Source organism: Cydia pomonella, chromosome 5 (genome assembly GCF_033807575.1).
Source record: "Cydia pomonella isolate Wapato2018A chromosome 5, ilCydPomo1, whole genome shotgun sequence".
NCBI classification, from domain to species: Eukaryota; Metazoa; Arthropoda; class Insecta; order Lepidoptera; family Tortricidae; genus Cydia; species Cydia pomonella.
In genome coordinates, this window is record NC_084707.1 from 11,764,331 (window position 1) to 11,835,818 (window position 71,488).

At 36.2% G+C, this 71,488-nt stretch overlaps 6 protein-coding genes and 1 long non-coding RNA gene across 12 annotated transcripts in view; 4 read left to right on the plus strand and 3 right to left on the minus strand.

Moving 5' to 3' along the window:
- Positions 1-495: 495 nt before the first annotated feature.
- On the plus strand, positions 496-9,522 carry LOC133517711 (suppressor APC domain-containing protein 2-like). Its single transcript, XM_061851087.1, has 3 exons — positions 496-3,930; positions 4,798-4,995; positions 9,319-9,522. Exons 1-3 carry the CDS (start codon positions 2,962-2,964, stop codon positions 9,430-9,432), a joined length of 1,281 nt encoding a protein of 426 aa, XP_061707071.1. The 5' UTR covers positions 496-2,961; the 3' UTR covers positions 9,433-9,522.
- A 1,631-nt stretch (positions 9,523-11,153) lies between these two features.
- LOC133517712 (small ribosomal subunit protein mS40-like) lies at positions 11,154-13,178 on the minus strand. Its single transcript, XM_061851088.1, has 2 exons — positions 12,625-13,178; positions 11,154-11,352 (listed from the first exon to the last, which is right to left on the minus strand). The coding sequence occupies exons 1-2, from the start codon at positions 13,027-13,029 to the stop codon at positions 11,197-11,199; spliced, it is 561 nt and encodes a 186-aa protein (XP_061707072.1). The 5' UTR covers positions 13,030-13,178; the 3' UTR covers positions 11,154-11,196.
- An 849-nt stretch (positions 13,179-14,027) lies between these two features.
- On the plus strand, positions 14,028-36,589 carry LOC133517710 (centrosomin-like). Of its 5 annotated transcripts, none has more exons than XM_061851085.1 (12): positions 14,042-14,058; positions 14,138-14,237; positions 29,975-30,027; positions 30,566-30,705; positions 31,000-31,119; positions 31,305-31,379; positions 31,742-31,794; positions 31,913-32,057; positions 32,145-32,302; positions 33,357-33,428; positions 33,534-34,612; positions 36,193-36,589. In XM_061851085.1, the coding sequence occupies exons 2-12, from the start codon at positions 14,206-14,208 to the stop codon at positions 36,384-36,386; spliced, it is 2,121 nt and encodes a 706-aa protein (XP_061707069.1). In that variant the 5' UTR covers positions 14,042-14,058; positions 14,138-14,205; the 3' UTR covers positions 36,387-36,589. The 5 variants fall into 5 exon arrangements, with proteins under 5 accessions (XP_061707068.1, XP_061707069.1, XP_061707066.1 ...); XM_061851082.1 differs by lacking the exons at positions 14,042-14,058; positions 14,138-14,237 and adding exons at positions 22,810-23,338; positions 23,601-23,689; XM_061851084.1 differs by having other exon boundaries at positions 14,028-14,237.
- On the minus strand, positions 28,198-29,745 carry LOC133518322 (uncharacterized). The gene is made up of 2 exons (XR_009799462.1): positions 29,190-29,745; positions 28,198-28,594 (listed from the first exon to the last, which is right to left on the minus strand). It is a non-coding gene; the product is annotated as an uncharacterized LOC133518322 (long non-coding RNA).
- Positions 36,590-46,823: 10,234 nt separating the features above from the next.
- Positions 46,824-63,154, plus strand: LOC133518294 (uncharacterized protein C18orf63-like). Of its 2 annotated transcripts, XM_061851964.1 has the most exons (5): positions 46,824-47,892; positions 48,391-48,568; positions 52,410-52,506; positions 53,497-53,593; positions 55,846-56,094. In XM_061851964.1, the coding sequence occupies exons 1-5, from the start codon at positions 47,746-47,748 to the stop codon at positions 55,993-55,995; spliced, it is 669 nt and encodes a 222-aa protein (XP_061707948.1). In that variant the 5' UTR covers positions 46,824-47,745; the 3' UTR covers positions 55,996-56,094. The 2 variants fall into 2 exon arrangements, 1 of the variants encoding a protein (XP_061707948.1); XR_009799457.1 differs by lacking the exons at positions 46,824-47,892; positions 48,391-48,568; positions 52,410-52,506; positions 55,846-56,094 and adding exons at positions 61,142-61,246; positions 62,918-63,154 and having other exon boundaries at positions 53,258-53,593.
- LOC133518296 (uncharacterized) lies at positions 63,109-64,853 on the minus strand. Its single transcript, XM_061851967.1, has 4 exons — positions 64,583-64,853; positions 64,307-64,504; positions 63,989-64,095; positions 63,109-63,602 (listed from the first exon to the last, which is right to left on the minus strand). The coding sequence occupies exons 1-4, from the start codon at positions 64,779-64,781 to the stop codon at positions 63,459-63,461; spliced, it is 648 nt and encodes a 215-aa protein (XP_061707951.1). The 5' UTR covers positions 64,782-64,853; the 3' UTR covers positions 63,109-63,458.
- A 1,234-nt stretch (positions 64,854-66,087) lies between these two features.
- LOC133518305 (U2 small nuclear ribonucleoprotein auxiliary factor 35 kDa subunit-related protein 2-like) overlaps positions 66,088-71,488 on the plus strand; it is a 7,873-nt gene continuing 2,472 nt past the window's right edge. The window contains exons 1-4 of the mRNA XM_061851979.1: positions 66,088-66,307; positions 66,404-66,477; positions 66,697-66,917; positions 71,249-71,488. The exon at positions 71,249-71,488 is cut by the window's right edge and continues 24 nt beyond it. Of these exons, the coding sequence (XP_061707963.1) occupies positions 66,279-66,307; positions 66,404-66,477; positions 66,697-66,917; positions 71,249-71,488 (564 nt within the window). The 5' untranslated portion in view covers positions 66,088-66,278. The remainder of the gene's footprint in view (positions 66,308-66,403; positions 66,478-66,696; positions 66,918-71,248) is intronic.

The window sequence follows — 71,488 nt, forward strand, 5'->3', positions numbered from 1 at the left end:
TTTTGGCTTCGCTTGGCCTTTCACCTGATCGTCCCTATCCGTTGTATAAGTAAAAGGGACCTTGCTCCATCTATTAGCAGAGATTCATTGATTTTATAAGATGTGTGAAGTCTGACAAATAATTAGAGCTTCGAAGACGCAAAGGCTCCGTCACACCGACGCGCAAGCATTCCGAAGCGGTCGCGGAGCGGGGCGGTGATGTCACGTTGAGCGCGGTCGGCGGATTGAAGGCGTTTTGATCGCGGACCCGCGTTGTAAGTTACCTACGGCTACTAAAATCAATTTGTAATTCTGTATAATAATAATATACCAACACCTTGAGACTCTCGCTAGATGGTTGGATCAAGGGTCAGATGCAGAAGGCGGTGATCTTGGACACGGCGCGGATAGTCCGGCGGTTCTTCTCTGCAGCTCTGACCATCGGCAGCTTGGGCCCTGCCCCGCTGCTGGCAGCACCCTAGGTTTAGGTTTTTTATAATGTGTTTAAGTATATATTTTTGTATTGTTTTTATTATATTATACTTTCATATTCATATTGTAAAAAACCTAAACTAAGACCCAATAAAGGAATAATATTATATGAATGAAATAGCTTTTTACTTCCACATTAAGCTTACATAAAACAGATACATTACCTACATTATAAAACAGTATAAAATAACAATAATCTAATGTGGATCCCTTTTGGGTAAAAGCTTCCTCACACTTTCTCCATTTGTCTCTATTTTGAGCTGTCGTTAGCCAATCTATGCCTGCTACTGAGATGATGTATTCTGTCCATCTCTTTTTTGGTTTTCCCCTGCTGGCCCTGTCCATTTAATAATACTGTATAGTTGTGACTTGAATTTTCTAACGCACTTAATCAGTTTGTCCGTAACTTCTGCCATTGCAAACAATATTGTTATTTACTTCGTTCCGCGCAACCGCTCCGCCTCCGATCCGCGCTCAGTGTGACGGGCGAGTGGCCGCGCCCGTGCAGCTTCCGCCCCATGTGAATTCAGTCAGCGGATTGAGGGCGGATTGAACGCGGCGTCGCGCTTCGGCAGTGTAGCATAGCTCATAATCATAACATAACGTTCTGCATTCCAAGTTGCGCTGCGGCACCGCGCGCATTCCGCGTCGGTTCCTCTACCGCGTCGATATGACGGAGCCTTAAGGTATTTTTTCATTGCGTATTATCCTTGGGTACACCTTAACTCACGCATGACCAGGATTTAAACCCGGTACCATCGGCTTCATAGGCAGGATCTCTACCCACTAGGCCAGATAGGTCGTTATTACGCCTTTCATTGTCTCACTACAGTCGCTACGCTCAAAACTCATTAGTCTCCTAGGACACTACAAGGGCTGAATTTGAATCCTGATTAAAGATAGCCCTTGTAGTAAAAATAACTTTATATTTATCTGCTCAGAAAGATAATTTGTTGACGGTTAATGTAAAATAGAAACACAATACGTAGATGACATATATACGCGATTAATAATCGACTGAACTAAGTATTAAACAATTTTTTTAACCTTAATCACCAGTAAAGTAGTAAATGCACTATTTCTTAAAAAAATATTAATTTCATTGCCATATGTGTTCCGCTACCAACGCTACATATGTAGGAGGCTAATTAAGGCATTCATAACAACGACGTTTACAGAGATAGCGAGCATAACACCACAGGCTAACCAGTATGTCCACGAAAGCGCTTCGAGTGCTTCAACATTACGAAAATAATAGATCAGATCAAGTTAATTGTTGTACACACTCACACTCAACACTCGAGCAAGCGAAATATCCCAAAACTGACTCACCAGCGTAGCGAGTGGTCTGAAAAGTAGAATTTCGAGGGTTTCAAGGCACGAAAGTTAAACAAATTTTGTCACCAAGTGGAACACAAAAAATTTCACCACACTAACGCGAGGAAAATACTAACTGTAAGGGGTAGTCCTAATACAACGCGACTACGCGATTATCGCAAGTTCGCGAGTTTCGAATAGGTGTCCTATTTGGTCGCTTGTTTGATCGCGCGTTCGCGCAAGTAAAATTCGCGCGAATTTGCGATAATCGCGTAATCGCGTTGTATTAGGACGATGCCTTTAACATCAAACAAAATCAAATCCAAATGAACATTGAATATTTATAATTCAAAATACAGCCTCAGCCTAACCACTGAAACCCGTGGTGCGAAAAAGGTTTCAATGCACGAGGGTTAAACAAACTTTTGCTACCGAGTGAAAATCATCACTTTAAAAATCAATTATACCAGCCAACATAAGGAAACAACTAAAAATTTGCATCAAGTTACTTTGCCACCCCTGTGGATAAAATGCAACTTTCTCATCAGTTTTTGAACAAGCAAGTCTTTACGAGCTAATGTGGTAAAAAATATATTATGAACATGCTTATTGAAATCGAGGTCTACTTGTGAATGGCACGGCACCGTGCCCGTTCTAAGCCGCGCGGTCGGCAGTCGGCACTTGCTGACCGACTAGTGCCTCTCTACCTGCCCCAAACTATTGGCCTTCGCCGCGATGCCGTTTGACCGGTTCTCTCACTCACACTTATGGGACAAAATCTCTCGCAAATTTACTCCCACTCAACAGCCGGTTTGGCCGTCTAGAGTCTACCACACATTCGTTGACCCAACGGTCGTTTTGCTTCGTATGGCTAAACATGTTGATACGAACGCGGCCTCATTCCAGTCTGCATAAATAAATCTAAATACTTTGTTCTAGAACGTAGGTATATTATTCGGGAGCAAAGTTATCGAGTATAATAAGAATGAAGGTATAATCATTTAACTAACTGATGAAAGTTATCAAACTTTAAGCGGTGCAAAAGTTGTAAAAGTGCACATTTGTTGTTTAATGGAAGTGTTTTGTTATTTACATAAAATAAGTGTGAAGTGTTGTTAATAAAGGTGCTATGCGTTACATAATTAATTTTGATTAAGGTTTAAATTCCACAATATGAGCATGACCCAAGCTCCATCTAGAAATATGGAATCATTACCAAAGCAGTTTGTATCCGCGATGCGGACGTTATTCGATATTATGGATGATAAACACACTGGGTACGTAAAGCTCACGGATATAGAAAATCGTTGGAGAGATGACCGCACAAAGGGTTTGCCAAGAGGTGTTATAGAGAGCCTTCAAAAGGTCGCTTCCCATGACGGTTTACTAACATTTGAACGCTTTTGTACCGGCCTTAAAATCTGTCTCTTGTGCAATCAAGTTGAAAAAAGTTCTGATACAGTTAACAGACTTAACGACGAAGAATTAGGAGGCGGTAATGTTCAAATGAGCACCAATAATCAAAGCCCCCATCGGCCGCCTTCAGCGCCCCTACTCGATGTCGACGTGCAGCAGGACAAGAATTGGAACGCGATTAAAAATACGGAGAAAACATCACAACAAAGAACTATAAGCATGCCCCAGTTGTTAGGCCGCAAAGATGGCCCTTTCCAAGATATGCGAAACCACGGAGCAGCAATAAATAAACACGACAGGGTTTTCGCTCCTCCAAAACCGCCAAGATTAGAGAAAAATTCAGCAGAAAGGAAGGAACCATTTAGAAACTTCAAAACAGATGACGCACCACGCTTTGAGCCTGAAGACATTGGGGACTTAAAAATAGACTTTGAGGAAGTAGCTCGGTCGGGAGAGGAGCCCAGTAGAGGCCTGGGAGATGGAAGACCATCAAACGACACACAAGCGCAAGGTATGCGTCGCACGCGCCGTCGCGAGCCTCGGCGACACACCCTACATAACGGTGTAGACTATAATCTCCTTAAACGAATGAAACAGATTGAACAAGAAAAGGATGTGTTGCTACAGGGGTTGAATGCAGTCGAGGAAGCAAGAGAGTGGTATTTAAAGCAGTTGGGCGAGGTTCAGGAAAAGATGCGACATGCTGGGCGGATGGGAGCTTATGTTGTAAGTTTAAGAATGACCTTCTTTATAACTTACCTACTCATAAGGTGTATTTTGGTTGCTTAATTACTAGAAAACAATTCGTCATTCTTTTTACCCGACTGCCAAAGGGAGGAGGGTCATGTTTTGCGAGTGTATGTATGTATGTATGTTTGTTTCTTTGTGGCCTCCTGTAGCCTTAACGGCTTGATGGATTTTAATGTATGAGGTATCGTTAGATTCGTCTTGATCACGGGAGTGTCATAGGTTTTTTTGGTGGTAACTAAAAAGTTATAAATAAAAAAAAAAATCTTCTAAAAAAACAAAAAAACCCGACTGCACACTAAAAAAGAGGAAAACAAGCCCCACAAGTATATTGTTGTTGATGGTAAGTATCGCAGGCAGGGACCAACAACCAAAATGACTATAAGTAACCCTCTGTTGGTCCTTTCCTACTCCTCTTTTTTAGTGTGCAGTCGTGTTTTTTTGGTTTTTTTTTTATAATAATTTTCATGACGAATCTAGTCATTTCATATAAGTTCTTATACCAACATATTGTCGGCACGGCACTGCCTACTGGGCAGCAGTGTTCACAGTCCTGCCCTTTGAGCTTGAAGTAGGTACTTAATGCCATACAATATATTTCCACCGCAAAACTGAAAATTAGCGCTTTCGTTTCGAGTAGATATACCTACCTAAGTACATAACGTCGTAATTTCGTCGTAATCATTCTAATTACACTAGGATTAACCCTACGGGTACATTAAGCCAGAACCCGAAGCCTTCCTTTTTTGACGCCAAGATTCGCAATATACTATCACTTAAGTAGGTAACTAGGTGCAGCGACATTCGGTTAGTGTTGTCTAACAGTTATGGTATGGTTCTTCCCAGGAGCCATGGAGTGAAGCGCATCAGGAACGCCTGGAGCTGCTGCGGGCGCGAGTGCTGGAGTTGAACCGGCAGCTGGGCGCGCTGGCGGCGGGCTGGCGGCACGGCCAGCTGTCGCTGCACATGAACCTGGCACTGCCGGCCGCGCCCAACGCGGGCGTGTTCACGTCCGCCACCAAGCAGAATCGCATGTTAGCAGAGGTTCGTATTAATTACTAAAAAACTGCGTCTGTTACGTTTTAATATACACCTCTCGTCTCCGGTGGATTCGTTATTTTCTCTACACACATTGTAATTGTCATCTTTGATTTCTCTATTCTAAAAACTTTCAGTTTGCCCCAACCCATGTATACTGCTATGCTACGACTATTTTAGGTAGCACCTTCTTGGAAATCTAACATTCAATTTTACTGGAAGAAATTATTTGCACCGATGAATGTTACCTTTCCGCTAATGGCCCTTTTAGCATACAGTTTTGCTTAAAGTATACTTAAGCTAAACAATCTTGATCCTCGTTATTTTCTACATTTTAATTGTTTAGTTTTCCGAGTATTCTATCTTTGAAATTTGTAGTCTATCATTAAAAAAGACTTATGAAAAAACATTTATTTCAAAGTAAATACGAGTTTTGTCGAAAAAAAATTCATTTACCTAATAACGTGTCGATATTATCCCACAAACACAAAGTATCATAACTAGTTATAGGGGAGAAAAAAAGATGGTCTAATAAATTTAGTATATCGTCTTTTTAAATACCTAGTTGGTTACTGAATTCTGTTACTGCAATAATCTTTATCTACATAAAATATACGAACGAAAGTTGAATACAATATATATTAAAATGAAGTACACAAAATCAGAAATTACATATGACAATATCATTCAAAATGGCCTCCTCTGGCCTTGACACAGGCCCTCAAACGTCGAGGCCAGTCATCAATAGTGGCACGCACGATTGTCTTGTCTAATTCCGTCACTGTCTTGGCCCACTTGAGGGAGTCAAGATTTGTGTGGGGTTTAGCACAGGCTTTCTCCTCAATAACCTGCCATATGGCATAATCCAGGGGGTTAAGGTCCGGGCTGGAGGACGGCCAGTCTTCGTGGGCAATAAAGTCAATTTTGTTCCTTCGAAATCAGTTCGACTTGAGTTGTTTTTGCCTTATGTGCAGGAGCTGAGTCCTGTTGAAAGACCCATGGCTGGTTTTGAAATAGGGTGTGGCTTAATGGCTTCACTATTGGTTCGAGAACGGTTTCCTGGTAAACTTTGGTCCCAGTTTTCACACCTTTTTCACAGAAATGAACCTGTGTTAGCCCTGAGTATGATACACCCAGCAAAATCATCACATAAGAGGGATGATGGCCTCGTTGCACTCTCGGAACAGCCGCAATTGCCTCTTGACTGTTTTTTGCATACATTCTGTCATTCTGGCGGTTACAACGTTCTTCAATGGTAAAAATATTTTTCATCTGTAAATAGTATTTTTCGGTGGCCATTTTGTGTTTCCCGCTTCAATAGCACGCGACTTCTCTCTAGCCTCATAGTCTTTAATCGTCCATTAAGCAAATGACCTTTTTGTCTGCGGTAAGCGTGTAGTCCAAGGTCTTCATTGATAACTTTTTTTAGGGAGCTTCTCTTCACAGACATCTGTGTTGCCAACAACTTTTGCTTCTGGGCGGGGTTTCTTGCAATCCTCGCCTTGACTGCCTTTATTAGAGCTGGGCTCTGAACGGTGCGTGGTCTTCCAGACCTCTTGCGGTCATCGAAGCTCTGAGTACTATTGTATCTATTAATTGTGCGATAAACAAATTGTTTGTTGATTTTTAGGGTTTCAAGCAACTTCAAAATCATGTTTGGCGGGTGCCCACATTTGTGCAATGCAATTACTGCGATACGATTCTCTTTTAGGACCCAATTCATTATAGATACGACGAGATAAGCGTTATGTGTGGTATATAATTATATCTCACAAATCCACCACATTATGTAATTTTTTATTTTTTCGGTAGCATTTGTTTTAACGGAAATATAGAGGTTGCAAATCGAGTAACAGAACTTAGTAACCAACTAGGTATTATCAAAGGTGTTACAGCGTTTTTACTTATCCAAAATAGAAGGTAAAAAGGCTTTTCTCAGTAAAAAATTAATGGTATCGCTAGCCTACATAGTAAGTGAAATAATGGCAAACAAAAGGGCCAATATTGTTTTGGCTCTCCTGAGAACTCGAGGCGAGAATTATTATTGTTTACAGTGATTATTACCGGGGTTTCGCTCAGTCGTTTTTGGGTGTTGTTATCACTGATTTTGTTTGCGTATTATCGTGTCGGTTCCCCTTCTTCTGTTAAAAGAAAAATAACATGCGCTACTGACTAACTAAGTAAGTAATATTGATATGATTTCGCTCAACTTTGGTCATTATTTGCAGTAACTAACAGGATTTCTATTATCTTTTTACTACTCGTATATAATGGAATATCACTGTAATGCATACTGAAAGAATTTACCTCTATTTAAATACTATTTTTCAAAGATACAGAAAGTAAGCTTTTCTCATGTAATTTTATCAAACCGGCGGTGTATAAAAGATATTAATACATGTTCGACAAATTTGTCGTTTAGTACCATTTACGTATTATTATGTGAGTATAACTTAATTTTTGACTAAAAATAGTCCGTTTTTGGCCGAATCCTTCTAGAACATAACCTTTTTTTATACGGATCCGTATTAACTATTATCCTAATTCCGAATCCGGATATCCAGATCCGAAAAATTTACGGATATTGCAAACCCTAGGTAAGCAGGGGGTCCCAATGTCACGCAAAATATTTATATATGTACTCTAAAATATTATGAAGAATTTAAATTGGAACAGGAAAGGAATACAGATTGGCACGAAGTTTCTGAGCAACCTGCGCCTCGCAGATGATATCGTACTCTTCGCAAATTCACAAAAACAACTAGAAACGATGCTAGTAGCACTTTGAAAACAAAAGTCGCTACAAATGGCTACCTACGCCCCACACCCAATAAACTTAAACGAGACGCCCATAGAGTACGTTGATAACTAGATTTAGATAGATAGATAGAATACTCTTTATTGGCACACCTCAGTAAAAAGATGCAAGAAAAAATAACAATTGATTAAATGTAGAGGCAGACAACAGGCGGTCTTATCGCTAAAAAGCGATCTCTTCCAGACAACCTTTGGGTAGCGGAAATAGAGAAGTTAATCGAAAAAGTACTTAGGTGTTGCTAAACCGTTAAATAGGAAGCCTACATTCACACACACAATTACAGTGAATAAACATACACATATAAGGAATACAAATAGACATACATAAACATATACATATATATATATATATATATATATAATTAACCGAAACATAGCTAAATATGACAGCAGCATGTCAGCCACAGAGTAAAAATAACTATGTACTATATAAACACTAAGGGAGAGATCGCGTCTAACGCCAACGGGTAAGGAGTTCCAGAGTCGGACAGCTTGAAAAGTAAATGAAGTGTAGTAAAATTTTGTAGAAAAGATGGGACGGAGAGAAGCAGGCTGCGCGACAGCCTCACAGAATTTAGATAGTTAAAACGCTCCTTGATATAGCGGGGAGTTGCTGGAAGGAAAAGAATAGCATATAGGAGAGACAGAATATGAAAGTTACGACGAAAACGAATAGGCAACCACTTGAGCTGTGAGCGGAAAAGAGAAACATGGTACCTTGGCAGGCAAATATATTTCAGCAAAACAAGACACGAAGGCGAAATAGGTCGCAGAATCAACATTACCTGGAAGAAATATTGGAGTTTCAAAGTAAATAAAAAAAAATAAAGCCTGCTAGCGTGCTAGGAGTAAAATTTAGAGACAAACAAAAAAGTGAAAATATACGTATGAAAACTAAAAGAATAAACGCAGTACAAGACACGCAAACGCTAAAATGGAAATGGGCAGGATCTCTTGCCAGGTCTACAGATAACAGATGGACAAAACGCGTCAATAAATGGTTGGTTCCGAGTGGCAAAAGGAAATCAGGAAAATCAAAATACCGTTGGGCCAACGACATCAAATACATAGCGGAGACAGATTGGATGGAGAAGGCAAAATAGCGGAATGAATGGAGACAGTGGAGGAGGCCTATTCCCAAAAAGGGGCCATGTCTTAATATATAAAAATGTTTTATAATGTTTTTAACTTTTTGTATGTAAAACTATGTAGTCATGGAAATAAAGGCTATATTATTATTTATTAATGCTTCTCCTGTCACTGACAGTTTATACCTATCAAAGGAAAAGACAAATCTATATATATCTATAAATATATAATTCCTCATTAACAAGTCGCTTCCTACCAACGCAACATTGGGTCAGTAATGAGAATCTAAATTTCAAAATTAAAAGTCTTTTTCGCTGACAACTTTAGATCCCTGAAAGTTGTGGGTTTAATGAGTGCCTGGGAAATATTGAGTACGTATTTATTTTATATTTTGTTTCATTAAAGTTATATTCTTTGTTTCAGGAAGTAAATCGGAAAAATGAGAGAATAGCTGTTTTGGAGAGGGAAAAGTCAGCACTGATCAGAGAGGTGTTAGGACAAAGAACTCGAACAAAGATAATGGATAACTTTGCTTGACACACAAATTATAATTTTTTTTTAATAAGATCATACAGATATTTAGGTGCTTTTAGTAATAGTAAAAAACATAGAAATATATGTATAAGACCCAGAACCATGTGTTCATAAGCCAAATAGTGCTATCTCAATAACATAAAAAAATCAGTGAGGACAGCTGCCCAATTCCATGCTGTGTAAATGGTTAAGCTAACTTTTTCATTCATAACTTTGGCAAAACAATTAGATTCAGCAACAAAATGGCCAGTTTTTTTATTAAAAAAGAATTCAAGGCAAATTACCATTTGAATCTAGCATAAAAGATTATCACAAAGCAACCCAGGTTGGGGCCCTAGAAAAGCCACACACCAAAGAAAACTTATTTTATACATTTAGTGTGGATTTTTTTTATCAATTCTCATGCGATTTTTCTCATTTTCTTGGTTAGTTTTGAAAATAGTAATCAAAATTAGGATAAGTAATTATTTTGTTGTTGACTTAATAGTTTTGACGCCTGTGGCATCACCGTGAAAAGTAAGTTTTTCGATATTTTTGCCGTAAGAAATGTTCATTATTTTTAATCAAAGTGTTCAATATACATTTACACAATAAAAAAAATATGCTGAAATTTAATGTTTTAAAACTCGAATATCTTTACAAAAATGTTACCAATTTTTTTTGCATTAATTTGATGTTGAAAATGTGTTTAATGAAACATTCAATCGTCATGAATAGGCATCGGAGTTTTTATCGCACGCCAAGACTAATAGCGAGCTATGGAGTCGACATCAGCAATAAAATTCAACTCATATTCATACTCATACTCATCCATTTTTCCAACAATCCTTTAATTTTTTCTTTCAGGACATAAATATTACAAATAAGAATAATGACCATTTTTTTTGTACTGATTAATCTATATTCATATTATTTTTACCTCTTTTAATATACTTATTGTTTATTTATGAAATATCGTAATATAATCTGTACAAAAAAGTGGTCATTATTGTTATTTAAATATTCAAAAACAAAATTAAAGGGTCATTGTAAACTCGTCAAGTTCTTGTCCTTGATTATAAAATTAAAATCACGAATTAAATAGGTGAATGAGTATGAATATGCTAATGTCAACTCCATATAGTCAGACCAAGATAAGTCGGCAGCTATTTTGATAGCCCAGCCTGTGCAAGTGTTGAGTAAACAACATAATTTCACAGAAGTTAGCAGTTTAAAATAACTAAATCTCTGCCAACTTATCTTGGTCTGACTTTAGCTCACTATCAGTCTTACCGTGCGATAAAAACTCCGATGCCTATTCTCGAATTAAAATGTTAAGGAAGGTTTCCTTTTATTACTTGTTTTGCAAAGCAATATGGGATGACACACTTCATTGACATATTTTAAAAACCTTTGTTAAAAATCTTGTCTGTCATATGATTCAAATAATTTTCGAGATAGTGTCATTGCTGCTTATTATATGAGAGCAGAATGGCATACGTAATTTACTATAAAAATAAAATTGTCATTAAAAATAAGAAAAACTCAAGATACACTATATGGATTAATGAGGGACTCTATTGGTTAAGTAATATAAATTGGTAAGTTAAAAATCAATTTACACAACTGTGTACATTTTATTTTCTTGTGATACTAATACTATGTCTTTCAATTAACAGTAGTGCCATACTTACAATAAAAAATCTATTTATACTAAAACAAAACTGCAATGAAAGGTTGCTTGCTTACATTAAGATAATATAATCAATAAAATATGAAATACAACCTTTACTGTGTTAATTCTTTCTTGTAATATAAGGAATAATCATATTCCCTGAATGGCACATCATATGTGAGGTTGCCCTGGTCCCATGCTCGCTCGATGGCCACAAGGAGCTCCTTTTGCTTCTTTCGACACAGTCCTGTCTTGAATGCATCCAGTATCTGTAATGAGAAATGTACATATTTCTTTTATTTGTATTAAGCACTCATGTAGTTAGTAGATCATGGATATACAAATCAAATTGCCATAAATATGAAAGTACTTAATCCAAGTTTGTAAATTCACAAGTTGCTGCCTCAATATTACAAGTTTATGAGTTATGATTAGCATGTGATTCTATGTGTCTTGGGCTATATTTTGCTGAAACCAGGCTCTTAATATTGTCAACTAATAGTCAAAAATTCTCGATATAACATGGTTCTATGTTGTGGTTATAAAACTAACAAGGGCAACAAGGTCCTATAAATAATAAAAAATAAAAATTGTTTATTTCGGACCATTAAAAATCCATAGTGCTTTTAGTAAAAAATCTTAATAGCTATCTTATTATCTATGTTAATCAATTACAAACTAATCCATGCCTAACCACCTCACCAAAAGGCTTTGCCATACTTATCCCTCCCAATCACCACACCGACCCAGTATTTAGAGAGCAGGCAGTTGAATCTCTCGGCCTATGTTTGTTTGATTTTATTATTGTATAAGTGGCTATATATAATATATTGGATTTGATATGATAACCTTTCATCATAAAAGTGAATTGCATTGCATGTGTAAAATGATATAGACAGTCACATACAGAGTAAACTTTTAAGAAAATTCATTTAAAATCCCAAAAAACCCAAAGACAGAATAATGGCAATATTAGTTGCACTCCAAAGATTTACAAAAACCTGTTGTAGGAAAGTCCGAAATAGGCACTATTAAATGCATGTACAGGTGGATGCCAGAAGCAGATGTGGGGTACTATGAATTTTTAGTGTTCCAAAGCCAAAATAGCAAAAACATAACTCGTAAAATACAGTATAAAGCTATATTGATAAGATAAATGACCCTGTATACTGCTCGCCTGTGAGTCGGGCAACAAACACTGGCTATCTCTATATATCCCTATTATTCTGAATCAAATTAATAATTTTAGTACTAAATACAGACTACAGACAAACAAAGTTGTATGTTACACAACAGAATGTTTTTATAATGGTTCCAAAGTTCTAAAAAACAAATTGTTTATATTTAATACATAATTAGCTGATTATGGTGTATTCTTATATAATTATTTGTGTTTCTACAACTACCATATTCATTTGTCTACCAGATCTTTAACCAGCGAAATATGGGTATACTTACTTTCAAAATTTATTATCTCCGTTCATTGTTTATGTAACATAGAACCTTGTAATATTGGGGCAGCGAAGTATTAAAATTCATACCTGGCCAGTGTGCTCCGAAATAAACTGCTCCAGTAATTTAGTGTTCCTGTGATCCAAAACCAGATATTCATCCCTACAAATGGGGCAAGGGTTTCCTGTCGATATGATACCGTTCCTCACACAAGTTTTTCTTGTCTTTTTTGGAGCAAAAGCACCTTTGTGGTTACGTCTGTACAAGAACCATACTGGTTTCTCTCCATAAGTCTGTTGGTAGGCTTTGCTTTGCATATATCTTATACTGGTTTCTGGGGGGATAATTTTGTTCCTATCTTTAGCTGGATCAATCGTTTTTTGTTCCTCGCCTTCAGCATTGTCGGCCGGCTCACAGTAAAAACGAACGCTGGTCCTAGCCTCCGCTAAAATGATTCTCCGTATAGATGATTGTATACCACTCCACAATGCCATGACTAGATGATTTACTATTTTGTTGTATAAAATGACCGATAAAGAGAAAAATGAAGTTCCCAAAGAATTAAACACGTTATTTCATCAAGAGAATTGAGAAATGCATAGGGCCAACGCATACGGTAAGGTATGGTATGTCACTTTGACATTGACGTTGACGTAAACATGACAGCATTGATATTGTTTTTACAACCTTACAACAATTCACATTGCGGATTTAGTCGATCGGTTATATTTATTGCTACCTGAAAAAGAATATTTATAGTCAATAGTCAACTTTATTCATCCCTTTCTTTTAGGTGCTAGAATAGTACTAGCGTAAGACAAAGACAGTGTGATTATCTCTTTCTTTGTTTGAAATTAAACAGTTCTGGGCCAAACTATAGTAGTCTGTGCGGAAAGAGAAGAGTTTTAGAATGGCTTATTGGCTACAATAGTCCTGTCAGTGATGATAGATCGATCCCAATAGAGCGTGGCACGACCATTTTCGAGAACTGGCGTAGGTGAATACTTGTAGTACGGTACTTCGCGGTCCACAAGGCCGTATAGAAGAGCAAGTTGCTGGTGAATAATCCTGGCTACGAGATTATGTCTGTGCAAGTACTCGCCGTTAATTATTATTATTATTTAAAAAAAAATAATCCTCTCAATTTGCGAATTTTGGTTTTCGCGGTGGGCCCCCTAACTCTGAACATCTTATCTTTTTTTTCATGTCAGACACGAAAGCAACACCAAAGTAGTCATAAACTACTAAGAAGATCCTACGTATTATGAAAGAAGTCGAATGTCACTTTACTCATCTTGCAAGTGTTTTACATAAATAACGGCATTTCATTTAGTTGGCATGTAACAAAATCGATCACAAGGTCCGTGGAGCCCTTCACGACAGCTGACATCCGACCTTATCAGATGAACGTAGTGATTATATGCTCTTTGGACCTTATTTATCAATAGCAACACCATCCAGCCGCAGTTGACGTTTCATTCATTTGAATTTTGTAGAATTCAAACGGATTTTAACGTACATTGGTGTGTTATTTCATTGTTTTTATTGTCTACTCGATTCTGTGTTTAGATTTATTACATACACATTTTTAATTGTTAACAGTGTTGTGGAATCAGTAAATGAAATAACTCGAAGAAGTTACATTGGAAGGAGTTCAGTCGTACTACAAAATGTCTGATTCTACTGTAGACACTCCTGTTGTGTGAGTTGTTCTTTTACGTTTTTTGTAGTCAAAGTAATGTCATTTATTTTTTATTTTAAATTTAACAAAGTCAGGTCACCGGTAGCACACAGTCATATTGTTTATTTCCAACCTTAAGCATTTACTTGATTTTCAAAATAATATTTACTTTCTTTATACGCAATAATAACAATATTTCTGCTTTCTATTTCCTATACTGATTGTGTTAGAGGAAGGCTAAAGGAACTGTTAGAGAGAGACTAAGCAGAGAGCAGTAGCATGAATGGAGCACAACGGATGAATCTTCAATGAATATATTTCATAAAGTAGTTAATACAATTAATCTAAATATATTATAAGTAACATAATAACAACACAGACTGTTTTTTATCAAGTGACAATAGATTGACTTAACAGTTCAAATCTATATTCTAAATTTGAAATATAAATTGTGGCGTGTAGCTTACAACCTTATTTCAACACTCCTCCTGAATATAGACTATACTGTCATCAATACATTCAATCACCTTGCATGCCCATTAACTTGTTTGTACACCATACAAACTTTCCTTTCAACAAAGGTTTAGTTAGTGCATCAGCAATCATAAGATCTGTCTGAACATACGTAACTGTTATCTGCCCATTCATGATCGCTTCTCTCACAAAGTGATAACGTATGTCTATGTGCTTCGTCCGCTGATGATGCACTGGATTGTCTGCAATCGCTATTGCGGATTGACTATCACTGAAGATAGGAATGAGTTCCTCGTCCTTTCTGGTGATTTCTGCAATTAACCTTCTGAGGAATATTGCCTCTCTTGCAGCTTCTGACATAGCTACGTATTCTGCCTCTGCAGTAGATAGTGCTATTGTCCTCTGCTTGATGCTTTGCCAGCAGACAGCTGCTCCTTGAGCTATAAAGGTGTAGCCAGTCCATGATTTTCTATCTTCATCACCTCCGTGACTTGCATCTGAATATCCTTGGATGAATCTGTCAGCACTGCATCTTTTGGAGTACACTATCCCACGAGATTTCGTTCCTTTTAAGTAGCGGAGCACACGCTTTGCTGCTACCCAGTGTTCTTCTGTATAGCAAGTATTAAATTGGCTCAAAATACTGACTGCATGCGTTATGTCTGGCCTCGTACATACTGCTAAGTACATCAGAGATCCTATAAGATTCTGATATGGGATCCTATCATCAGGCTTGTGATCTGACTTCTTTAAGTGACATCCAGCAGCTGCCGGAGTTGCTGCTGTCTTGCAGTCCTCCATTCTAAAAGTCTTGAGAAGTTTTTCGATGTACCTCTCCTGATCAACTTTGATGACATCCTTTGTTTGAGTTATCTGCATACCTAAAATTAATGCAGCTTTTCCAAGATCCTTCATTTCAAATTTGGACATGAGGTCACTCTTGACCTTACAAAGCTCGTCTTCATCATTCCAAAAAATCAACAAATCATCCACATAAACTGCTAAAATGATGATCTTGTTTCCTTTTGATCTTGTGTAAATGCATGGTTCATTTTTGGATTGTTTAAATTGAAGTTTCTTCAATTCACTGTCAAGTTTATTGTTCCACGCTCGAGGTGCTTGCTTTAATCCGTAAAGCGAACGGTTAAGTTGACATACATAGTCCCTCTTCTCTTTGACTTCGAAGCCTTCAGGTTGCTTCATGTAAACAGTTTCACTCAGATTTCCATTCAAGAAAGCAGTCTTAACGTCCATCTGATCTATGTTCAGTCCAATCTTGCTTGCTAAAGCCATTAGCATTCTCAATGAACTGTGGCGTACAACAGGTGAAAAAGTCTCATTATAATCAATGCCCCACCTTTGACTGAAGCCTCTTGCCACCAGTCGGGCTTTGTATCTGCATCTATTTCCCGCGTAGTTAATACAATTAATCTAAATATATTATAAGTAACATAATAACAACACAGACTGTTTTTTATCAAGTGACAATAGATTGACTTAACAGTTCAAATCTATATTCTAAATTTGAAATATAAATTGTGGCGTGTAGCTTACAACCTTATTTCAACAGGAACTAATTTTTATAATATGTCATATTTTGCCAACATCGCCTTTCGATCATAATTAAGAACAATACTTATGATTTGTCAAAGTATTTCGTGTTAGCACAGCTGAATATTACACAGGATTAGCTTTGTCGTTTATTCAATTATATAACTTTTATAGTGAGTTAAGTAAATATATGTATGTGGGCTTTTTTCCGTGCATGACATAAGTAAAGTTTTTCCATGGCAAATTTGGCCAGGGGCTTATTTACCCTAGGACCAAGGAGGCCATGGCCCGGGGCAGGGAAGTTGATTTTATTTCTTAAATGAAATATTGACACTTAATGAGGCGGCAAAGCTAACTGGCCCGGGGTGCCAAATCTTTAAATATAAATATGCCACTGACTGTAGCAAGACCTCAGGGGAGATTAAGTTTCATATTGCACCTTTGCATATTGCACCACCACAACAGACCCCAATGGAAGGAGCTGGAGGAGGCCTTTGCCAAGCGGCACACTGAGTTAAGAGACATACTCTAACTCAGAATAAAAGGGTTTAATAGATAGATAGATTGCACCTTATTTTAATTTCAACCCTTTGGAACCCTATTAAAAAAATTAGTTAACAAACGGAGTAATAGACTAATAGAAAAGTATTTATTATAAACTTCAAAACTCTGAAGTATGCTAAACAAACAGAATGACTGTTTATATGTATATGTGTACATATGTTTGTTACAAATCTTATAACTTAAATATGAACCAACTTCCTAGTTCAGCTGGAATTTGGAGATCTTTCTTTATTCTGATGACATTGCAATAATGTGCTATGCTTATATGCACTCCAATTCAATGTTCAAATTTAGCCAAACCAGTATAACCATTACAATATGATTCTTTTAAGGCAATGCACAATGGTTGTCTATACAGCATGTCACTAATTGCACTTCTTACAACATCTACTAAATCTAGATACACTACATACACTTTATGGCTTAGCTGTTAGCTTGAATGAAAAGAAAAGAAGATTGAATACCCACAGGGTGTGGAGGGTAACTAAAGTAAAAGCTTTGATAATCTGAACCTCGAGTACCACTAAAGCTAGCATTCCACTCCCACCATGCTAATACTACTACTAATTACCTCCAATGAACTTTAAATCATTGCTAAATGTAGATGTAGTGTAGGGACGCTCAGCCGGAAACAGCCAGGCCGTCGATCACGTGTTGCGTTCATTCAGTATGCTAAATATGCTTTTGTTTTAGTTTGTTCTAATTGAAAACAAAACAAATTCAATTCTAATTTCTAATACATACCTTTAATTCAAATTTGACTGCCAATATTCTTTTCTGTTATGGTGGGCCACTACCTTGGACGAGTAAACCAGTATGGACTGGCCATTAACCAGGGACCGGACAACCCTTTCCGCGATAAAAGCGTAAGGGCAATGGGCGTCCCATAAACATGGCTAACACATTGAAAGACTGTCCAGTTTGAACTGCAAGCCCATTTATTTGACTAGCCCTCACCGAAAAACTTAGCAAAAAATAAAGCTAGCCCTTTGCAATTGCTTACTGCTATCCTATATGCCTTGCAATCCCTTAATAAGGGTTACCCTTATCATTAAGCGCTTTTTATAAAGCTTTCCCTTTAGTAATGTCATAGTTGAGCCTTGCGTGAAAGAGGCAGAATTAGTATACATCTACGCTAGTGTATGAGAAGGAAAGAAAATACGTGCCTAGGGAAGGGTTTTTTAAATAATTTTGTTCGCTTACCATCTACTACAAACTAGTACGACTACAATTACTAGTATATAGCGGGCCGGTCCCTGCCATTAACAGGCCGTTCCCCTCTCCCAAAAAACCCCGGCCGCTGGTCATAGAGGTTATATAAAACTAGTTGCCGCATGTCATGTGCCATTCAGCAAATGTCAGTGTAAGAGGAATTGCAGGAGCTGAAAATGCCGAATGCAGCGTGTTCTCGTGCAAAAACAGATCCGAAAACTCTAGACTACAAAAAAGATAAAGTTTATTTTCATCTGTAAGTACTATTACATCTAAATATTATCAAATAGTGCACTAACTTTGCAAAAAACTAAAAAACATTGTCCATCTGCAAGGGATACCACTTCATGTTACTAGATCTAATTTAGGGTAATTTTTAAGGATGACTTACTAAATATTTATTTCAGTATAATTTCTAATTTGCGTTGATTATTATTATATTATTTATATCAAACATTAACATAATTTACTCAATCAAATAAATAGTATTATAGTTTCTATTTTCCTTCGTGAGCTTCTACGGATTATCGTCTTATCTATTGTTTAAAAACCGCAAAGGCGCGTGCCACTATGAAAAAATGGTCAAGCCGCATAGGTAGCGTTTATTGAATTACTACTCTATTGAGCACGAAATAAGATTCATTATGAACTAATACAGAATTCTAACATAATAGCTGTCTGATCTCTATTGGTGCGTCTAAGGTAGGCGACTAAACGCTCTCAAACCAGCTTAACTTGTGACACTGCGATCCGAAACAAAGATACGTATTCGAAGACCTCGCTTGCACTGGTAATGCGAGCGCACGGCTAGCTAGCGCCAAGGAAGCAATGTTATGTTTCTCGAGGAGCAGGTAAAAAACAGGGCCGGATTTTCACACAAATATATTTGGGTGGTTTTACGAAATAACGCTAACTCTTCAGACTTCTAACAAACTGACACTGTTTGTATGGTTTGCTTGAAAGAGTTAGCGTGATTTGACTCTAAACGATATGCATATTTTGTATTATATTTATTTATTTTATGCATACACTATTATGTATATGTTACTTATTTTTTTGTTGACTCATAATATAAATTTGTATAAATGTTTTACTAATTTTTTTTAAAATTAGCAAACAACTGTTTAAACACTTGATTATAAAAATGAGTATATCTCGTTATTATTGCAATTACACAAACCCATTCTGTTAGATGTGTACCTACTATTTAAATAGTGTTATGTTTTATCTCTTTAAATTAAACAACGTAAAACCACCCATATATATTTGTGTGAAAATCCGGCCCTGTTTTTTACCTGCTCCTCGAGAAACATAACATTGCTTCCTTGGCGCTAGCTAGCCGTGCGCTCGCATTACCAGTGCAAGCGAGGTCTTCGAATACGTATCTTTGTTTCGGATCGCAGTGTCACAAGTTAAGCTGGTTTGAGAGCGTTTAGTCGCCTACCTTAGACGCACCAATAGAGATCAGACAGCTATTCTGTTAGAATTCTGTATTAGTTCATAATGAATCTTATTCCGTGCTCAATAGAGTAGTAATTCAATAAACGCTACCTATGCGGCTTGACCATTTTTTCATAATGGCACGCGCCTTTGCGGTTTTTAAACAATAGATAAGACGATAATCCGTAGAAGCTCACGGAGGAAAATAGAAACTATAATCATAAATAAAGTGAATTGAACGATAGACTACTGTTAGAAAATTCATTATTCCTTAGTTTGACGACCGGCCGACCTAATGGGTAGTGACCCTGACTATGAAGCCAATAGTCCTGGGTTCTAATCCCGGTAAGGGCGTTTATTTGTGTGATGAAAACACAGACATTTGTTCCTGAGTCATGCACATATGCATTAGGGTATTTAGAACCAGTGTACAAAGTATCATAACAACCGGTGTAGCGGTTTCGAAGAAATTAACAAATTACCTTTTTTTACTTTGGAGTAGCCTGTATGTGTTAGTAGCTCCTAAGAATAGTATGGAACTTTCTTCGACCTTTTTGATTATCTTTTTTATTTATGACACTAATAAGCTTCTGACTTTTGAAAAATGTCATCATTATCAAATATTTCGAACAAATTGTCAAAAACACTGCCAAAGATTATTATTGCAAATATGTAGGTTTTGTTCGAAAAAAAATTTTTTTTTTCGTTTGTTCTAATTAAAAAAATATTAACGTCAGAGCATTCCTCAGAAGTAACCCTACGTGGGATTTCAGGGTTTGTCCAATGGCTAAGGTCACCCTGTATACGTATGTAAATCGTCGCCTAGTACCCATAGTACAAGCTTTGCTTAGTTTGGGGCTAGGTCAATCTGTGTAGGTAAGATTATCCCGAAATATTTACTTAAATATTTTATTTATTTCTACATGTATTTTTATTCAACATTTGAAATATTGTATGCTTAAGGTTGTATTTTATTTATTTTAAAGTATTTACATTAAATATTTATATAAAATAAATATTTCCATAAATTTTAATTTATTACTCTGATATCACTGTAACAAAGATAGTGATGTTAGTGAAAAAAAAGCGGCCAAGTGTGAGTCGGACTCGCCCATGATGGGTTCCGTACCATTTATGACGTATAAAAAAAAAACTACTTACTAGATCTCGTTCAAACCAATTTTCGGTGGAAGTTTGTATGGTAATGTACATCATATATTTTTTTTAGGTTTATCATTCTCTTATTTTAGAAGTTACAGGGGGGAGGGACATACACATTTTACCACTTTGGAAGTGTCTCTCGCGCAAACTATTCAGTTTAGAAAAAAATGATATTAGAAACCTCAATATCATTTTTGAAGACCTATCATAGATACCCCACACGTATGGGTTTGATAAAAAAAGATTTTTTGAGTTTCAGTTCTAAGTATGGGGAACCCTCAAAAAAAAATTTTTTTTTCTATTTTTGTGTGAAAATCTTAATGCGGTTCATAGAATACATCTACTTACCAAGTTTGAACAGTATAGCTCTTATAGTTTCGGAAAAAAGTGGCTGTGCCATAATCGGACAGACAGACGGACATGACGAATCTATAAGGGTTCCGTTTTTTGCCATTTGGCTACGGAACCCTAAAGACCAATATCGATATAAACATTATCAATATATTATTATTTTTATTTATTAAATGCTCTACATGCATTAAGGGTTTATGTGGGGAGCCTATATATATAATGTACCAAAAAAGCATAGGTGGTCTAATGTATGCATCGAATGAAGTTATTGATTTATGTCGTCTTTGCGAAGAGGAAATCCAGAATTCCAGAAGCACTTAAATGATGACAAAAAAGTTAGCCGATCTTGTACACCGCAATGGGTTACAATTAACGTGTTTAAAACGTTATGTTGGTAGACAACTGTTTTCAAACATCGAGACTCATTACTTTGATAATGACTTTATTGTGCACAATATTGAACTTGCGAAAACAGTCACACGAAAGTATAGGTACCAGTATTAGGATAACTTATTTATCTAAAAAGACTGACCCTAAGAAATGCGTTAGGCACATATACACATAACTTATTAATTTTAAGAATCAATAGAATTTCATTATAATATGAATAAGTAAAAGATTATGTAAAAGTTGTTTTTTGTTGTTTTATATTATAAAAAATGTTATTTCTAAAAAATACAGTGTAAAAAGGGTCATTCTACTTTTTACTACGGGTTTACGCGATTTCAAAGAATCTTGATATTTTAATATTTGTAATGCATTTTAACTTACACTAGCTACTAAAACATGATAAGCACAGATTAGGCCTCAATATTTGACCTTATTTTATTCATTTTTTAGAATTTATAGCCTGGAGTACGCAAACATACAACTATGTTACCGTCGCTGCCTTTTTACTTATAATGATAACTTTTACATTGGTTCCAAGACTTCCAAGGTATCGTTAGTGCGGCATTAAAATATGCTTTTACATTACATGTGGTGCTACTTTTCCGCACTAGTGCGTAAATTAGCACATTATGTAACTATGTCGAAACTTTGTATGATACAAGTGCGAATAGGTAATTCGCCACTCGTGTCGATTTAAAACAGTCCCTCCGGTCGTGTTTTAATTTATCGCCACTTGTTACGAATTTCCTATTTTTCGCACTTGTATAGTAAATAACTATAATGTAAAAAACGGAACCCTTATGGATTCGCCATGTCTCTCTGTCTGTCCGTCCGTATGTCACAGCCACTTTTTTCCGAAACTATAAGAACTATACTGTTGAAACTTGGTAAGTAGATGTATTCTGTGAACCGAATTAAGATTTTCACACAAAAATAGAAAAAAAAAAACAATAAATTTTGGGGGTTCCCCATACTTAGAACTGAAACTCTAATTTTTTTTTTCATCAAACCCATACGTGTGGGGTGGATAGGTCTTCAAAAATGATATTGAGGTTTCAATATAATTTTTTTCTAAACTGAATAGTTTGCGCGAGAGACACTTCCAAAGTGGTAAAATGTGTGTCCCCCCCCCCCTCCCCTGTAACTTCTAAAATAAGAGAATGATAAAACTAAAAATAAATATTTGATGTACATTACCATGCAAACTTCCACCGAAAATTGGTTTGAACGAGATCTAGTAAGTAGTTTTTTTTAATACGTCATAAATGGTACGGAACTCTTTATGGGCGAGTCCGACTCTATACTATGATCAATTTATATTTAGAGTTACGTAATCTTAATATTACTTAAAGAAAATTAATGTCGCCCAAAACAATACCGCGTCCAGGAAGTAACGCATAAATCGAAATTTGGAGCAGCGCTACGTAACGACGCTTCCACTTCTATTTCTGTGTGTCGAAGAGTGCATGTTGACCATTTTTTCCCATCGGTTACTGCTCATTGTGAAGTATTCGACTCTGTAAAACCAGAGTAAATGTGACCCGGAGCTCCGTACATCTGCGTCATCAAAGAGCGCACACTGATTTGTCATTAAACCGCTCGACTCGCCTTCGCTCGGTGTGCGATATGTAACACGTCTGGACGCAGCATCCGTCACCCCCCTCGTTCCTTGTAACATCACTCCTAAGTTCTCTTGCATCTCTTTCTTGTCCATTCCCTCCTAATTAATTCTCTCTCTATTAACGCGCACGGTAGCATGCGAATACTCCCGAATCCCACCCGAAGTCCCGTCCTAAATTCATTCGCTCAGTCTCATATTGTGCCGTGAAAAACAACATCAACGTCCTACTAATTACCTTACAAATAATGTCTAAAATCGGTCGTTAATAATAGAGTAACCTTACTAATGAGTGTAAATACAATAATTACTTGCTTCGAGTTACGATAATGGATGTTTTTTTTACAAGGATTGTGATTGTGTACGTATTTATTACGTAGTAGTAAACAAATGTCAATTATCTATAAGCATTAGTGCGAAGCGGACAAGTATATGTTTATCTGTTGTGGTCGATTTGTATATTTAATTAATATGAAAGTGACGTAGAACGAGTTTAGTTCATTTGTATGCATTTTGTTGATGACTATTACAAATAATCGTGTACCTAGTCAGTGTCTTAACGTCGCAAGTGTTACAACTAAGTTTGAAATGTGAAGTTTATATATTATTTTTTAATTATATAGTATCTGCTCGGAGCAAATAAATAGGTATACAATATGGCAACATTACCGCGGACATCTAAACATCCAACTGGCATAATTTCGCCTTTCAGGTAAGAGAATTTTGAAAAACGAAACATTATATGAAAATGTTATGTCATTAATTTAATCTGGGATAAGATATGGAGTCACAGAATATTGGCGCGAAAATTATTGAAGGAAATTTGATAGCAGCAGGATTGTAAATAAAGTCTAAAATTTACCCGACCGGGGAATCGAACCCGTGGTTACTGGACCTATTATTTTAAAGGAGTTATTCTAGAGTTATTTGAAATTATTAGTTGTACTTCTGTACGACGTAAAAAGGCCAAATATGACTTTCTTTGAACTAAAGGTTTCCTTTGGCAGAATTAATCTTTCCTTTTGTAAGATGTATGTAAGAAGTCGCGCCACCCAGATTTTCGATGAAGGATTTTTAATGAAGGAAGGATTTTGGGGAAGGGGGATTTATGTTTAGGTTCTATTAAGTCAAGTTTGTTTGATATCATTTTCAATTATATCAAACATGTAGACGCAGATTTCATCTACATCGGTTCAGCGATTATTGTTTCCCCATACAAAATTATAACTTCCCTTTTCAGACTCTTCAGGGACGATTTTTGACTCGTAAACGGTGGCCTGGCAAAACATGTTTTTAAACGCAAATAATCTATATAAAATTGCCTACAACATTGATTCTGTACACTTTTTCGCTAGGAATAATATTTAAAAAGATATTAAAGCGGGAAAGTTAATTAAAATCTATTTTAAGGTACATTATTCAATATTTTCGTAAATAAACGTAAATATTCTTCACAACGTTTTCTACAAAAAGATCTGGTACACTTTTAACATGGATTTCACATTTTAAAAGATATTAAAGAGGCTTTTCTAGTTTCTCGTAAATATCTTTCAAAGTATGACACATAGCAAAAAAATCTAAACAAATAACTAACATAAAATTCACTATAGGAAACATGCAGAACATTTCGCTTGGAATTATATTTAAAAATATATTCTTCTTCTTCTTCTTCTAATGAGATATTAAAGGGGGAATGTTAATTATAATCAGAGGCCGGAATTCTCGTGGCATTTTTGAATTATGATAGGGACTTCTCGTTTATCGACTTCCGATATACATATATCGATACAATGTAGAACAAAACATATTAATACATATACCAATATATTAAATGTGCAATAGAGAGATATGGAATAAAAACAATGAAAAGTGCATAGTTCATAATTTAATAATTTTACATTTAATTACTTCATTTCAGTGTCTTTTTTCAATTTCATCTTCAAAACCTGTTTTAGTGCAACGAGTGTTCCATTAGTTTCTTGGTTGAGAAACAGATAGTCATATTATATAGTTTTTTGTATGTTGTGAATTTCTGATTTGTATAAAGTGCAATTTATGGTAACTAAAATTTGTTTGATTATTGATCTCACAGACGACTATTATGTTATGAGTCTTATTTGTAATAAAGCAAAAAAAATGAAAATAACATGGTGTTTTTTGAAACTTTCCAAATTTCTCGAGAAATCCTGATCGTGAATTCCCGTGCCTCGAGAAATAAAAAGGTCGAGAAACCAGAAACTCTAACTGAGGAGTGTCTTTTCAAAAGGGATTATTTCCACTTTCAACTTTTTTTAAACTATGAATGTAGTTTTGCTAAAAGTAGAGAAATACATATATACTTTGAGTTTCAAGTTCTAATAAGTCTTCTTGTCCTCAAAAAAAAAAACTAATTCAAAAATCAAAGTCCGGATCAAAAGGCCTTATTTCTCAAGCTAACGAATACTATATGAAACTCAAGAAAGCAAATTACCTAAAACAATATTTTTAAACAAAGGAAAAGGATTCCAATGCAAATTGATACAGCAGATAATACAACTCGGCCTCTTTCAGCGAATAAAAAAAGGATGTAGAAAATTTGCTTAAAAAACAGTTTGGAGACGACTGGATTAGGTTACCGGAGCTGGTTTGGTATAGAACCGTATTAGACAAATGTAATCTATCAGCAGAAGAAAATCGAGATGAAGTCGAATGCGATTGTTGCGATGATGATGCAGAAGAAGTTCACGTGTAAATGTATTCTGCTTAAACTTAAGTTAGCTATTTGCTGTAGTAGTTGTTAAGTTAATTTCACAATAAAAAGGTATCCGTTTCAAAAGAGTTTATTTCTGTGATGGACAAATCAAAAAGGTTTATTTCTCACAAGGCCGCAACAAAACGGCTTAATTCCAAAAGTTCGCATCAAAGGGACTTAACTCTGAAAAAGATATGTTAATTAACATAATTAAGTAGGTAGATTAAGCAATATATGTAGTGCCATAACATTTATAGCAACTTAATTTAATATAATATCGAGAAAAAAGCAATTATTTCGAAATGGAAACCGTGGATTTATGATTTTCCCAATTTCCCAAAAAAAGTTCAAAGTGGAAATAAGCCCTTTTGAAAAGACACTACTCAACTATTCTTCTCGCGTCGAATGATGGTCCTTATGATTATGACAGTTCATTTTTAGGGTTCCGTAGCCAAATGGCAAAAAACGGAACCCATATAGATTCGTCATGTCCGTCTGTCTGTCCGATTATGTCACCGCCACTTTTTTCCGAAACTATAAGAGCTATACTGTTCAAACTTGGTAAGTAGATGTATTCTATGAACCGCATTAGGATTTTTACACAAAAATAGAAAAAAAAAAACAATAAATTTTGGGGGTTCCCCATACTTAGAACTGAAACTCATAAAATCTTTTTCCATCAGACCCAGACGTGTGGGGTATCTATGGATAGGTCTTTAAAAATGATATTGAGGTTTCTAATATCATTTTTTTCTAAACTGGATAGTTTGCGCGAGAGACACTTCCAAAGTGGTAAAATGTGTCCCCCCCCCCGTAACATCCAAAATAACAGAATGAAAAATCTAAAAAAAATATATGATATACATTACCATGCAAACTTCCACCGAAAATTGGTTTGAACGAGATCTAGTAAGTAGTTTTTTTTTTAATACGTCATAAAATTAAAAAAAAAAAAATTGTCAAACACATACGTGTGGGGTATCTATGGATAGGTCTTCCAAAATGATATTTAGGTTTCTAATATCATTTTTTTCTAAGCTGAATAGTTTGCGCGAGAGACGCTTCCAAAGTGAAAAAAATTGTGTCCCCTCCCCTGTAACTTCTAAAATAACAGAATGAAAAATCTAAAAAAAATATATGATATACATTACCATGCAAACTTCCACCGAAAATTGGTTTGAACGAGATCTAGTAAGTAGTTTTTTTTTAATACGTCATAAATGTACGGAACCCTTCATGGGCGAGTCCGACTCGCACTTGGCCGCTTTTTTATACGGAGTAGGTAGCTGTCGCGTAAAATGTTTTTAGGCATTTTTTAAGTTTAGCACATTAATTCATTTAAAAATGTAACTTTCAAGCGATATAAATACGGTAAAAACATAGAATCTTTAATTATTGTTTAAAATTAGACCTAACCAAAAGAGACTGAGGAACTGTCATTCGACGCGAGAGGTATAAGACATAGTCTTTGAGTCTTTAATAAAATAAAAAATAACCGGCCAAGTGAGAGTCCTCGAGACTCGCGCACCAAGGGATCCGTAGAAACCTGTAGGTATATATTATATAACTAAAAATTTACGGTTTTCGCAATTTTTCCTTTATCTGTGCTACAAGATTTATCGTACCAAATTTCAAGATTCTGAGTTCACGGGAAGTACCATGTAGGTTTTGATTCCCTTGCGAGTGTCGAAAATTTGCGGCATAAACGGCTGTATCTTTTGATTGCGTTGGCTTAGAAGTTTGTTTTTTTCACAGCTCCAAAGGACAGTAGACCTGAGTATTTGATATAAATTCCAGCTTGATACCTCCACGCGTTCCTGAGAAAAAGGGTCTTGACAGACAGACAGACAGACAGACAGACAGACGGGCGGACAACAAAGTGATCCTATAAGGGTTCCGTTTTTCCTTTCGAGGTACGGAACCCTAAAAATGCACGAACCTACTTTGGAACATAGATCTGTGTAGAACTATAGTAGATATTTTGTACAATAGGTACATGATAAGGGTTCTCAAATTTCAACCTAATTATGTACCCTTGCACACAACATTTTTTCTAAGACAGCAAACACCAAAAATGATAAATTAAATCGAATTAAGTATTTATACAAGAGTAAACCAATTTGGTTTGTAGATTTTTGCCTAGAAGTCATTATAAAAAAATCAACAGTTTTGGGAGGGAGGTTTTGGGCTTATACTGAGCAACTTTTACTATGGGACCAACCCCGAAATCGCGAAAAAATTTTCTGGCTGATCATACATTTTAGCTGGTCCATTTTCTATGGGAGGGTAAAATATTAATCCCAAAATTTCCCTGACACCGGGAATGCACATATTTTTTGGCCACCTTGTATATTGTATGAATATTCATAAGATGACTGCAACAAGCGCACTGTGGGCTGAAATTCGGCATTCATTGACATAGAAACCGAAGTTGTTATTTTTACGTTTTTTTGATTAAAATAAGTTTAGCCCAGCATTGTTATGATAACCTATGAATTTTAGACGATTTGGAATGAAAATTGTGGAGTTACGATTTTTTTTCAAAATAAATGTATGGAGCAGGAACAAGAAATCATCATTACTCAAGAACCGCAAAACAAACCGTAATATCCTCGTAGGTGGTTATACTACGAATTATTTGTGATTTTTTGGTATACTACATATATCCGCCACGGGTGCGGTTTTTTTTTTTTTAAATCATTAATTGTTTCTATGGAAAAAGCACAAAAACCAAATTCAACATTTTAAGATTTTTTTGATTGAAATGGGTTTTGCTCAGTGTGTTTATGCTAAGTTATAAGTTTCACACGATTTGAGTTGAAAATGGTAGAGTTATGATTTTTTTTCAAAAAAAATGTATGGAGCCGGAACAAAATATCAAAATATCTCAAGAACCACAACAAATACGGTAATATCCTCGCAGATAGTTATGCTACGAATTATTTGTGATTTTTTTGGCATACTACATATATCCGCCACGGGTGCGGTTTTTATTTTAAAAATCATTAATTGTTTTTATGGAAAAAGCACAAAAACCAAATTCAACATTTTAAGATTTTTTTGATTGAAATGGGTTTTACTCAGTGTGTTTATGCTAAGTTATAAGTTTCACACAATTTGAGTTGAAAATGGTAGTTATGATTTAAAAAAAAAATGTATGGAGCCGGAACAAAATATCAAAATATCGCACCCGTGGCGGATATATGTAGTATGCCAAAAAATCACAAATAATTCGTAGCATAACTATCTGCGAGGATATTACCGTATTTGTTGCGGTTCTTGAGATATTTTGTTCCGGCTCCATAGATTTTTTTTGAAAAAAAATCATAACTCTACCATTTTCAACTCAAATCGTGTGAAACTTATAACTTAGCATAAACACACTGAGCAAAACCCATTTCAATCAAATAAAACTTAAAATGTTGAATTTGGTTTTTGTGCTTTTACCATAAAAACAATTAATGATTTTAAAAAAAAAAACCGCACCCGTGGCGGATATATGTAGTATGCCAAAAAATCACAAATAATTCGTAGCATAACTATCTGCGAGGATATTACCGTATTTGTTGTGGTTCTTGAGATATTTTGATATTTTGTTCCGGCTCCATACATTTTTTTTGAAAAAAAATCATAACTCTACCATTTTCAACTCAAATCGTGTGAAACTTATAACTTAGCATAAACACACTGAGCAAAACCCATTTCAATCAAAAAAATCTTAAAATTTTGAATTTGGTTTTTGTGCTTTTTCCATAGAAACAATTAATGATTAAAAAAAAAAACCGCACCCGTGGCGGATATATGTAGTATGCCAAAAAATCACAAATAATTCGTAGTATAACCACCTGCGAGGATATTACGGTTTGTTTTGCGGTTCTTGAGTAATGATGATTTCTTGTTCCTGCTCCATACATTTATTTTGAAAAAAAATCGTAACTCCACAATTTTCATTCCAAATCGTCTAAAATTCATAGGTTATCATAACAATGCTGGGCTAAACTTATTTTAATCAAAAAAACGTAAAAATAACAACTTCGGTTTCTATGTCAATGAATGCCGAATTTCAGCCCACAGTGAAGCGCCACAGCGCCCCACGCGCCGCGCTTCAAATGAAGTTGATTTAGATATCCCTGGCAAATCTCTCTTTGTAATTGACAAATAGAAGTGCTGGAGTAGAAAAAACTAGTTAGGTACTTAGGTATCATTTTGTAGGAAATTTCTTTTTCAAATTTGCATAAACTGAAGTTTATATAAAATTGTTTTTAGCACGAGTCCGAGGACGCTTCAGGAGATGAGTATGCCAGCTCAAGAAGTACTGGGTGAGATTCATATTTATTTATGTAGTTTAAGGAGTACCAATACCAACAGCTACAAAACCATTTATAATAAGAATAAGAAACCATTTATTGCCACACAATAAAAAAAACAGATATGCCACAAAATACAATGTTTAACTTTAAAAAAATTGGCATGCGCGCCAAAAGGAACGGGTCAGCATACGCTGCGTCAGCCATTTCATTACAAATTGACTGCGCAGCGCTGATTTTCAGTCCCGTCCCCTTCACTGTACCACATTGATATGACATGCGGGTTAATGGATTTTTTGTTTTATTACCAGAGATAGCTTTATATACTACAGACTTAGGTAACAATATAAAGCCAGTTACAGGTACTCACGGATGTATGTTATAGACGGTATGGTTTACGAAAGAAGATCGCAGTTTCGTTTTAGCATGTTTTTAATGGATATCCTGGTAAATTCATCACTATCAGTTATAAAATCCAGAGCACTCTCATCTCACCATTGATTTCGAAAAATTGTAGGTTGATAATGGTTTATTTTTCTTTTTTCCGTAGATAACACCGTTGCCAGCGGGATCAGTATGAAGCAGTATGAAGAACAGCTTAATGGATTAAGAAAAGAGAATTTTCACTTAAAATTAAGGATATACTTCCTTGAGGAAAAATTAGGAAGCGGTTCACCGCCAGCAGTTCAGGTAACCCATACATGAATTTCTTTAAGAAACACGTTTAATAAAAAGCTTTTGTTATTTACCATTATCATCATATCACCCAAAAAAACCGGTAACCGTAAGACTCGGATCTCCACCATAACGACCAGTCGAACAGTGCCCTCATCCAGATTGCGCGTCAACCTTGATGGAGGCCCTATTAGCCTGAGTCCTCCGATTCGCGACACCCACTGGTCCTTTTGCGGATGTCTTAATTTCGGATTCAGTTTATTTTTTTATTTAATTACGTTCTTGGTAAATAGTATACAATGTCTACAGGGACTTCTGGAACACAACGTTCGACTGCAGGTGGAAGTAGAGGAACTAAGGAGACAATTAAGTGACAAGCAAGAACTCCTAGCTGTTGCGGCGGAAGCCATCGATGTACTTGAACATCAGGTGGGTGGTCTTCATGCCGCTAGTATCATATGTGGCTTTCCATAAGAGAAGGGTCCTTTCCATATGCTTCATGTGCATCAGTACTCTTCTCTGATAGAAAGGTTCACATATTGTAAGCCATCGTAGTGAATCTGAGAATAACAAAAATATGAACCTAGTTACTTATATTAATAATTTAATTTCAGGGTTCCATGTCTGCCGACAGTATTGAGAATTCAATGAACCATGGCGACGAAGTGGCAAAGGAAATAAACACCCAGGTAAATAAATATTGTATCCACATAGTTTTATATTGTTTTGACGACCAGTTTGGCCTAGTGGGTAGTAACCCTGCCTACGAAGCCGATGGTTCCGGGTTCAAATCCTGGTAAGGGCATTTATTCGTGTGATGAGCATGGATATTTGTTCCTGAGTCATGGGTGTTTTCTATGTATTTAAGTGTTTATAAATATGTATATATTATATATATCGTTGTCTAAGTACCCTCAACACAAGCATTATTGAGCTTACCGTGGGACTTGGTCAATTTGTGTAATAATGTCCTATAATATTTATTTATTTATATTAGTCGTAAATATATGAACAAGACTTGCAGATAATTATGTACTTTTTTGCTTTACAGGAGACGGTAAAAAACCAGGCAATAGATGACACATGTGCATCAGAATCTGCCGGGTGCGATGTTATTTTATAATTTTTCCTTGAATTTTTTTAACTAATCATTTGCAATATCTAATTGTAAGTAAACCAAGAATTTTCATTTAATTAGGTATTGTTTTTATTTTTATTCCAGAGATTATTTATGTGTCACAACAAATAATAACGATATGGATGAGTTAATCAAGCTACGCAAAGAAAACTCTAAAGCTCTCCAGATGATAAAAGGCTGCATGAAGAAAATTCGGCAGCAAGACAAAGAAATTAAAAAACTCAAATTAGTAAGTATATAATAACGTGATTTTATTATAGTTTTTCTAGAGTGAATAAAAATCTAAGAAATAATAATCACCCTTTTTTTCTTTCAGGATAAAGAACAATCTCACACGCAACATGTCAGTGATTCTCAAATTGAAAAATATGATGAAATTTTAAAATGCAAAGATGAGCATATCAAGGACCTCGAAAATAAACTCAGGGAACAACAAAAAACAGTTGATAATGGACATAACGACGAAGACGCCGGGTACGACAATTTTAACTACTTTCTATGATCGTATTTAGCTACTACTACGTACAGGATAATTACTATTACTGGATTAATTATTATTCAGTAGGTGCAAACAAGAACACTCTTAAATGTTCATCGCTGGACCTTATTCCTTTTGTAATAAGGTCCACCGATGGACAATTAACAGTGTGGGCGATGGTATACAAATTTTAATATTTATTATCCTTATTATATCATATCGTAGTAGCAGTTAAATAACTGCCGGGGGGGGGGGGGGGACACCATAAAAATATAGATAGTGAGCTCTACCTTTTTGTTTGATTTCATAATGGAATTTCAGTAAACTTGACCGCACACTAAAAGGTCCAGTTACACGACAGACTTAGGTAAGGTAAAATATGTCGATAGGTGAGCAGCTCACATAATATTTTACAGTACATACATACATGCTTCCACACCTATATCAAACGGGTATTTAATAGTACATTACGATACAAGTGCGAAAAATAGGAAATTCGAAACGAGTGGCGATAAATTAAAACACGACCGAAGGGAGTGTTTTAAATCGACACGAGTTGCGAATTACCTATTTTTCGCACTTGTATCGTAATGTACTATTAAATACCCGTTTGATTTAGGTGTGGAAGCATTTGATGGTACCTAATGAATAATTAATTTTTCTGTTTAAAAACCTTAGAAAATTATTTTTCTACTTGTCGACTGTAATAAGTAAGTAACTGTAATAAAAATTACCAATCACGTGCCGCCGCACTCACATGAAAAAACTAAACGGGCGCGGGTTGGGAGTTGCGCGTTTATGTGTACTGAGATAATTACCAATTATTATTAATTATTTAGGTGTTCTATTGTAAAAAAAGTATTATATATAGATGACTCGTAGAAAAAGTATTTGTATACAATAGTGATATAATTAAGCTTTTCAATCTCGTAACTTACTTTAGGCACCTAAACACGGTACTCGACTGAAAAGCTTTCTATTATATCAAGATTGTGTAAAATACTATTTTAAATATTTACCTACCTTAAAATATTTTTTTAATCTTTTCAGGAACCTGCAACAGTTGCTCACTCGACGTCTCCAGGGTTTAGCTTTATTTTTGGATAAGCTATTAGCGCATAAGTAAGTATGAAATAGATGTGACTACTCACTCTTTTTAATCCTTTCTGTTAATTATATGTTGTAATTTTTTTTTTTTTACAATAATTATCATTACATTGATTTCAGGTGTGTATTAAGTGAAGAAAAAAAGAAGATGGCTGAGAGTATTCTAGAACAAAGTCTAGCTCTACCCGTGGGTTTGCAGTTAGACGAAACCATTTCAGCAGAAGGATTTACCTTTGATGACAGCAATATGGATATCTCACAAAATCTTAGAATTGAGGATTTAACAATGATGTTCGGGCATCACGGGCTATGTAGCGGCGATGATAACAAACTCACCAACAGAAAATCTTTACGTCACCTGCTTCAAAACGAATGTCCTTCCGAGTCGGAATGTTGGTCAGAACCAGACAGAAATGTATCTCTTGCACGCATAGGACTAGATACAGCACTAGGAGCCAGAGAATCTACTTCAGATAATAACAGACACAGGTCTCGACGATCCCGCATCTCGTATGGCTCCCGTTGCGAAGACAAAACTACGAATGAAGCAGCGTTGATTGACGAAATACATCAGCTTTCAAAACAGTGCGAGGAACTTGAATACGAGAAAAAAGACTTAAACAGCCAACTCGAATTTGCTAAGACACAGATAGATGATCTAATTTTAGAAAAAGACGAACTAAAATCGGCGCTAGCTTCCGAACACTCCAAAGTTGACGAAATAAGTAAAGATTCGGAAAATTTGAAATGTACTATTTCGTCTCTACAGATAAGGATAAAGGATATCGAGCAACAACTTATAGAAGCCATTCAAATTAGGGATAAGTTACGTTCCGAAAGGCAAGAACTTGAATCTACGTTTTTGGAAACTGAGCGAGCTCTGCGGCGTGCAGCAGATGACGCGACGGTCCAGGCGTCCCAGGCGGCCCTAGAGAGAGCTCGAGCCCAACACGACAAGATGCGCATTGAAAAAGATCTCGAAGATGCTCGTGAGAACTTAGCTAAGTCCTCCGAGATCATTTCCAACCTGGAAATGGAAGTAGCACGCAAGGTGGCTGTAGAAGCGTGTAACAGAGTGCAGGAGATACACGTGGCGCGTGAGGTCGAGGAGGAAGACAGACCCACATCGCCTGATCAGGGCATTGACAGCGACAGACTCTCGAGCCTTGAACATAACGATGCTGTTACTTTGTCTACACGTGAGTAAATATTTTTAAATTACATAATTTATAATGATACTACATACGAGCTATGTATGATACTTTGAGCGCTGATGGCCTAGCAGTAAGACCGTGCGACTTGCAATCCGGAGGTCGCGGGTTCAAACCCCGCCTCGTACCAATGAGTTCTTCAGAACTTATATACGAGATATCATTTGATATTTACCAGTCGCTTTTCGGTAAAGGAAAACATCGTGAGGAAACCAGACTAATCCCAATAAGGCCTAGTTTACCCTCTGGGTTCGAAGGTCAGATGGCAGTCGCTTTCGTAAAAACTAGTAGGTACCTACGCCAATTCTAGGGATTAGTTGCCAAGCGGACCCCAGGCTCCGATGAGCCGTGGCAAAATGCCGGGCGAACGCGAGGAAGATGATGATAATGATAAAGACTGTATCGTTTATTATAAATACAGATTAAACCTGGTCTAACTGTTGACTTGTTTATTATTTTGTATTACTATGTTCTTAGGGTATGATCTGAGGGTATTTTTACGCCATATCTGAAATAAGAATGGATATTTCGGACAAGCCTATATCGAGCTTAATTTGAGACTATTTACCGACTTCTTGGTACGATTTAAAGAAACAAAAGGTTAATATGCTGCCAAAACATGTTATCAAGTGTCCTCTTCATGGTTGCTTAATTGAGCATCTGCAAAATAAATGTGGTGAATTTTTATTTTTACTTAAAAACAATTTTTCACGCAACATTTTGGATTCCCGACTATTTCTGATGCAACCGAAATGAGGTTGACAGCTAAAAGAATCAGCTAAAAACCAAAGCCTATCGGATATTCATGGCGTCGAACCATCGCTAGAGCGGGTCGATAGAAACGCTCTATTATAGATACCGTGCGCGTTGGAGGGTCTGCCATCTTGTGCCCTGAATCGGAACCATAAACATGTACATTTACACGTCACGTGCCTTCTTGTGCATAGTAGGTTCTGCCATCTTGTGGGCCACATCGGAACAATAAACATCACATTTACGCCTGGCGCCAAAAATCTGACGGCTCCTGTGCACGCTGTCCTACAGTTCATGCACGCTCCCTATAGTTATATTGGATGTCAAAGTCGGAGTTGTCGTAAGTAACATGCCATTTTCTCTAAAAGGCCACATTGCACAGATCCAAAACTTTTTTAAAACTAAAACATATGATTAGACTATGCCCAGATGTTTCGCTTTACAAATCATGTGTAATTGCGGTTCACATAGTACGATTTTTTTTTTGTGTAATGTTGTCTTGTTCGCAATCTGTAATTTTTTTTGTAGTAGTTGTCCGAAATCGTTATTGTTACTCGGGCGGATTGGGTAAATTCTGTCTAAACCATATGCTTTACGTCGAGTTCCCAGAGAGAAATGTGTAGGTCTTATTAAAGTACTAATAAAACACTAAAGGTATTTTTAAATAAAAATGTAAAAGGCTAAGTGAAGTTGTATTTATAATAGACGATACAGTCTTTACTATTGAGATATTGTAAGTCAAAAACGAACTGTACCAATACTACTGTTTGATTTGTCCATGTCAGCGCATCTTATCTTTTGTTTCTCATTTTCAGGTTCATTGTATGAAGAAAATGTGTCTTTGAAGCAAAAATTAGCAAGAACTAAAGCCACATTAGCAGATACACTAGCTCAATTGAATGCCGCCAATATGCGGAAGAAAAGTGTTCAGCGGGCTATCTGTCGAGAGATCCACAAAACTCAAGGGGTGCTACGTAAAGCAAGAGACCACTTAGAGAGTCCCAACTGAATAGTTATGTACAATCATAAAATATTTTTGTACACTTTTTCAGATAGTATTTAGCCTCGTGTCCATTCGTATGTTTACTGCCAATAACGTGCATAACATTACGTAATAAGATTTTTTTATTAAGATGTACAATTTAATGATGCTGACTTGTATTATAAATATTATTTTACAAAATAAAATACTGTAAATGTAAAAATGTATAAGATCGTTGTCATTCCTATATAGCCCGCAAGCCAGGAACAGATTTCCATGACTAATAGCATCCCGGCGATAACTCGTAAAGTGGTTAAGGGCGATGTGTAATGAACCCTCGTTGATGTTAGCTGCCGCTCTGTTGTTGGTGACTTCAGAACTGCAGTGGGTGGCTGCCGTCCTTAACTCACACGTGAAAAAAAATGTCATCGCATTCCGATTGCTCAATTATCAATTTTATTTCTCTTCAGCTGATTGCATCTAGGTGGAAAGACTGTCAACCGGTCATATGAACATGTAAAATAAAATATTTTAGGCATTGAATGCTAATATTCCCAATTGAAACTTTGACAGATGATACGAATAATATGCTATTGTGAACAAATAATATTGTTAGCTGGCTGTATCACAGTGGAAAGACCGTCAGCTTGCCCTGAAGGCAAGCGTCGGCTATAACGCAGAAGCCAGACGGGAGTTTCTATCGCTTATTTAAATGCACCTTGTTCCCATTTCATTACCGAAATGATTAAGGAAGATATATAATGAAGCCTCGTGAACACCAGTTGCCGATCCGACGGTGGGTTCAGAAACAACAGCCACAAAACTAGTACAAACCACTTGTAACAAACCACCGCAACACAAGTTTCTTATTATGAAATATTGCTAAGTTGATTGAAAACGTTTTTTTTTATTAGTGTATAAATTATAATCTGACAAAGTTCCAATCTGGGTCCGATGACTAGATTTATTTTTACGTGTTTGGGTTGCTGCCGTTTCTCAGTAGTAGTAGTTCGATAAATGTAAACAATGTGATTATTGGCAAAAAACAAAAAAAAAAACTACCTGGATAACGTCCCTTATAATTCTGGGTTTATATCTACCGTCAAATGGCTAAAAGTTCCCTCTCGTTTTAGGTTCTTTACTATGGCCAGGTAATATCAATATTAAAAAACTAAATTAGTCTTGATTAACAACACATCCCAATATATTCATATTAGCAAAATAGCACGATTATACTATAAAGCAGCTTCATTGTTACGTTGAGTATTATTATTTTTGGGGTGTTGCGGGCCTTTTAGTGCCACATCGACCACGTGATCAGTGATCTATTGTGACGGGCCTTGTAATAGATATTTGTTTTACAAGGGGGCAAAGCAGTTGTTTAACCGCTCGTGATACCCAAGCAAGCAAACTGCAAAAGATTCCAAAATTGAACCACGAGCGTAGCGAGTCGTTCGAGAAGTGGAATCTTGAGCGTTGCGAGGGTTTCAAGGCACGAGAGTTGAACAAACTTTGCCTCCGAGTGAAACACAAAAATTTTCACCACACCAATGCGACGAAAATACTATGAAATAGGTACCAAATAAATCAATAATATGTACCCAAAAATATTTCATTCAAAATCACCATTTAAAAGTCAATTCTACCAGCTAACATAAGGAAACAACTTAAAATTTGCATCTGTTTACTTTGTGGATTAAATGCAACTTTTTCATTAGTTTTTGAACAATCAAGTGCCTTTACCAGTTGGTGTGGTGAAAAGTTCATAACTAATGCCCATTGAATCCCGATACATGCCGCCCTGAGTAGGTAAAAAATAAGCACTTTACCTTTTTATGATAGTAATAACAAAATCATGAAAATTTGCATGTAGCATTCCATCAGGCGTTTCAAATAAACGAATCGGAACGGATCACGCATTATGCATACTTTGCGGACATAAGTGTACGTAGTAAAACTCGTGTATGTTTGTCACGTCGAGTAAAATTAGGTGAGAATCTGAGAATCAGAATGGCGGGTGTACCTGAATAAAAATTAAAAAAAGCTTACCATGTTTATGTAAGTACCTAATTTGTACTATTTAGTACCTCCATTAAAAAAAATTGTACCTCACGGTACGTAAAGTTGTCATCAAAAAACAGTACACCCGCCATTCTGACAGTCAGAATGGCAGGTGTACTTTATTACGCTATGATCCCGCGACTATTGATAAATTCTATAAAAACCAAATTTTTGTACCTTCATCTTCAATATGAGCCAATTTATTTGTGGTTTCCAAGTTTTACTCATTTTACATTTTGCTTGCTATTACACTTTTGCTAGCGCTGTAACTTTTTACCTTATCGATTTCATTTTTAAGAAAAAACGCCACGGTACAGTCAGCGTCAAATACCCTGTAGCAGTCAAAGTGGCCAAATAGTTCGGTACACCATACTAAATATATGGTGTACCGAACTATTTGGCTACTTTGGTTGCTACAAAGTATTTGACGCTGACTGTACCTACTATTATTTTTATTACGCCAGGAATTAGTACCTTTGACGTTTAATCTGACCAGTTCAAGTAACTTAGAAAATTATGTCTTAAAAAGAAGGCGCCATGTCAAAGAATTCCTTCTAACAAAAAGCATGTACTGAAATGTTCGTTTTTCATTGATTGTTGGTGATTAATCAAGTAAAACCTGCAAATGATGTGTGTTTGTCGTTATATTAGTGTGATGAATATACTTCTTTGTAGGATGTCGGTTATGCCCTTTTTTGTAAATAAAAATACAAAGTACTCCTATAGTATACATATATTCCTACTTTCACTACGACTAGTGGCTCCGTGAGCTGTACACCTCGCGATAAGATCGATAAGCTTAAAACTTATAAAAACAACAAAAAATACTTACTTTGTTGAGCCATTTTCACAGCGTAGTACAAATGGTCTTAAGTTCCGTAGACCGTAATGGCACTTAAGTCCTTTATTCCAGATTCCACCATTTGAACATGTTCCAAAAAACGAGACGATAGAAAAATTCTATGTAGCTACTGAACCTGCTTACAAAGTTTCACAAAATTCAGTTACGAATTGTAATGTGTGCAGGAAAACATCCAGACATACAAAGGCAAATTTCCCGAGTCAAAACATAGACTTTCGCTAACGCGTCGGTCAGTTAAAATATGTACATAAGTATTACAAAGCAATATTTAAACTTAACTATTACATGATTTCTATCGTCTTGGTACGACGAAACAACCAATTGTGCCTTTCCATGAGAAAAGAGTCCTTACGCTCATTTCTAGTTACGGAGATATGAACGTTTTTGTAAAATACTTCAAAATTGTATTTTTTTCTTTTCTGCGTACTAATAAAATGTAGGAATAGACGTTAAGTATTTCTATGTTAAAATTGTTGTCAAAGATTAATGAAAAAGGGAATCCCTATGCTTAAGTGCAAAATTACCTTAAGCTCCTACTAATTTCCAACGTGAACATAGTTAAAATCGTTTGAATTTCTTTTAACTTTTTCTCAAAAGCACTACTTTCCAATGGCGGGTTAAGTCAAAGACTTAAATTATATTGCGACGTTCCGTGCTTAAAAGTTCCTTACGCTCCATATTGAGTTAAGCATGGATCCTAAAATTCCTAAACCTACGTTATACCGGGTGTTTCCTGTAACACGAGCAAATAATTAAACCATATATTGTACTTCTAAAACAATATAACTTTTCATTAACAACTTTTAAAAATTATGAAATCCTTAGATTTTAACTTTTTCATACAAATTTAATATTATTTTCTATTTACGCTGATATCAGTGTGTTTGTCGTTGCTTGTCACGCTTTAAACGTAACAACATTCGCAATACATCGCGTCTTAGAATTAACTTCAATGTGTAATAAAAATCAAAACATGTTATTTTCAACTTTCTGTTACAGGAATCACCCGGTATAAACCACCTAATACAAAGTAAAATCATTACCCTAATTACCATCCTTTTTGAAAAATCAAAATGCCTATATACATCCTATAACCGCGCTTTTGAAAAAAAGTTAAAAGTTGAAAACGTGTTTTAACTATATATGTTCCTATTGGAAGTTAATAGGCTGATACTCGTAATTTATTACATATGTATGTCGCATCCTGGTCATGATCACGGATGTTCAAATGACTCAAATGAGTCCGTACTCATGACTCGTCGGAAGTTGCTGCGGAACGCAAGCGCCATCTGTGGCGCTGTACGGAGTCTAGGAGAAGGGGCACGAGAATGGCGAGAGGTCATTCTACTTCCAGCAGTGGCGAAGTGCACTAGTCTCTTAGGAACTGTACCGCGTTTCGTTGGAACTGCCCAGTCGATTTACGATTAAAATTACGTTGTTAATTTGCCACCATAATAAAATTATAAACTGTGCATTGTTGTGTTCTAATTCAAACAGCTAATCATGTCCGATGAAGACCTCGACCCTCCTGATCCGTCATCAGATGTGGGATCTCCCCGTGTTGCCCAACGAAATATTTTTGCAAATAGAAACGTACAATTAAAACAATTTCGAAGTGATACGCGTAATAACGATAATCAGTGGCGTGAACTATTTGAGCGGCAAAATGAAAACATGCAACAGTTAATCAAAGCAATATCGGCAACCGGTTCGTCAAATAATCAACACGTTGTGCTACCGGAATTTAACCCTGAGAAGACGGAAGTGGATGCAAGGGCATGGTGTGCGACCGCTGACCTTTGTTTAGCTGACAACCCACAATGTGGAGGACAGCTTATCGTGGTGATAAGCAAGGCGTTGAAAGGTTCCGCATCGGCATGGCTGGCTCAAATCTCGTATCCTGGCATGACTTGGCCAGAGTTCAAGGACTTGTTCATCGCAAGGTTCGTCTGCACAGAGACAAATGCAGGTACCCTCATTAATTTTTCAAATGATAACCCGAAAGAAAATGAATCGCTGTCGGCTTACGCTAGTCGCCTTATTTCCTCCTTAATGACTCGCTGGAGAGATGTAACTAAAGAACAAATCGCGGTATCAACAGTTCTTGCGCATATTTCTCAATATGATTCGCGCTTGCAACGGCTAGCATTTACAACAGAGATTACGTCACGACAACAACTTCAAAAGGAATTACAAGCATTTTCGTTTCTTAAACGCAAAACTTCAAATAATAATGACAACAAGGCTGTTTACGATTATAAACGTTTGAAGCTAACTCCTTCAACCACTCTAAAATGTTTTCATTGTGGTAAGATTGGCCACAAGCGATCAGACTGTCGACAGAAAGGCAAAGATGTTAAGAACCCTCGAGCACCAGCGGCTACGTCAACTTCGGCTGCCCCAGCGCAACAACAACCTTCACCCAAGTCAAGCTCCATCGTGTGCTTCAAGTGTGGAAATAAAGGACATGTTGCCAGCGGCTGTACCAGCAGGTCCCGGATCGGCAGCGACGCCCCTGCCGAGCGTCGTGTCGAAATATGTGAGGTTCGACCTCCATTAGCAACACTTGAACATCGTGGTGAGTTGTTTCGTTATTTTTTTGACTGTGGTGCTGAGTGCTCATTAATCAAAGAAAGCGTAGCTGCTAAATTTTGTGGTAAACGAATTTCTAATGTGGTTTCTTTTACTGGGATTGAACAAGGATGTATAAGATCAACAGAACAGATTTTGTGTGATATAAAAATTAATGATTACTCAACAGAACTCTTATTACATGTTTTGCCTGACTTTCACATGCGTACTGACATTGTGATCGGTCGTGATATTTTAGGGCAAGGCTTTGCGGCGTATATGACTGCCACTGATTTTTCCTTAAATAAACCCAATGTTGTGAATAGTTGTGCTGTTGCAAATACCCTACCTAACTTTGATAATATTGACACGAACATCTCTTCACAAGATAAGCCAAAACTTTTGCAGGTTTTAGAACGATATGCAAACTATTTTACGACTGGAATGCCAACTACTCGCGTGACAACGGGCGAACTCGAAATAAGACTCAAAGATCCTAATCGTACGGTGCAGAGGCGTCCCTATAGGCTTTCCGTGGAAGAGCGTAGGTCGATGCGTGAAAAGGTCGATGAGCTTTTGCGAGCGAATATTATTAGGCCAAGCCGTTCTCCATTTTCTAGCCCAGCCCTACTGGTCAAAAAGGCAGATAAGTCTGATAGGATGGTAATAGATTATAGAGAGCTGAACAATAATACAATCCCAGATAGGTTCCCTCTACCCTTGATTCAGGACCAAATTTCTCGACTGCACGGCGCTAATTACTTTACAAAGCTCGATTGTGCTAGTGGTTTTCATCTAATTCCAGTCAGTCCTGACTCAATCGAGCGCACGGCCTTCATAACACCGGAGGGCACCTATGAGTACTTGGCAATGCCGTTCGGATTGAGAAATGCAATCTCGGTCTTCCAGAGGGCTATTGTCAATGCACTGGGTTATCTGGCGAATGATTACGTCATTGTCTATGTTGATGATATTTTAATTGTCTCAAAAGATGTAGAGGAAGGGCTTGAACGTTTAAATACCGTTCTTGACGTACTAACAAAGGCCGGCTTTTCTCTTAACCTAAAAAAGTGCTCCTTTCTTAAGACAAAGGTAGAGTTTTTGGGTTACGAGATAGAGTCCGGTGAATTAAGACCAAATAAACGTAAGATAGAAGCATTAACTGCGCTGCCTCCTCCTGATTCCGTAACCCAATTAAGGCAATTTATAGGCCTCTCTTCTTACTTCCGTCAATTTGTGCCAAATTTTTCCAACCTCATGGCACCCCTTTACAAATTAACGTCGCTAAAAGGTAATTTTGTTTGGAAGCCTGAGCATGAGAAGATACGCAACGAGGTTATTTCAATCTTGACAAAAGATCCAGTCCTTGTGATATTTGACCCCCAATATCCGACTGAATTACACACGGATGCGAGTTCAGAGGGATATGGCGCTATCTTAATCCAAGTTATTAACAAAAAGCGCCATGTGGTGGCTTACTATAGCAAACGTACCACCCCCGCGGAATCCAGATATCATTCTTACGAGTTAGAGACACTCGCGGTAGTGAACGCCATTAAACAATTCCGTCAGTATTTGCATGGTCATAAATTTCGTGTCGTGACTGACTGTAACTCCTTGAAGGCCTCCCGAAATAAGGCTGATCTAACGCCAAGAGTCCACAGATGGTGGGCTTATCTTCAGTCATTTGACTTTGACGTAGAGTACAGGGAGGGAAAACTTATGTCTCACGCGGATTTTCTTTCACGTAATCCGTTGTCAGCAGCGCAGACCATCCAAAATTCCCCCGCCAAGCGAGTTGAACAGAAGCGCGTAGATATTACCGAGCTCTCTTCAAATTGGATTCTGGCAGAACAACAACGTGATACAGAGATTGCTAAAATTGTCAAGGATATAAGCAATGAAGAAATAAATAGAGACCTCGCTAATACCTATGTGCTTCGTTCAGGAGTATTACACCGAAAGATCCAGCGAAATGGTCAGACAAAATGTCTCCCAATTGTTCCACATGCTTTAAAATGGTCCGTTATAAACAACATTCACGAGTCCATAGTCCATCTTGGGTACGAAAAGACACTTGAGAAAGTGTATGATTATTATTGGTTCGAGGGCATGTCGCGATACGTTAAAAAGTTTGTGGACAATTGTGTAACATGCAAAGTTGCAAAGTCACATACTGGCAAAGTCCAAGCCGAGCTTCATCCCATCCCGAAAGTGACAACCCCGTGGCATACAATACACATTGACGCCACAGGTAAGCTTAGTGGAAAGAACGATCGCAAAGAGTATGCATTTGTTCTTATCGATGCCTTCACGAAGTTTGTTTTGCTTTACCATTCCAAAAACATCGACTCTAAGAGTAGCATTCAGGCAGTAATTAACAGTGTAGGTCTTTTTGGCGCTCCATCGCGTATAATTGCAGATCAGGGTAGATGTTTTGCGAGTAGGGAATTTCGCGAGTTTTGTGATAGCAAAAATATCGAGTTGCATCTAATCGCAACGGGCTCTTCGCGAGCTAACGGGCAAGTAGAACGGGTAATGGGTGTGATAAAGTCTATGCTAACCGCAATAGAGGCTACTGAGAAATCATGGCAGGATTCTTTAGGAGAGGTTCAACTGGCGTTAAATTGCACTGTTAATAGGGTGACAAAATTTTCACCTCTTGAGTTGATGATAGGTAAGGTAGCAAGACCGTTGTCATTAATGGCTAGCGATAATGAGGTTGATGTAGACTTGGAGGAAATTAGAGCAAACGCGGCAGATAGGATAGAAAAATCAGCTCAGTATGATAAAAAGAGATTTGACAAAACTAAGGCAAAACTTAATAAGTTTTCTGTGGGTGACTTTGTCCTGATTGAGAATGAAGAACGCAATCAGACAAAGTTGGACCCTAAATTTAAAGGACCGTTAAAGATCATAGAGGTACTTGAAGGTGACCGTTATGTTTTAAAAGCTCTGAATTCCAAGCGCACCTATAAGTACGCTCATGATAGGCTAAGAAAAATGCCCGAGGGACAAGCACCCATTAACATCAGTGATTCTGAAACATCTGAATTGGTAGAATCTGATTAATGACTTTACCATATTGGAAAGTGTCTTCTTGAGTCACAGTCACGAAAATCACAGGGATGATTTCGTGTATCACACAAAGCCACAGGGATGGTTTTATGTAGGCCACAGGGATGGTTGTATATAGGCTACAGGGATAGCCGGACAAAAGAGACACTGTGATCCAATATTTTGATTTTGTAAAAAATAATGAGTGAATCTGTTTTAAGGGTGCTTGTGCTCGAAGTATTTCTTTGCATTGTCATTTAAGTTGTTTTCCTTTACATAAGGAGTGCATTTGTATTAATCAATTACGTTAAATAAATAATGAATTGAAATTTCCGAGTTTTTGTTGTAAAAAAAAAAAAAACAAATTCGAGTTAAAATACTTGGTCAGGATTGACCGAGCGATGGTGATACTGTTGCTGTATATTTGCTTTCAGATTAACACGAGGACGTGTGACACGTAGGATGGCCGTGTCGCATCCTGGTCATGATCACGGATGTTCAAATGACTCAAATGAGTCCGTACTCATGACTCGTCGGAAGTTGCTGCGGAACGCAAGCGCCATCTGTGGCGCTGTACGGAGTCTAGGAGAAGGGGCACGAGAATGGCGAGAGGTCATTCTACTTCCAGCAGTGGCGAAGTGCACTAGTCTCTTAGGAACTGTACCGCGTTTCGTTGGAACTGCCCAGTCGATTTACGATTAAAATTACGTTGTTAATTTGCCACCATAATAAAATTATAAACTGTGCATTGTTGTGTTCTAATTCAAACAGCTAATCATGTCCGATGAAGACCTCGACCCTCCTGATCCGTCATGTATATAGCTTAAGGTCATTTTAAACTTAAGCATAAGGATTAAGGACCGTTTTTCACTTAACTTTGATAACAATTTTAACATACATAGAAATACTTAACGTATACGAGTAAAACTAAACTAGAATGACACGTTTATTCCTACATTTTATTATTACGAAGAAAAGAAAAGAAAAAATATAGTTTTGAAGTATTTAACAAAAATGTTCATATCTCCGTAACTAGAAATGAGCATAAGGATCCTTTTCTCATTGAAAGGCACAATTGATTGTTTCGTTGTACTAAGACGATAGAAAAACATGTAATGGTTTCTGTTTAACTTACATATTGCTTTGTAAAACTTATGTCCATATTTTAATTGACCGAAGGTCTATGTTTTGACTCGGGTAATTTGCTTTCGCATGTCCGGATGTTTTCCTGTACAGGTTGCAATTCTCAACTGAATTTCTTGAAATTTTGTAAGCAGGTTCAGTACGTAGCTACATATAATTTTTCTGTCGTCTCGTTTTTTGGAAAATGTTCAAAATGGTGGAAATTGTCATAAAGGACTTAGTGCCATTACGGTCTATGGCACATTGTAAGTACGCTTAACGAAGTAAGTGTTTTTTGTTGTTTTTACGTTTTAAGCTTATCAATCTTATCGCGAGGTGTACAGCTCACGTAGCGCAGCGCAGCGTTGTATTTAGATAGGAGCATCGTTGATAATGGCGTAAGCGCCATCGACAATAAGTCCCTTTCAATAAATAACGTCACAATTATACGAACGAACAAACAAATCAGTCAAAGATCAATTTTTTATCACTTTTAAGGCAGTTTACTGAAACACTAATAGACTTATAATTAATTAATTAAACTATTAATTAATTGAACTTTTAATAATATTTAATAAAGCACTCTCTATTTATACGGTTTTTATTACTATTGAACGCTAGCCAAACTTTGATGGTAACTACTGGGAAAAAAACCCCACCTTTTACCAGTGGTAGCTACTGGGGAAAAAAAAACTAGTGGGATTTTTTCCCAGTAGTTACCAGTGGTAAAAGGTGGGAAAAAAAAATCCCAGTAGTTACCACTGCTAACTTGGTGGTAACTAGTGGGAATAACCCGCCATTCTGACTGTCAGAATGGCGGGTGTACTGTTTTTTGGTGATAACTTAAACTTTTTTAAGGTACAATTTTCTTTAATGGAGGTACTAAATAGTACAAATTAGGTACAAAAATATGGTAAACTTTTTTTAATTTTTATTTAGGTACACCCGCCATTCTCACTCTCACAAAATTGGTTATTGGCTTGAATATCGTATTGGGGTTTGTTTACACTTGATTCTACCTAAAAAAAATAACACGTCTCGGCCTACGTCAGATCAGCCCCAATTTCATTTGATTTTAAAAGGCACTGTCTAGGTCATAAACATCTCACATTCCAAATTCTAACCCCATGCCAACGTTCCAAAATAGTGATTTACGATACAAGTGCAAGACTCAAACCGCAAGAAATTAGAAATTAATCGCAGTGCGTTCTAAAAGCCTTAGACACTGACAAAACATAAGTCAAATCATGTAATTATACTTCGCGCTATATTATTCAATAGCACAAATTGGACATTTTCATCTTACAACTAAGAAAATACACCTATGCAATTGGCGCGCAAGTCATAATTTTTTTTTTCATTATGTTCATAAACCCATACCTTTATCATCACCATCAGCTAGATTTCGTTTTGTGCTTCGTATATCTTAAAAGATTTTATTAGATAACATTTTTTTTTGCTATGGATCATAATTACCACTACTCCATAAAGAATCCGGATTTGAGAAATACCGGCTACATTGTTGCAATGGCTAATATACAAGACAAGCATGATAGATCGACTCCTTCTCATTTCCATTGGAAAATTCTAAAGTGCAGGTACGTTTGGCTGATTTGTATTAACTATAACCCTTATAAGTAATAGCTACTGCTTTAATAAGACCTTAATTTCCACTAATCACTTATAACTATTAATGTATTCTTTGTGGCTCCGATGGGCAGGATGATCATATTTTCAAATTCGTCTATTTTGGCGTGTCCGGATAAAAAAGACGTGAAACAAGTCCATATCGTATTCAACAAAGTGGGCGACGATTACGACAAACTGAATTCACTGTTTATCAAATTCTCTTTAAGGCAGGTATGTGTTCTGATAAAATAATCTCCTGATTTAGAAGATAATATATAACTACGTACATACATAAGATGCAAAATGCACAATAGAAATAATTTGTTTACTAACGAAAAATAAATACGGAAACTAACCCTACTGCCTAGCACAGGATGGGCGCGACTGTATCTCGCCCGCGAGATAGACTATCCGCCTTTTTTAACTGTATTAAGTAAAGAGGGGATCGACGAGTAGTTCATCTCGCAGGCGAGATACTGTCGCACCACTCCTTTGCTACCCCGGCAGGGGCTACTGTTACCTATTGTTGGTCCAACTCAAGAACTCAACATTTTGCATTTTGCATAAAATCACCTAACCTAACCGCTGCCTAATACAAAATTTGAACCTTGCGCTTCTTTATTACGTACGTACCTACAAAGTTCAGTAAGTAAGTAGTAGGTGTAGTACCTAATACTATATTAATTATTATGTTGCATAATAAAAAAACTAATTCGTGTAATTCCTTAGGATGGGGCAATTCGTTCGACTACGCCAGAAATATTCCAGATGTGTTTCACATATACTTTGATGGCGAAAATAGCACCAACGTGGAATGTCCTAGGTTTCGATTATCTTGTAAACAACAGAGATTTCCTAATCGCTAATGGGATACAAGAAGGAGTTAAATATCAAATTGTATCTGACGGTAAGTGGCTAAAAATGCTTAATATGATCGTAATGCACATGACACATGTGTTGCGCGTCGCGTGTCTACAAGAGTTTTCAATCAATGTTAAACAATGCTGAGGTGCTACGGTATAAAAGCCATCGTAGCGTACCGACTACCTACAGCGGAACAGTAGTCGATTTTTTAAATCCAACTGAATTCGATACATTGGCATAAAGCCTGTCCACGAAAAAAGTGGTCGACGACAACTTAAATGGATATTTATATGTAAATTTTATTAGCGATCTTTAAAATAAACGAAATTATCTGTGTAACACATTAAGACTGGTAGAATGCCCTGACTTTTCTCCGGATACCCTTCATCAGTGTATGTACAGTCAACCAATTTGAATCCTAGGCCACTATAGTACCTTGTCGCTTTATCTACTAGATACTTGACACGCATCACTCAATAAGCACTGTCGTAGAAGTCATTATGGCATGGTTCTATAGTGGCCTAGGAATCAAATTGGTTGACTGTACATCTACTTCTGTCACCTTTTTACAAGACGTATCCCACATTCGTTTAAAATTCTACACGTTTGTAGCGATTTTACCGCTTTTCTTCAGATTTCTTTTCATAATTGCCCAAAAACGCTCCACAGGCCGAAGTTCTGGGCAGTTTGGTGGATTTGCAGATTTCGGTACAAAAGAGACATTATTTTCAGCATACCAGTTTCGGACAGAAGTAGCGTAATGCGAAGTAGCTAGGGGTTCCCAATCTTTTTCAACATGCGGCGCAGTTACAAGTTTAGTATTTTGCAACGGCGCCCTTGTAAATTTAAAATCACGGTCGAAAAAGAGTGACACGACGCTATATTATTTACCGATGCGAGCGCTCAAATAGGTACCCGCGACTATTTGTGGTTTCGGATAATGATAGAACTCACGGCGCCCCTCTTTACTTTCTACGGCGCACCAGGGCGCCGCGGCGCACACTTTGGGAACCCCTGAGCTAGGGTAAAGGCACCAGTAGTCAGCCTTTTTACGAAATTTCTATGTTCAAGATCGTTTAATTTGTTCACTAATTGACCAATAAGAATCATTATTGTATTTATTGTTCAAGAATTTAATACTTACAGTTTATTTTTTATGAAGAATAAAACGTAATTGAATGTTGCTTTTGGAAATATTTTAATATTCCATTAAATATAATGGAAGGGCATTTTTACCAGTAATCGGCCCCCTGTGTACCAATAGACAGCCTTTAAGTACCCAGTGTCCAGCCAACCCATTTTAAAGGCTGACTAGTGGGTTCAGAGTCCCGTGATCTTAGTGTGCAGTGGTCAGCCAGAGGTTGACTACTGGATATTTGATGTATTTCAATCAAATACATTCCTAATAATATAAATATTTAAAGATGCTTGATTTTACGACTTACGATTCATTTGAAAAAAAAAATACTTAATTCCTATGGTCAGCCTCCCTAGGCTGACTTCTGGGTTTACGACCTTTTTAAAATTACTGCCTCAAACCCAGTACTCAGCCAGGGGACGCTGACTATTGGATTTTGTACAAAAAAGTAGTTCCCAATAGTCAGCCCCCTTAAAAATGTTACTTCAATATGGATTTATATTTATTTCTTACTTTTTTCAGATGTATTAAGTATTTATTATGTGAAGCAGTCCCCATTATTATAACAAAACGTCACAATTCGGCTGCTAACGGCTTATCAAAATATCATGTGGCACTCCAAACAAAAATGGCGGATATGACTTAACCCTTCGTGTCAGAAGACATCACTTCTTTGAAGTTGTCTTGTGGTTCATGCTAGACAATTCTTTTATAAATTAAGCTGTTTTTCAATTAATAGTTAATCAATCTATAATATCATCTAATTTTGGCATGAAAATTAGAAAAACTTTGCTAATTACAGCCAACGATCATAAGGAGGCCAGAATATGACGGAGTCCCTGTGGTTTCTAATAAATGGCAATAAGCGCTTTTTCATACATTATTTTAAATAAATAGCTTGGTTGATGGTGCCAGTGGTCACAAATGATTTACTTTTGTGACCACATGAACAGATGGCTTGCCAGACAAAAAATTTCTTTGCAAACTTATCAAGTTTTTTTTTCGTATATTTTTTATCAATATTCCCTCATGATTTGCCACATAAAACTGCAGACTCGGTAATTGTTTAAAATCCGCTTTTACGTACGTTTCGTCGTCCATCAAAATGCAACCAAACTTCGTTAAGTAATCCGTATACAGTTTTCGGACACGAGTTTTACATATTTTTTCCTTTGTAGCATCGCGATTAGAAACTGTAGACGCCTTACGACCGTAAGTTTGCACTCTGTTTGATTTTCTGTACATACGATCTCGATACTTTACATTTCCTGGCGACGTCCCGGACGGAAAGGGTTGGATTTTTCTTAAAGTTCTGGATGACTTTTTTCGCCTTGGCTTTATCAACAGGACCACGATTTCTACCCGAACCTTTCTTTCTTGCAACAGACAATCTCGACTGATAATTAGCCAATACTTTTTGAACCGTTGATTTTGGAAGATTTAATAATTTTGCTAACTTTCCTTGCGATATACTAGTATTTTGGTTGTAAGTGTACACAATTTTTTTACGTATATCCAGTTGGCGAGGGCACACTTTATTAAATGTATCAATTTACAAAATATCAATAACCCCAAAAGAAAGCTTAAACTATCCGCCATTAACTGTGAAAGTCATAAACGTCAGTTGTTTTTTGTTTTATTTTTTTAAGAAATATATGGCGACCACATTTTTTTGTGGACAGACCTTAAATACATACTAAAACGTAGTGATTATATGCTCTTTGATACATACGAGCAACATACATTTCATTTCATTTATTCATAAGCAACTTGTACATCGCATTTGAAATTATACATTAAAATAGTCTAACATAAACACAATAAATACGGATAAATACGGATGCAATGCGAATTATATTAACCAAAGAAGTATCCAAAGAGAAATGAATGAAAACACAATGTTTTGAAAATGAACAAATGTTGCGAAATGCTGAAAACTACAATGAACAATTGCAAAAAAAATGCCCTGCTAGCACAGGCCTGAAAGAAAAGTGTGTTTGGATGACCGTAAATGATTTTAGTTTGTTTGATGGTAGAAATAAGTGTAGATATTATGCATGATATTCTGGAAGGTGTTCACCGCTAGGCGACATAGCGCCGCAATCACTACGTTCGTTGTAGCCGATAACATGGATTTCCCTTTGCTTTGAACGCTGTATAGAGGTCAAACGACGGTTATATCAATGTAATATTTTTCACCACACCAACTGGTAAAGGCCCTCTTGATTGTTCAAAAACTAATGAGAAAGTTGCATTTTATCCACATGTGGGGCAAAGATTAGATGCAAATTTTGAGTTGTTTCCTTATGTTCGCTGGTAAAATTGACTTTTAATTGATTATTTTGAATGATACATTATTTTTACATTCATTTGGATTTGATTCTTTTCCTCGCGTTGGTGTGGTGAATAATTTTGTGTTACACTCGGAGGCAAAGTTTGTTTAACCCTCGCAACGCTCAATATTCCACTTCTCGAACCACTCGCTACGCTCGTGGTTCAATTTGTAAGCTCTTATGGATGGTATATCCCTGATACTAAAATGAGCTATGAAATAAGTTCAATTGCCCAATTTACCACCCAATGTTGTACTAAAATTACAAAGTGTAGGATACTGTTATTTTAGTTGGTGTCTGGATTAAAATCAGATTTTACAATTTGTTATATATTATTAAGTATATCCGTCTCACCAACCAATGGACGTTCCAGATTTAAGGAATGAACAGGTAACCTACAATTTTTTTTTCAGAATCCTACACCGATCTAACACTTAAGCCGGTGAACATAAATATAATCAAGGCAACTGAAGATATTGCCCCTGGAGAATATGTAAGAGTTTTACCAAGGTAAGATTTAATCTCACCATAATGATACAAGCATTAGGTAGCGAATGCACTTTTATTGTTTGCACATTATATACTTTTGAACTAAAAATGAAACAGCGGAGTGTGTCACACGGAAGCCAATCTTACTTCGCTCAAGATTCCACACCCGAATTCCTCGATGGACTCAGAATTATTTACTGGAATTTTTGCTTCGCTTTGGATTGAAAAACATTTAATTTTGCTTTCTTGTAATCCACTCTACTTAGGTAGCAGGTACCTATTAGTATCTAGGGGCACGGTCGAGCAAATAAGCGGCACGGCCGTACCATCCTTTTCTCGAAGCAGTTCAGGCCATTTTCGACCCCCCTATAACTTCATTATGGATAAAACTAGTAGCCCGATTTTCAGTAACCATCAAGCAGGCATTGTCTAAACACAGTCAATTTCAAATTTCATTCAATTTGAACCAGTAGTTAAAGAATTATAACTAAGTAGTCAAAGTTTCTCAAATTTATCACTCACTCACTGACTATCCGATCTAGGAGACATAGAAGCTTCAAATTTAGAATACAAATAGTGTTTAGTGCATAAATCAAGGAAAAACTCAAATATTTTGCAATTTCGGTCCAGTTTTCTAGATGAATCTTTTATGTTTTAAATAAATAGATTGACTTGGCAATCGCACTAAACAATCTAATTTAATATAATACGTATTACTTGTGAGATACATTGTTTTCATGGGATGGCCAAGTTATTCTATTTATTTAAAACATAAAAGATTTTTAATATTGATATGGTCAATATAAGATGTTGTTAGGTTAGCTAATTACCTAATGACTTAAGACAGAAGGTCTCTTAAGTAGGGATTGAATAAATTAACCGACTTGGTATTACATGGATCTCACAACTTTTTACAGTAGAAGAACTGAGTTGCGAGACTTGTTTTTTTTTACAAGTTATGTTTTTGATGGTTATTTATTTCTAACGCAACTTTTATCTGCTTACTCCCAGTTTGAACAAGGCTGTTGTAGAAGAATGTAACAAGACTTTGCCCGAAGTAGGAAGTTTTAAGTTTTACAAAGACATACGTCGGCACTGGAAAAACATTGTAAGTTAATTTCGTTACTTATATTAGGGTTCCGTAGTCAACTAGAAAGTAGGAACCCTTAAATAGTTTCGCCATGTCAGTCTGTCTGTCTCTCCGTCCGCGGCTTTGCTTCATAATCGTTAATACTAGAAAGCTGCAATTTGGCATGGATATATAAATCAATCATGTCGACAAAGTGGTTAAATAAAAAGTAGAAAAATTTTTTTTAGGGTACCTCACCTACACGAAAAGTGGAGATGAAAGTTCTTTTTCGCTTTAATCTTATAACGTCTAAGGGTCTTTAACAACCATTTTTTGATACAGTAAATAGCGTTGGGAATCGCTCAGAAAAAAAGGTCCGCCCTCCGAAAACATGAAAAATTCATGAAAGAAAAGTTTCATAAAAACTTTCAATAAAAACTATAGCGAACATGATTGGTTAAGCCCTTTTTGAGTTCTCGCAAAAGTACCTACCTATTCCCTTCTTATAAAAAAAAACACGTACGATACGAAGCGCTGCGAAGGTATCTATTCCCTTTTGCTTGTTATGTACTATATTGATACCACATGGTAGTATAGAGCAAGATCCCAGAGCCGCCATACCTTATTTTCTCATGACTAAAATGTATGGGATAATATAGTGTTAGATGTGCTTTAAATATCTGCATACTTGCTATAATGGCCCGACGGCCATTTGTCCGGTACAAGGTGCTAAACCTTGCCAGACCATTTCCGCCGGCGGTAACTTTTACCAGACGCTTTAAAGCTGTAAAAAAAATATTTTAACTTTACTTATATTCTCACTCTTGATTTTTATATATGATACTTCGGGGAACTATTATAGACCGCGGGCCAGCATATTTCGTCAGTCATCGCCTCCCGGCTGATACTTTGTCAGATGATAGTTCAGGTGAAACTAAAAAAACCGTCAGCCGGTTCTATCGCGGTGGAATGACAGTCAGCTGTAAAATGAACATGTAAAAAATATGCGCCAGGCAACGTATGCGTAATGTGTAAATTGCGTAACCCGTTGATGGCTTTTCAGGCGTTTATCCTGATGAAATGCTACATGCAAAGTTTCATGATTTGTTATTGCTGTCATAAAAGGTATAGCGCTTATTTTTTACATGTTCATGCGACCAGCTGATGTTCTTACCACCGCGATATAACCGAAACACGATTTTTTAAATTAACAACAACATCTAAACTATCATTTGACAAAGTATCAAACGGGAGGCGATGACCATTTTTGTTTTTGTTTTACGTGTTTCGGTGGATGCCATTCCTCAACCCACCAACGGAGCGGCAGCTGACGTCCACGAGGGTTCATCATACCTAGCCGTTAACCACTAGGTACACGAGTTTTCAGCCGGGAGGCGATTGGTCATGGAAATTGTTCCTGGCTCGAGGTCTATGTATATGATACTCGGGGAACTATTACAAATCATTTTGTAAATAGCCACACCAATTGGAGGGACCCAACCATCCCCCAGACCCACCTAAAGTTTATATGTGTGTCTGTCTGAAACTTTATGTGAGTCTGGGGGATGGTTGGGCCGCTCCAATTGGTCTGGCTACTTACAAAATGGTTTGTAATAGTTCCCCGAGTATCATATATAAAAATCAAGAGTGAGAATATAAGTAAAGTTACAATATCTTTTTAACAGCTTTAAAGCGTCTGGTAAAAGATACCGCCGGCGGAAATGGTCTGGCAAGGTTGATTGACAATTTTTAACAATATTTGCTAAATCATACATAAAAATCAGCCATGAGAATATTAAGAAAAGTTAGTACTTACTATTTTTACCAACCTTCAGCACCTTGTACTGGACAAATTTCCGTCGGGCCAATATAGCAAGTATGCAGACATTAAAAGTACATACACACACACACACACACTATATTATCCCATACATTTTATTCATGAGAAAATAAGTAAGGTCTGGTGGCTCTGGGATCTTGGACTAATAGCCCCTGTAATATATAAACAACTGGTACAGTATAATAGTAGCAAATGGTCAAGCACGTTTTGATATTATCCGTTTCAAAGATTAAAGAAAAAAAAATTCGAGCCATTAAAGATAGATAGCTGACCGACAAAAATTGTGAGTCTGCTCGACTGAGTTTCCACGTGTTGAGGTGGCAACAGGGGGGACATGACACCACCCTTTGACAATAATACTGAAAAAAATGGGGGTGCCTATATACCTAGGTATCTACTTAAATTTCTTACTTGAGAGTTGTATTTCCGCAATTGACTTGTATTTCCGCAGCACGGCTACCGATTACCGGACGATGAAACTTCTTATTACATGATCAGGTTCTGGCGAGGAGAGCCACTGACTTATCCAGATATTTGTGTGACAAGGCATTTACCCATTATAACGCCAATGCCTAGACCCAAAGAGGCAAGTATATGTTAATATGTTAGTCTATTTAGATCTAATAGGGCAGTTGACTGTTTTGTGTCAACTTCTATTGATACAATATCGTTACGATATGCCTATTATAGTTGTGGTAAACACTCGCTGCACGCGAAACAAATAAAAAAGACACTAGGTCGTTGCGCGCCGCCCGCCGTAGGCAAGTGTGACAGAGAGCACACTAGGCACTCACGTGCAGCGAGTGTTGAGTGTTTGACTCAACTACAGGATGTTTATTTAGTCACCTGCAATAATTTACTGGGTGAATACATAGGTCATATTTAGGGATTGCAAACCGGATTGATTTTCAATCCGGCCGTTGGTAAAGGGATATTAAAGTTAATTAAGTGCGTAATACGTATTTCTAAATCTATAATTTGAAGTTAACAAATAACTTCTTAAAAATAAAATAGAACTTAGCAGTAAAAAGTGTTACAATGTCAATATCACTTTAAAACAAAATGTGAAATCGGTTTTTTATTATATTTAACCATTCACAAGTACTAAAATTTTCGATTATAATTATGAATTTGAGTAGTTTCCAAAGCCTGATGATGGGATGTGGGGTGGGAAATGGAACTCCTTGAAAGGACAAGTTTTCGTGAAGGGGACTCCCTAAGAAAAGTTACATGGATCAAGTAAAGAATTGGCTAGACGTAGAGTAGCACGTACGTACGAAGATGAAGGATTCTCTCTTAAATTTGAATAGAAAAGTATCTATATTTTATAATATATATAATCGGAGTAAACTAAAGATTATCAATATACATTATATATGATAAGCTCAACTCAAGTCGGTTGAGTACTGCCGACTTAATCCTGTTCATTTGTTTAGTTTTAATCTGCTATCACAACATTATGACATAATATTAACCTTCTCTCTAGCATAAATTACAAATGCCATCCATGGCATCTCCATCCCTTAATTTGTCCTTCTATTACAGTATTTATGTAATCGTCATATCATGCCACTAACATGAAAGAAGAAGAAATTCTCTCCTGGGACCAGTTATCGTCATAATAAATATATTTTTATATCACTATATTTAAACTTCTTCATTAGTTATTTGTTCTATTCAACTTTATACCTCTCATCCGTCGCTTTTTCCTCATCTAAAACGCACAGCGCCTGCTGTATTAGGACGTTTTTTTATTTTACCGGATCCAGTCCGGATCCGGTGATTTTTACCGGATCCGGTAGCTCCTGAAAAGTGCCGGATCCGGCCGGATTACCGGATCCGCCGGACCGGATTGCAATCCCTAGTCATATTGCGCAACTTTCACTATCGGACCAACCCCGAAATCGCGAAAAAATTTTTACTCTCCCATGGAAAAATGAAAATATCATATCATTTATTCATTGTGAAGTCATATACATTTCAATTAAGATGTTATATATACAAACAAGTCAGACCATGACACCCCGTAGGGGCATACAATATTACTTAAAGCTAATAGGGTTGTTTCCATCTACAAATCTTAGGGCAGAATTGTATCCCAATAAATTCTTTTGGATTATAAGAACATGTTAAACTACTTTTAGGGGACCTGTAATGACCATATTTTTGTAAATATTGAATTTAAAATATCTTTTGGCTCACGTCATGTGACCAAACTCGAAACGTCATTGAAGATTCTGATGACGTCACAACTCTCGGATTGACACTGTTGACAGTTAGGCGATAAACAACAAATGACAAATGTCAGTTGTCAGTTCGTATCTTCTACGTGCGTATGTAGTTATGCGTCAAACCGTAAACTGTGACGTCACACAATTTTCAAAGAGCGTTTTGGGCGCGAAAGCATCTGTCATAATATATTTTGTTAATTTAACATATTTAAAGCCGTTTTTAGTATAAAAGTTCAATTTTAGGGCAACTTTTAGTTAATATAGAACGTAATACGAGCGTTTCCAAAAATTGGAAACAACTCTATTACAGTACCTACATAATTAACTAACAAAATAATTACAAGAATGAGAAACTTATACTATAGGTCAATTATTTGCCCCTATCTTATCCGAAATTATAAATTTCTCCTTTTTCTCTGGTACATTCCCTGCTATGTGGAAACTTGCTCATGTTATCCCTCTTCCTAAAACTTCTAATCCCACATCCTTTTCTCAATATCGGCCTATCTCCATTCTCCCAGTTTTGTCTAAAATCATCGAACATTTTGTTAATCGTCGCCTCCTTTCACATCTCCACAAGCATAATTTGTTGAATCGGTTTCGGTCAGGTTTCCGCCCCGGGCATAGCACTGTCACGGCTTTGGTGAAGGTCACTGATGACATTCGTTTTAATATTGAGAATAAAAAGCTCACGGTCCTGGTACTTTTAGACTTCAGTAGTGCCTTTAATACGGTGGATTTTGATATTCTCCTTCATACCCTTCGTACGTTAAATGTTTCTCTTGCAGCTTTGTCTTGGTTCCGTAACTATCTCTTTGGGAGGTGCCAGCGTGTCAAGGTTGACGACAAGGTCTCAGAGTGGTGTGACCTTTCTGCTGGTGTCCCCCAAGGAGGGATACTCTCTCCTCTCCTTTTCTCGATCTTCATTAATGGCATTACTGAGTCCTTAAATTGTAACTTCCACCTTTACGCAGCGGCTATCATTGATGATTTTTCATCTTTAGTTGATAGAATAAATGGCGACCTTGAGTCAATTCGTTGCTGGGCGAATAAGTTTGGTTTGAAAATTAATGCAAAAAAATCGCAAGCAATTGTCATTGGTGGTCCTTATTTTGTGTCCAAATTGTCAGAGATGGTGGTACTCAAAGTGCGTTTTGACGGAACAATTATCCCTTTTTCTTCTACAGTTAAGAATTTGGGTATCATCATTGATCAAACCTTGTCCTGGTCAGCTCATGTTTCTGACATTAGCAATAAACTTTTTGCGTCTCTCCACTCACTGAGGCGTCTTCAAAATTTCCTTCCTCTTCAAACCAAAATAACTCTCGCATGTTCACTTTTACTTCCGTTGTTAGATTACGCTGATACTGCTTTCTTGGACCTTAGTGAGGAGTTACTGGACAAACTCGAGCGATTGCAAAATATTTGTATTCGATACATTTTCGGTCTACATAAGTTTGATCATGTATCCCAGTTTCGATCTCAGCTTGGCTGGCTTCCGATTCGTCGTCGACGAGATGTGCATGTCCTATCATTGCTTTTCAATGTTCTATTCAATCCTGCTTCGCCACCTTACCTTTCCGAAAGGTTTAGTTATTTAGCTGCTGGTAGTGGTCATCGCCTTCGATCAAGCACCAATCTTTCACTCACGATTCCTTCCAATACGACGCGCACATACAAGAAATCCTTTACTGTCCATGCCGTTAAGTTATGGAACGAGATTCCGGTGTCCGTGAGGCAATCCCAATCTGTAGCATCACTCAAGGAGAAGCTTAAAAAATTGTGGCTTTCCGATACTTTGGTTACGACTTCCTAGTTCCATTGAGTACTTCTACTTTTTTAATTTCCTTTACTTTTCTGGTTCGAATTCATATTTATTTATATTTTATATTGAAATTTTTATTTATTTTTATTTATATATATATATATGTATGCATTATTTTATGGTTATTTTTCTATCTATGTATATTTGTATCAATGTGTATTCAAAACGTGCATTTCATTAATTTCAGTGATTGTACACTTTTGTTTGTGTTTGTCATTCATTCACCGTTACTTCTGTTTTACTCATTTCCTCAAAGGTTAACTGGAAGAGATCCCATACAGGGATAAGTTCGCCTTTGTTGTATTTAATTTACTCTGTAACTGTGTTTTTCGTGTTTTTATTTCTATGTACAATAAAGTATATACATAGATACACACATACATACATTATTACATGTCATATAATATCTTTTTTTATAGGCTTTAAATTATTATCATTTAAAAAATCTTTAACAGAGTAGTAACATTTGTCAATAAGGAATTTAATTTATTTATTTTTAAATACTGTCAACTGGGGTTCTAGCTTTATATAATCAGGAATTTTATTAGTTATAACTATACATTTATAATGAGGACTATTTCTGTATATTTCCAAGTTGGTTTTTGGTAACATTAATTTATTTCTATACTTGGTTCTAGTATTTTCCTTATCTTGCTTTAGTTCGAATAAATCTGGATTTTCCAGAACAAAGAGAGCGGTTTGTAAAGATGCAAGGCAAGGTTAATAATTTAAATTCAATAAAGAAAGGGCGACAACTGTTGGGGATATGCACATTTGCCTGGACACGAATACATTTTTAACATTTTTTTTGCATCACAAACAGTTTTTTGGAATCGGTACTGTCTCCCCACAGCACCACGGCGTAGCGGAGCCATGCGTAAGCATATGCGTGATATGCCGATAGTGCACACTTGAAATCTGTATTTGATTTTAGTATATATTATGCCCATATAAAAAAAAATATATTTTTGTTTTAATATGTTCTTTCCAATTTAAGGCCGAGTCTATTGTTACACCTAGTACCTAAGTTAAAATGTGTCACTTCTTCTATTTTACATGAATCAATATCTAAATTTATTTCCAAGGGTTTTTTTTTGTATGGGTATGAACTGTATAATTTTAGTTTTCATCAAATTAATTTCTAAGTTATGGTCACTCAGCCATTCTTTTACGGAAGTAAAATTATCATTAAGGTATGAATTGCATTCTGAACTATTCTTGCAACTAAACAATAGCGATATATCGTCGGCAAACATTACGGAGGAGGTGTTTGTGTCTAGGCATTTTGGCAAATGTCAAGGTCAGACAGCCAAAATATATGAAACAGCCAAATTTTTGCGATTTCGGGGTTGGCCCCATAGTAAAAGTTGCTCATTATGACCTATATACTCACCCCGTAAATATTTATTTATTTAATTTTAATTGCTAATATCAGGTCTCAGGTAACAATAAAATTGTCTCAATACATGACACCCATATCGGGTGTGACAATGACAGATGCTTCTTAAAAATAAATACATTTTTAGGGTTCCGTAGCCAAATGGAAAAAAACGGAACCCTTATAGATTCGTCATGTCCGTCTGTCTGTCCGATTATTCTCCATATCAATTATTGAAGACAAATAAATAACATTGCAGGTGACTAAATAAACACCCTGTATGCATAAGTGTCTTATTTAAAGGAATTTACAGGAAATAGTGCTCTCAAGATTCGTGAGCTGCCTGAAAAGTAAAATACCTCATTTTCTCGGTGTTCCAATGACAATACAAATTAAGGAAACCATGGAACCGATGAAGGTAAGACGTCTTTTTTATTCTAAATAATATAATAAAATATCAAATAGATACCTGATTCTCTTTGCTTGATATATACTATTAGGTACTTAGTATATACCTTTTTACAAAGTATCAAGTTCCTAGCTTAAAATAAAACTTGAACCCCATACAAACTTTCATCCCCTTTTTAACCCCCTTAGGGATTAAATTTCGCAAAATCATCATTTCCTAAACCCTCTGTGATCGAATACAAAAATTAGCTAAATCGGTCCAGCGGTTCTCGAGTTTATGCGCGACTAACAAACGCATTTCATTTTTAGGGTTCCGTAGTCAACTAGGAACCCTTATAGTTTCGCTATCTACTATACTTTAAGCTCCAGTTTAGCTTATTGTGACGGAAGAGTAACTACGGAAACCTACTCTGAGCATGGCCCGATATGCTCTTGGCCAATTTATTATTTATATAGATAGATAGAAGATATATAATTTAATTTCATGTAATAAAATAATAGCCCATCAAAAACACTTTCATATAAAAAGTTTGCCAAGACGAAACCATAAGGCTCAAAAAGTTATCAGATCTTTTGTAGAGCCAAGCTTCTATTAACTCTACAAGCCCAACTTCATAAACTTACACCTTAGTCAAAATATACGGCTTGGCCGGCTATGGCTTGGCTTCGCTATATAACTTTCTGACTGTGCGAGCTTAATGGTTTCGTCTTGGCAACATTTTACGTGAAAATGTTTTTGATGGGATTTCACTTATTTTTGTAAGTTGCTTATGACAATCTTCCATCCCCTAATTTAAAGGGTTGGGGGTGGTTTACTATTAAAAATCCTGAAATACGTATCTGGGGGCATCTTTTGTACAATCTGTTTTTTTTACTGATTCCCCATACAAACTTCAGCCCCAAAATACCCTTTTACTCCCCCTTTTCACCCTAAAGGGGTCATTTTGGTGTTTAAACTATTTTATATCCTTGATCCTTCCCCATAACAAAAACTACCTATATACCAAATTTCAAGTTAAGAGCGTTCATTGCAACAACGAAGCGCTTCGGGAAAAGGGAGGTAGCGCGTATTGGCGGTGGCACTACCGTGCCTCCAAATTATAATTAATGTAATTCAAATTGCATATTTTTTAATTAAAATAATCAATAAACTGTATAAGTTAACCATTCAAAGCTCGATGTCCAGATTCAACTATGGCAGTTTTATATTCGAAATATTATGACAGTTCATAGAGCTTTCAAACCGGTTGTTATCCGGTTGTTATTGGGCTGGGCATATTTAACCAACCGGCATATTTATATATGCACTTTGACGTTTTGGGGCTATCCCCAAAACGTCAAAGTGACTCCCGCTTGTTTGCGAATACTATCAACCCCAAACTATGTATTGCACATACGTGTGTAGGGCATAAAAAAATTAGAGCAGAGGGCCTACCGCGAACCACGTTCGACGTGTTGCCTCTCTGTCGCACTTGTAAATTCGTACGTAAGTGTGACAGGGAGGCAACCCATCGAACGTGGTTCGCGGTAGCCCCTCAGATATAGAGAGACACTATGTGGCTGCATTTGGTACCATCTACTTGCTAACTATTTTCATACACCTTGTGGTTGACGTTTATAGGTATAGGTATATAGAAACGCTCATAGTTTTACAGTTTATACCCACATATTAAATTTGCAGGTGGCGGACGGAAGAACTCTTGCACTTCAAACTCAGGACCACCCTATCAGTCTGTGCACTCAAACACAAAATCTTCGGTAATTTAAAATGTTTAAATACTTTCTAATTAACTGCTTGTTGAAATTGCTGTCTGCCGGTCGGGCAAAGAGATTGATTTAGCTATACTAAATTATTTAAAAAAATGCTTTAAGTATACGTCTAATAACTGTATATTAAAATAAATGGTTTTCACTTGTTTCCTTTATGGTCATTTATTTAAAGTTACATGTTTGTCAGAGTAATTTAAAAAAAGTTATAAAATTGGAGTCAAATTCGGGCTTCATGTCATATAAATAAGTAGGTATTGTCATTTCCTTACTAGCACAAATATAAATTCAACTAAGATGAAATAATTATATCAAATTATTACCTATTTTACCAACCTCTATCGTAAAGTCTACTTATTAATTCAAAGCTCATTTATCTATCATTTAGCGCCCGGTTTCGTCGCCGGCGTTCATGTTTTTTATACGATATTTTTATCACTGTTATCAATCCAAGTTTAGGCCCTTTCATTAGGTGATGACAGCTGAATAGGGCTTCGTTGTGTTGTGAGGGAAGGCTGGCCGGCGGTTTGGTCAAAGAATCTGGCTACGGATGGCGATAAGTTCCGATGATGTGCAGGAGACGCGCCGCTTCGAACGCTCTGTAACAGCAGAGATAAGTCTGTCAAGCCATTTCTGTCGCTATAAAAACGCGGCATTTAAAAAAAAATGTAGACGCGAAGGGAAGGGGGGGTGTAGGCCCCATAGACAATAAGAATTTTGCGCTTTTTCCTACTGACAAAGTTGTTTGGCAGACTATAATTGACAACATTTGATGATTTTCATTTGCCTTAAATTGAAAACAATTTAGAGAAACACGCGTGTAGATTCCGAAAAAAAGTTTTTGGAATGTTTAAAACAAATCATCTAAGTTTCTTTGATAGTTTTTCATGTAGAATTTGATTTAGAATTTATAGCGATTTGAAGTTGTTTAACAATCGGTTTTCTAATATTTTTTTAATTTGCTTGTTTCTTATTTATTTCTTACCAGCCTGTTTTGTCTGGTAACTCTTGGCGATGACTGCGGAGTAGTAAGCGTTGTTGTCAATAGACTGTCTAGCTTGTATCCCTTTGCTAGCTGCTCGACGGTTTTTCCTGAAGTAGGTAATGTGATACGATAAGTGAAATTACACAGTAATAATAGGTATAGGTAGGTACTGCGCGATTGTTGAAATATTTAAATGCCATTGGATTTCGTTTCGTAGACCCTTTATAGGCAGCAATACAATTTAGTGTCCATCAACCACCTCACCGGAACCTAGTTGCTGACCGTATAGTAGCGGCTAAACTTTAATTACTCACGTACCTGTCAATGTTGTTGGGATGTGAGTATTGCATCGTCCGGTTTGTAAGATTGTCTTGATGGCAGCTATATTATGAAACACGATGGCGACTGCGGCACCGTCAGCCAACTGAGAAGAATCGCAACATGACAATAGGAATCCCCATTTATCGGTATCCCAGTGCTTCTCAGAAAATACCGCTAATTGCAATGTCGATGCACCTACAAACAGATAAGAGATTTACAGTTGGACTCGGAACTTACCTACTTTGATTTAACATTTAAAAAATGCGAATTTACCTGAATCTCCTAACAAATGAGGGTTGGCACGATAATGTAGCAGCGTCTTCACTAGAGAATACGCTCCAAGACGTGCTGCTAGTCGAATCGGCCATCCTCCTTCGTAATTTGGATCTAACCCTGTACTCAATAGATCACTTAGTTTACGTTCGTCGTTGTTGCGAATGCAATTTTTAATTAAATCTGTTTTATTTTCCATTTTGGCAATAAACCTAATATTTTAATAATCAATTATTTTCAGAACTACCCTCGGTTTTAATAAATAGGTATGTATACTTGGCGCGGCTTCCGCTTAGTTCCCGCCCAAGAAATCAATCGTTCCTTTTTACGTTACATACACGAGGTATGTGAGAATGCGTTTTATTGTTGTTCTTATTTTAACAGTATACCTAATTATTATTAAAAAGAACTAAATAAAAGTTTAAAAAATATACCTTTTGAAAATGTATGGAATAAGAAAAATACGCACGTCTGCTGTCAGTCTGATTACCTGGGGGCCTACCGCGAAAACCGAAATTAGCGAATTACGGGGATCTTTCTCTTTTACTCTCTCACTAAGACCTAATTAGAGTGATAGAGAAAAATGCCCGCAATAGGGTTGTTTCCATCTGAGGAGTGTCTTTTCAAAAGGGCTTATCAAAGAGCATATAATCACTACGTTTTAAGAGACGGGACTTCCATACTAGCGAGTGGACTCAGTTTGATTCGCAAATCATTACCAAAATCTACGACAAAGAACTGTCAAGGAACCATAATACCAACATAACCGATTTAAATAGTGTAGTACGCTACACGCTTGCGATTCTTATCGATATCGATAAAATGGGGAGGGTTGAAACATAGGCTCCTGTCTACAAATTTAATTTAATTAAAAACCCACACGCACGCATACACAGCTTGCCCACCACCTAAATGGCTACGGCTTGAGTATCAAATTCTGCACTGAGAATAGACAACGGGAGGCCTTGGTGTTACGTGTGTATGTACCTATATACTTACTTTACTCTTTGGTATGTACATAGTTGTGTCAAACCGTAAACTGTGACGTCATACAATTTTCAAAGAGCGTTTTGGACGCGAAAGCATGGGTCAAAATATATAGTTTGTCAAAGGGCTATCTCATTTCAAACATAGACAGAGGGAGTCATACTATCTTTGTCTTACACTAGTACTAGCATCCAAAAGAAAAGGATGAGTATAGTTTTTTTTGTTCTTATTTACTGACAAATTGGTTTGACCAACTATATTTTGTTAATTTAACATATTTAAAGACGTTTTTAGGGTAAAAGTTAAATTTTAGGGCAACGTTTGGTTAATATAGCACGTATTACAAGCGTTTCAAAAAATTGGAAACAACCCTATTGACGAACTTCTTATTTCGCGGTTATAGCTCTGTTGTAGTTACTTTGGTTTGAATGTGTCTTTCCATTCCATGGTCTTTCCTTTCATCAGTGTCAGTGTCACTGTCACACTGTCAGCTGTCACATGTTAAAAGTGAAAAGAGTGAAAACGATTTTTTGCTGTTGTTATATAGTTTCTTGGTTTATTTTGATTATAACGATACGATGGTTCGGTTTTATGTTTAAACTCATGAAAAATAATGCTCTCTCAGTTAACACCAAGTGCATTTTGAGTCGTAGCTTAAATATTTATGCGCAATCATTAACATTCATGGGTACTACTTAGAATATACCAGATGATTTGTTATTCCTTTATAATGGGACGGTAAGGCTCTATTTGAATTCTAATATAGAATTGATTACTTCGAAGCTCCTAAGACTATAATTACCATGTGAAATATATGATTTCGTGGACTTACAGCCACAAAGAATGGAGAAAGATTGCAAAACGTGAAAGAAGAAGACTTATTAGAAAGAATAAAGCCAAGATGCGAGGTAAGGAATGTCTTTTTTTAAAGTTCACTGGCAATTATGACCAGCAGATCAACAAAATAAAGGCTGATTTGTATTTTTTTACTATTTTCGCCATAAAAAAGAATAATAATCACCCCTGTATAAAATTTCTTTGTTGTGGTGCATAGTGCTGATTAGTTGCAGATTATTGTACCTCCCTAATTGTAAATGTAATTCCAATTCATACTTTTCTATTTTCAGATAACATATTGAGTCCATCCCACAGTGGTTACAACATATGGTTAAAGCAACAAGAAGATTTAGATCTATTTGAAAGAGAGCAAATTGAAGCTGTAAATAGAGTTGAGAATGAAAAATGGATTCATGCAGAAAAGGTTGCCATAAAGCAATGGGCAGAGTTGCAGCACAGAAAGGAAAAACTAAACCAGATACGGCTTGAACAGGAGGCTACATTAAAAATGGTAATGGAAACAATATTTAATCTTATTAAAATTTATGTAACCTATTAGGTACATAAATATTTTTTTGTCTGTTGTGTATATGTGACACAATATGACCACAAACATAGGATGAGGGTAAATTTAAAATTATCCCCGTTTTGACACTTTCACTGCAAATTCTTAGATTAAGGATTAACTTAGGCTGTAATGTTTTGTATATATAAATAATAAATAAAAAGCCTTTATTTCCAAATTTCCCATTTTACATTTGAAGTTTTATTACTATTTATTTATTTAATTTGGACCCCTATTCAAGTGTTTTGTTTATAGAGCTACAAAAAGTTTTTTTTTTTGTATATAGGTAAATGTGTTTTTCTAAGCTATAGTCTCTGTATAGTAATCATAGGGATGGGCTGAAAAAGACTGCTATGACAATTTCAAAGGATATACTGACTTACTCCTATTATCACAATATGTGATATGATACCTGTGCCAAAGAAGGCCCAGGTCTTAAGTTTGTCTACATAGATATATATTCATATTTCTGTGCTTGCCTAATGCCTACTATCAAAATTGCATACATATTTGTTAGTACCTTAGCCAAAACTACAAGTTCATATTAAACATAAGAAGAATAAAAATAATGATGGGCCTTTTTTGGTGCCGATATCTTACCTTACCTACTAGTGATTATTGGATAAAATTTATTTATTGTTTTAGACATGTCTACAAGTTTTGCTTATCTGCATTTCTCTTGTGCACACAGCTGCAAAAGTGCATACCCACTTTATGAATGGAACTAATAAAGTGGGTATGTACTTATGTGGTTCACTGTAAATATGATCCCATTAAAACCGTAAATGTGAAATGAGAGCCAAGTTCAATATAACATAAAGATAATGCGTCGTTGTTGTCTTCGCCTACAAAAGAATTGAGATCTATATGGATGCCAAGTTCTGTGTTGAAATCCTGAATTTTTAGTTACAAGAATATGCAATGTTCTAAAATTAATTTATATAACAATTTCTTGTTTCTTCATACTACCATAATGTTTGCTGCTAAAATTTAAACAGACAATTATTTACACAATGCATTTATTTCACTTGGGACGTTATTCAATTTCTAGATTTGACTTGGCAAGTTTTTATTTTACGTACAGGCTATATTATATTATATTTGGTTATTTTACTTTTCTAAAATTGGATTTGTTAGTAAAAACTAGCCAAGTCAAATATTGAAATTGAATAACTTTCCATGTGAAATAAATGCATTGTGTAAATAATCGTCTATTTAAATTTAAGATTAAATATATATTTCCTATTAAGCAATAGCAAATAGCAAATATATATCTCAATTCTTTTGTAGGCGAAGACAACAACGACGCATTATCTTAATTTTATATTGAACTTGGCTCTCATTTCACATTTATGTTTTTGATGGGATATCATTACTTTTTGTATTGTTTTGTAAAATTACTGTATTTTCTATGTTGACGCTGTATTATGTAGTTTTCTTTTTGTGTTATTTTCTATTTAATTTCTTGTACCTTAGAATTATAGGGATGAATTGCCCATTCATTATCTGCAATTTTTCTTACACGTTTTCGGTTTATATTTAATTTGGCCAAGTCGGGCCGGTATAATTTGCGTAGGCGGTTGTATTCTATTATAGAGTTGTTGTGCCTTGATTGGACTTGGATCTAGATTAATAAGATGTACTCCGTCTAAGGTTTTACATCTAGAGAGTGCAACGTAAGCCTACCCTTTGCTAAATATTGAGGAGCCTATATCAAGAAGAGCGCTGTCAAGACTAAGGCCTTGTGATTTGTGGATAGTAATAGAATATACTAAGCAAATAGGACATTGTTTCCGATGAACATATGCATTACTTAATATCTGAAACTTAGTCTTGACACGTTCTAATTCGTACATTAAATTATGATTAAATTTGATTGTAATTTTACGTGCGTTATTGTTGCTGTTGACGTCCCAATGTACCTTTTCTATTTTTCCAAGGGATCCGTTTACCAGCCCCTTACTGCCATCTATGTTTCTTCGCAACATTACACGTGCACATATTTTTATTGTGATAACATTTTCTGAGCCAGCGGTTATTGATGAATCATCCTCGTTCTTTTTCAGTACTTCCTTTGCTCTTGTTTTTAAATACCGTGGACAGTCTATTTCGTCTGTGGAATTTAATTTAATTTCTGGTTGTTCCATACTTGCCAACATTGCATTATTAAACTGATTGCACATATTTTTAGTGGGAAATAAGCAACGGTATTATCGGGTAACAGTTTAAAATAAGTTATAATTTCTTTAAGTAGGTCGTTGTGGTTTTTAGCGGTCAATTTAAGGAGTCGATTAGACAAAGCACACCTGTCTTGACTTGTTATTACACCCATTCTTACTCGATCCAACATTTTGCCGAAAAGTTGGTCGTTTTTTTCCTCAAATGGCGACAGTTGTCTCAGTGGAGGCAGTTTGAGTAGATCGCCAAACAACACTATATGAATTCAAAATATACTCATGTTCTTTTTTTCAATCGAATTTTTATTAATTTTCTGATTTCAGATTTTTTCCCTTATAGCCTAGCCTACGTTGTTGCCAAATATCACGTATCTAGGTCATCTGAAAGTGGGTTAGGTTTTGGATCTATAGAAAAATATGTTTTTTCTTTTTTCAATCGAGTTTTCAATAATTTTCTGTTTTTAGATTTTTTCCCCTATGTACACCTAATAGCCCACCTTGATGCCAAATTTCAAGTTTCTAGGTAATCTGGAAGTGAATTAGGTTTTTCTTTTATATCAATTTTTTTTTTTCAATCCAGTTTTTAATCATTTTCTATTTTCCCCCTATATACACCGAATAACCTACCTTGTTGCCAAATATCAAGTTTCTAGGTCATCTGAAAGTGGGTTAGGGTTTTGACCTATATTGATATTTGATTTTTCTCAATAATTTTCTGTTTTGATATTTTTCCTCTTATGTACACCTAATAGCCTACGTTTTTGCCAAATAACAAGTTTCTAGGCCATTTAGAAGTGGGTTAGGTTTTTGACCCATGTCAATATATGACTTTTTTTAAAACGATTTTTTAATAATTTTCTGTTTTTAGATTTTTTTCCCTATGAACACCTAATAGCCAACCTTGATGCCAAATTTCATGTTTCTAGGTAATCTGGAAGTGGGTTAGGTTTTTGACCTATATTAATATATGATTTTTTTTTCAATCGAATTTTCAATAATTTTCTGTTTTCAGATTTTTCCCCCTATGTACACCTGACAGTCTACCTTTTTGCCAAATATCAAGTTTCTAGGTCATCTGGAAGTGGGTTAGGTTTTTGACCTAACCCACTATATGATTACTATATGATTTTTTTTTTCAATCGAATTTTCAATAATTTGCTGATTGTAGATTTTTTCCCCTATGTATATCTAATAGCCTGTAGCAGGTCAAAACCTATATCGAAATATGATTCTTTTTCAATCGAATTTTCTATAATTTATGTTTTCAGATTTTTTCCTCTATGTACACATAATAGCCTACCTTGTTGCCAAATATCAAGTTTCTAGGTCATCTGGAAGTGGGTTAGGTTTTTGACCTATATCAATATATGATTTTTTTTCAATCGATTTTTTTTATAATTTTCTGTTTTCAGATTTTCCCCCTATGTACACCTGACAGTTTCCCTTGTTGCCAAATATCAAGTTTCTAGGTCATCTGGAAGTGGGTTAGGTTTTTGACCTATATCAATATATGTTTTTTTCAATCGAATTTTCAATATTTTGCTGATTTTAGATTTTTTCCCCTATGAATATCTAATAGCCTACCTTGATGCCAAATTTCAAGTTTCTAGGTAATCTGGAAGTGGGTTAGGTTTTTGTTCTATATCAATATATGATTTTTTTTCAATCGAATTTTCAATAATTTTCAGTTCCAGATTTTTTTCCCCTATGTACACCTAATAACCTACCTTGGTGCCAAAATTCAAGTTTCTAGGTCACCTGGAAGTGGGTTAGGTTTTTGATCTCTAAGTCAGTCAGTCACAAAAATGTCGGTTTTTAAACATTAATTTATCAATAACTGTTTGAGCTAAGTTTATGAAATTTTGTATTTTAGACAAGCTAAAGGGTTTGAATAACTGTGCCAAATTTCATGTGTGTAGGTTAAATAGGTTCCAAATTGTGAAGGGGTCAAAAGTAGCTGGAAATGGTTCGTGTAATATTACACACGGTTGCGTCGCCAGTTCCTTTTTCTTTGAACTTGGCTGGACACGCTACCGCGTGTCTAGATTAATGTTTGACACCTTACTAAAATACTAAAACTATTATTATGGAACATTTCAGGAAAGAGAACTGGAACAGAAAAGAAAGGAAGAAGAAGAAAAGAGGCTTAAAGTAATTGAAGAGGAAATTATGCGAAAACAGCAGGCATTCATGGAAAAGCTTGAGCAATTCCTCACTGGAGATTCAGAAGATCCACCTGCAGAATTACTTGTATCCAGTGAAACCAAACCAAATCATGAGCCTTGTCCTTTCTTTGTTAAGACTGGGTGTTGCAGGTTTGGTAATCAGTGCTCAAGAAAT

What these genes read in the sequence shown, in the direction of transcription:
- LOC133517711 (XM_061851087.1), top strand. Translation starts at nt 2,962, where the DNA reads ATGAGCATGACCCAAGCTCCATCTAGAAATATGGAATCATTACCAAAG. An exon ending in GGCGGATGGGAGCTTATGTT is followed by an intron (nt 3,931 to 4,797) that starts GTAAGTTTAAGA and finishes GGTTCTTCCCAG; the next exon opens with GAGCCATGGAGTGAAGCGCA. An exon ending in AGAATCGCATGTTAGCAGAG is followed by an intron (nt 4,996 to 9,318) that starts GTTCGTATTAAT and finishes TCTTTGTTTCAG; the next exon opens with GAAGTAAATCGGAAAAATGA.
- LOC133517712 (XM_061851088.1), bottom strand. Translation starts at nt 13,029, where the DNA reads ATGGCATTGTGGAGTGGTATACAATCATCTATACGGAGAATCATTTTA. An exon ending in TTTCGGAGCACACTGGCCAG is followed by an intron (nt 11,353 to 12,624) that starts GTATGAATTTTA and finishes TTCTCATTACAG; the next exon opens with ATACTGGATGCATTCAAGAC.
- LOC133517710 (XM_061851082.1), top strand. Translation starts at nt 23,634, where the DNA reads ATGGCAACATTACCGCGGACATCTAAACATCCAACTGGCATAATTTCG. An exon ending in GTTCACCGCCAGCAGTTCAG is followed by an intron (nt 30,706 to 30,999) that starts GTAACCCATACA and finishes CAATGTCTACAG; the next exon opens with GGACTTCTGGAACACAACGT. An exon ending in TCGATGTACTTGAACATCAG is followed by an intron (nt 31,120 to 31,304) that starts GTGGGTGGTCTT and finishes ATTTAATTTCAG; the next exon opens with GGTTCCATGTCTGCCGACAG.
- LOC133518294 (XM_061851964.1), top strand. Translation starts at nt 47,746, where the DNA reads ATGGGCAGGATGATCATATTTTCAAATTCGTCTATTTTGGCGTGTCCG. An exon ending in ATATCAAATTGTATCTGACG is followed by an intron (nt 48,569 to 52,409) that starts GTAAGTGGCTAA and finishes TTTTTTTTTCAG; the next exon opens with AATCCTACACCGATCTAACA. An exon ending in TATGTAAGAGTTTTACCAAG is followed by an intron (nt 52,507 to 53,496) that starts GTAAGATTTAAT and finishes GCTTACTCCCAG; the next exon opens with TTTGAACAAGGCTGTTGTAG.
- LOC133518296 (XM_061851967.1), bottom strand. Translation starts at nt 64,781, where the DNA reads ATGGAAAATAAAACAGATTTAATTAAAAATTGCATTCGCAACAACGAC. An exon ending in TCATTTGTTAGGAGATTCAG is followed by an intron (nt 64,505 to 64,582) that starts GTAAATTCGCAT and finishes ATCTGTTTGTAG; the next exon opens with GTGCATCGACATTGCAATTA. An exon ending in CATCCCAACAACATTGACAG is followed by an intron (nt 64,096 to 64,306) that starts GTACGTGAGTAA and finishes TACCTACTTCAG; the next exon opens with GAAAAACCGTCGAGCAGCTA.